The sequence below is a fragment of the Anabrus simplex genome, chromosome 10 (genome assembly GCF_040414725.1).
Source record: "Anabrus simplex isolate iqAnaSimp1 chromosome 10, ASM4041472v1, whole genome shotgun sequence".
Lineage (NCBI taxonomy): Eukaryota > Metazoa > Arthropoda > Insecta > Orthoptera > Tettigoniidae > Anabrus > Anabrus simplex.
In genome coordinates, this window is record NC_090274.1 from 102958549 (window position 1) to 103030637 (window position 72089).

Consider the following 72089-nt stretch of genomic DNA (forward strand, 5'->3'; position numbering starts at 1 on the left):
GACCAGTACGACGCGGCCTACCTAAGACCCAGCTTAAGGCTTGATTGTCCGTCTCCAGGTCGAATTTGACATGTTCCAGATAGAGACGGAACTTTTCTAAGGCAAATGAGACTGCCAAACCCTCGAGCTCATAGATGGAATACTTGGCTTCTTGAGCCGATAGAGTCCTAGATGCATAGGCGATGGGTCGCCTCCCTAGTTCAGTCTCTTGAAGAAGGACTGCAGCTACCGCCGACGACGACGCGTCGGTTTGGACGACGAATTTCTTCGAGAAATCAGGCATAGCAAGGACAGGGGCATTACAGAGAGCTAATTTAAGATCTTCAAAAGCGGCTTGTTGAGAAGGTCCCCACTCAAATTTGATGCCTTTCCTACGAAGAAGGCTCAAGGGCGCCGCCTTATTGGCGAAGTTAGGAATAAACTTCCTGAAGAAATTCACCATACCAATGAACCTGGCAATACCTTTTATGTCCTTGGTAGGTTTAAAATCACGGATGGCCTGTGTTCTAGAATGATCGACTGCAACACCATCGGGCGACACAATATGCCCTAGGAATGACATGGAGGGCTTAGCGAAGGCAACCTTGGACAACTTCACAGTTAACCCAGCCTTACGAAGGTGATTGAGAACTTCTCGCAGATGATCTAGATGTTCTTCAAAAGTCTCCGAAAATACGACGACATCATCAAGATAGTGATACAAGTACTCGAATTTGATGTCGGAGAAGACCCTATCTTGTAGTCTAGTGAGTACAGCTGCTCCCGTGGGGAGTCCGAAAGGCACGCGGTTGTATTAATACAAATTCCAGTCCGTGGCAAACGCTGTAAGGTGTTTAGACTCTTCAGCTAGGGGAATTTCATTATAAGCCTGATTCAAATCCAAGATGGTGAAAAACTTGGCCTTACGAAACCATGAAAAACAAGAATGAAGGTCAGGAAGGGGCACAGATTGTAACACCACCTTCCGATTGAGAGATCTATAATCAATGACAGGCCTGAAGCCCCCTTGGGGTTTCGGGACTAGAAAAATAGGTGAAGAATACGCCGACTTAGAGGGCCTAATAATACCGTCCTTCAACATTTGATCAATGATTTCTTTCAGAGCCTTCATTTTAGGTGGAGATAGCCTATATCATGGAAAACGGAACGGAATCGAATCCGTGACTTCAATTTTGTATTCAATAAGGTCAGTAACACCAAGAGTATCAGAGAACACCTCTTGAAACGACTGACACAACTTACGAATACTATTAGCCTGCTCCTCAGGTAGATGTCTAAGGTCTAACAACATCTCATTCTGGGTAGGCGAAATAGAGGAACATGATACAGAATTACACTTTAACAGGGGGATTTTACAATTGAAAGCAAATTTGAATGTGCACGACTTACTCTGAAGTTCGAGCACTAGACCGGTGTGAGAAATGAAGCCAGCTCCCAATATAATGGGGCAAGACAAGTGCTTGGCCACAAACAATTTAATTTTCCAAGTAAATTTAAAAATACGAATTTTGACATATAAGGAACCTAAAATTTCTAATGGAGAAGAATTAGCCGAAACATATTGAACAGACGATGAACAATAGTCAGGAAGTTTACAAATAGATTTCAATTTCGAATACCATTGAGCCGAAATAATTGAACAAACACTGCCTGAATCTAAAAGAGCTGTTACAGGTTCATTATTTAACTCAATTTTGAGAAAAGGTACGGGTGCGGGGGAGTCCGCAGCAATCCTAAGATATTCTTTGGGGCATTCAAAAGATGAATTTGAAGACTGAATTTTCCCTGAATTTTCGACCTGTTTACCAGGGGCTGAGCCTTGGGAAGCTGAATTAGTCGACTCAGCCGAAGCTGCTAGTCACTTATTATTAGTGACATTGGTGGATGTTGCACCAGAAGTTGAGCAGGAGGGGGTGCTATTTGAATTTGGGCAATTCTTGGCGATATGTGAGAAAGCCCCACATTTAAAACAACCTTGTGATGAACCAGCTCCATTATTTGCCCTACTAGATTTGATTGATGGGCACTTATTCCGAAGATGGTCAGGCGACCCCCAAGCATAACATTTACGGGGTGTGACTGGTCGGCGAAGTGGAGGCCGAGGATTACTAAAAGAAGGAGGGGGTTCTTTCGCGACACGCAAGGAATCGGCGTATCTAACTCCTTCCGCTGAGACGGCCAATGCTTCAAGTTCAGAGAAGGTTTGCGGGCACGCCGCGAAACACAAATATGACCTATAAGATGGTGAAATATCTTCCACAATAGCCTGTACAATCTGATCTTCAGGGAAGTGAAGAGCAAACACCCTAGTATAGAACTTAATATCTTGGATGAAATCTGCCAAGTTTTCATCCAACCGCTGTACACGATAATAGTACTTCTGAATAAGTGAGGACCTTGCCCTAGCCAGAATGAAGTTAGCTAGCAAGTGGGCGTGGAAGTCTTCAATAGATGATTGTTCGGCAATGGCTCTTACTATTTTGTCTGAGAGAACACCAATTGCATAAGGATAAATTATCTGCAAAATTTGACATGGAGAAAGAGAAAAAACAAGAACATGGTCCTGAAACTCAATTAAAAACCTTAAGAATGAAATTACTTCACTGGTGGTATTAACAGAAAACTTGGAGATACCTCTGAGCAACATTGCTAAAGGATGAGGCAAGCTGCTGAACCCAGGTGACATAGTAGGTAAAGGTTTAAGTGGCAAAGAAGTTAATTCAGAACGTACATTATTCAACGAGGTACGGCGTTCAGACTCGTTGTCCTATGGGGCAGAGATTGTTTGAGCTCCAACGGTTTTCCTATTGACTTCTCCCTTGGGAGGCTCTTCCTCGCTACCTACATTCACCGTAGTGGGTTGATCAGTTTTGGGAAGAACTTCCCCAGTTAACAATTGGGTAACCTTACTGGACAATTCAGAAAGATTTTCAAGAACCACACTAGCTTCCTTCCTCTGAACGTCATTGAACTTCAGAGACAACAGATCGTTAACTCTATTAGAAAAATGAAATAACCTGGCTTGCACACGTTTAATTTGATTGGGAGAAGGATCATTTTCTTCAAAAAAGGTAATTACAGATGCCAGCACAGTAGTATTGTCCGTGATCATGGAGAGAGAGTCGTCAATTTCTTTCTCTCCCAAAGTGGGGATGGAAATGGGCAAATCAAGGGACTCTCTAAGCTTATTTGTGTCTACCGCAACCGTGCCTCCAGATTGCACATTTCTAATGGTTAATTCATAGATTAACTCCTCCTTGCGCAAATAGTTGAGATGGAGAACATCGCGAGGGCCGGGCATGTAGACAGAACAATTTTGAAAAAGGAAAAATCAAAAAATTCCAGCAACTGAGAAAATTGTTAGAGTTCGAAAGCAAAGCAATGTTTAGCCGTCAAAAGGGGCTAAATTGAGACCCATTCAACCACTCTCTACTACCACTTGTTACCGCGGTTTGGTGGTTTTGCAGAGGTGAAAGAAGGTGCGGGGGTGAACAGATCTCAAAATACGAAATTAAAGTTAAGATAAAAATTAACAAGGTTATATTTTCTTTTCAAGAATAAGAAATAACAAATTGAACAGGTACTCAGTGGCCGAAACACAATTCGAAAATGTACAATTACAGTGATTACAGGATTTGGGCTCCGAGAGCCAGACACACAATTCTTGAGCTATAAGCCCAACCTTACGATATACAGAATTCAACAAAGGGGCAGAAGACCCCAATCATGCCTAGGAGCACTTGCTCCTCTTTACACGGTAAAGCCTCCTCGAGGCATACAACAACTCAATTTTCAAGAAAGAGCAACTCGCTCTCAAAATTTAAGCCTATCAAAGGCCACACCAAACTCCACATTCAAGTTGTCCTCCAAGGACATGAAAACAGGGGTAAAAATACCCAACCTACTGAGGCCTATTAAGTAAAGAAACAGGAAAATGATGTGGCCTCTAAAATACCAACTTGAGAGGAGGCGTTCTTGCACTCCTAATACACTTTATATAAAACCTACTTGGCACTAGGCCGTTACTGCAAGGGCTAATCCCATACTAAAGAGGTGACTTTTAGTAGGAAACAATTTACATTACGTTAAGGAAGAAACGGTTGTGAAAATAAGTTCACATCAATGCAATATGAGTGGGAGCTCGAGAGGGTTAAGCACTCTCTATCCCAATATGTAGTTTAAAAGATAGAATAGATACTAAGTGTCTTTACATTTTAGGGGAAAATTACATGGTAAAAGGCTTCGGACCTCCCCCGAGAGTTAAACTGCTGAGCTAGCAAGAAAAGAAGTTATTAAACGGCCATTACCTTGTAGATGAACTGCTGCCCGAAGAAAGAGGCGCTTCCCTCCCCCTGCAACGTACTTTACACACTGAAAGATGTTACTGGAGTGGTGCGGAGACCCGAAAATCAGCAGTTTATGTACTCTCGCGGAAAGTTTGAGGCGTTTCAGGAATGAGAACACCCTCCCCCAAGAATTTTATTGGCTAGGGTTAAGCAACATATCCAAGTTGAAGAAGATACACCTGATTGGTCATAAATTAATTAAAGAAATTCGGGATTGGCTAAAATCAAACCTGGCGGAAGGAAGGGGTTAATATTGTCAACATAAACAATAACTGAATGAAATTTAACAAAGAACAAACTTATGAACACAAAATTTCTTCAAAAACGTAGTTCTTTCACTTCGCACTAGGGTGCATAATTGTATTTCTTCAGTAGTGTCATCTGGAAGAGAATGTCCACACTTCTTACTACAGGCAAAACAAAAATACATCGAAAACGACCCAGTTCAGAAACTTTAAAATTTCCAAGTAGTGACATCATCTGAGAAACTTGAAAATTAACACAGTAGATAAAGTTCAGACTCCCTCCAGTAGAGGAGTTTCAACTGGCGCAAAGTTTGAATTAGCGGCATGGGGGTGTACCACCCGGTACAATATGTATTAATTATGTTATTGTGTTTCACATATATTGATAAATGGAGAGTTCTTAGAAAATACAGTTTCGGAGACTGGAGTTATGAACAATTGCCAAAATCTAAAATGATTTTTTCTAATTTTAAAGCATAACTCGTGAAAAAACTATTGTCGTCAATTAATGCATTAATAATCTTAGAGAGATAAATTTGATGAGCTGCTACACACCCACGGGCTAGCGATACGTATTTAAATTCATTCAACAAAAATTATTTTGAAACATAATTTCTAAAAGGGAATTTCTAATATTTTTAGAATAAAGATATCTTTAAAAGCGTTTCTGCACTCTTTCAACTTGATTTTGATAATATTTATATCATGGAGACCAAATTATACATGAATACTCAAGTTTTGATCAGACAATACTGTTGAACAATAAGGTGAGTACATACGTGTTAGTGATGTCTCTTGAATTTCTAATTAAAAAACCATGGAGGATATTTTATCTTTGTGTGAAAATTCTTCATTGGTACCGTTTCATAAAATACAGAGTGTACCTGAGCAAAAAAACACTCAACAGCCTGTTCAGCATTTGCAAATTGTACAATCTGAGACCAATCCATTTTCTCGAACTTTTTATACATATGAAAGAAATTAACCCATCTAACGTCAAATAACCGCTTAGATTGTTTAGGTTGTTGTAATAATAATAATAATAATAATAATCGTATGGCCTCAGCTACCGTGTGCAGACATTTCAATTTGACGCCATCTGGCTGTCTGCTCGTCAATTTCGACGTTCCGTTTTACTCTAGGCCCCCACTAGATGGCAGATCGAGTAAACCGAAACTCTCTTGGGCGTCTATGGCTGAGATTTAGGTTGTTGTGAAACGTGGTTACGCTCTCTGTTTAATATTAGTGTGACTACAATTGCAGGATGATAACTATCCTTCTTAACGAAGGGGTACTCATCTCTGTAAACTGTTAATGTGTTAACATTCGTAATTATAAGATCAAGTGTATTTCCATTTGCATTAAGAATATTATTATTTACAGTGTTTGCACCAAAAAATTGCACTACATGACATCTTATGGAAGTCTTGCTGTACCCCCAGACGAAGGTTATTCCTCAATCCTTGCAAATATAACCCCAGGTGGCTTGTTTCATGGTAGATATTTTCCTAAAGGCAGAGAGAGGCAAAGAGAGATGAACCAATCTTCTTAGTTTAATAGTTATTTCCTTCTCCCCACTACAGGAGCGAGCCATCAGTCTAACTAATGGACTCTTTGGCCAATTACATTTACAGATATTTGTTTCAGTTATGGTTGTGTGCTAATTTCACATGTTTTATGGAATTAAATTAAAAACTTTTCTTCTGCTTTTGTAAAACACGTTGTAGGAAATAAAAATAATTTTCTTGTCAAAGTATTGAATCACTACAAATATAATAACAGAAAATATTGTTTTTCTCGAAGTGAAACAATGTTAAATATATTTTATATCTTTACTTAGATACATTTATATATATATTTTAAGTTTCAGTATACAATTGATGACATAAAATTATTAACGAATTCTTCTTCATGTGACTAAGCCAAGTTTACATAATTTCTGAGGAAAAAAATTACAATGAGAACCTCCCCCAGATGTGTGCGATCTGTATATGTCCATAATTCCCTTTTGAGTTTAAATGTATCTATGGTCTGACTCGGAAGTGGGAAGTGGTGCTTGGTAGGAGGTGTGATTTGTACTCCTTTTAATGCCCAGGTTTGACCTAACAGCCAGGGGAGGAAGTGAATCCTGTGGGATGCCTTTTTATAAATTTGGTCCAAATGTACATCCCATTGAAAATTATTTTGAAACGTTATACCTCGGTAGGTAAGTGAGGTCGTTACAGCAAGGGGTTGATTATTTAAGGTTAGAAAGGGTGTTAGTGGGACGGCATCTACATTTATTATTAGGAAAAAAAGTACTTTTTTTTTGCTGACATTAATCTTGATTTGTCAGAAATTGAGCCATTGTTCGAGTTTATTTAAATTGGTTTGAAGACGGGATTGCAAGGATCAGTTATTGGATTCCACAGCCAGTAGTGCTGTGTGTTCAGCAAACTGACACAATGAAAGTGGGGATATCGGTTGGGTAATATTGTTACAAAACAGGACACACAAATGTGGTGACAGTGGGAACTTTGTGGTACTCATGCCTTAATTGGAGAGTTGTAGGTAAATGTGTTTTGGACATTGATTTTCGCTAGGAAATTGGTGATTGTCTTTGGAACTGGAAGATGATGGAATTTATATATCATTCCTTTGAAAGGCATTCTCAAGATCAAGACAGGTAAGGGCTGTGCATATTTCGGTAGGTAAATATTTTGTGATGGATACAGAGATATGAAAGACATGGTCATATATGGAGTGCTGAGGACAGACACTTGCGTGTTACTGAGGTATGAGATGGAGGGAGTCGAGATTTTGTGTCCACCCTTTTAATACTAATTCATTGATGTGAATTATACCGCATGTGGTTCATAATAGAGTGGTACTAGTTTCGACACTGATTACCTGTCATCATCAGCCAGTGATACACTTAAACAAAATACAAACATTCAAAAAGCAGTATCAATAACATGGCACACATGCAATAGTGATTAAAAACAAGTAAAATTCATTAATATCTAAGGTGAGAAGCTCAGTTGTTAAGTCCGTACACACATGAGAGATGATCGAGCTTGAAGCATATAAGTCACAAAATGTTTATAATTTTGTCTTGTTAAAGTAAAATTGCAAAATATATGTCCTTCATGTGAAGAATAACTTGTTTCTTATAAGGTGTAACATTCTACGGTCTTAACTCAGATGGTTCCAGAGAAAATACTATGGTCATATGAAGGTCTTTGAAACCATGCTTGATTCCCCTGCCTCCCTAAGCACTCCAAATATTAAAATAATCCCATGAACATTACAAGGCACACCTTCGAACCTGTGACCCGAATATTCAGGAAGAGAAGAGTTCGAACCTTATTCTACTCTTCCTTGTGCATTTGTAATTCTAACATGAAAAAATTGGCATTCATCATTTTTTAATTTTTTCATCAGGTTTCAGGAAGAGTAGAATAAGGTTCGAACTCTTCTCTTCCTGAATATTTGGGTCAAAGTTCCGAAGGTGTGCCTTGTAATGTTCATGGGAATATTTTAATATTTGGAGTGCTTAGGGAGGCAGGGGAGGTTTGTGTAGACGGGAGGTGTGGTGACGAATGTGGAGTCGGTTGCCAATAGTTAGCTGGGATTCTAATTCCTTAACATTATCATGTAATTCATGTTGTGAAGTAGGTTGTTCAGTATTGCATATTATGTCCGTATGCTATGCAATAGGTATGACTGAGGATGTTGGTTATGTTGCTATGGGTTTGGTAGTACATTTTTATGGTTTGTAAGGCAGGGACATTGTCACTTCCCATTGAATGTAGTATGGTGATGTCACGGTTCATTGCTAGGTTAAGACAGAGGATCAGAAATACAGGGCTCATATCTGATTTACAGCGGGTTGGGGGAAGAGAAATGTAAGTATATTATGCAACAGTTGATCGTAAATAGCTTGTAGTTTTTGTGTATATGAAGTAATTTTAAAATCTGTGATCGTGATGTAAGTACTGTATTTAGTATTTTGTACAATTTTCTGTGGTTGGGAATAGCCAAGAGGTATATAAATATTATTTCTAAAGCTATTATTTGAATTCCAACAGTGATTTCTATCTCTAAGTTTTCAGATAGATATTCGTTTAAGGAATGATCATGTTGCTCTGAAGGGATGGATTTGTGAATACTAATTGCTACCCCTCCGTGACATCTATTCGGGCAGCAGTCACTTGACCTTTAAAGAACACACTTTAGTGTAATAAACATTTATTTACTACAACAGTGGACTGGGATCAGGTAGAAATAACGCACAGTGCATTCACGTCGCCGAGAAAGTTCCGCCAAGGTGAGTCTGGAAGAGCAATCGCACCGCTAGCTGGATCTGATACAGAACATCAGGACATTGGAATGGGACAATATTTTGGAGCTCCATAGTGATGGTTTTGAGAATGGTCTCAGTGCAAGGAGGGGAAGAGTGGAAGGGAAGGGAGGGGCAGGGATGTCAATTGGTGTTATAGGTAACACTTTTTCCGGCTGAGTGGGAGAAGGTTAAGGTTTACCCTTACATTTAACCGAGAAAGGTGGATGATCTTCACTGCAAGTGATCCCCTTCTCGTGCAAGCACTGGAGGTGTGTTGTCCACTACGAATCGCACATTTTGAAGTGAGCAGTAGTAGGATGATCATATAATTCGCAGCAATCGCAGTGTCTGCACTATGTTCAAGATGACCAAGAGGCTTCCACATGATGTCGCTTCACGTAGATCAGCAAACCATCCTTCAGAAGCTGGTTCATTGTTGCCCTAACCCGGGACAGGATACACATCAGTGAGGTGTGTCCGTTAGAATTCCGGATCCGAATGACCCGGAATGTTTGATGTCCCTGTTTCTGAACGTGATAACATCCTCCGTGTGGCTGCTATGAACCCCATGTACCACAGCTGACCAGGTGGGGGCTGGACGCAAAGGCGGTTAGTTGTGCCGCATTGTTGAGCCTGGTTCTGTGCTGTAGCATGTGTCCAAAATGTGCTAGTCCTATTTTGTTGACTTGCACTGTATAAATATTTTTAGAAATTTTGATGGGGTACCCATCTTTGCTGTGCTGAATTTCTAGGAGATAATCTCGTATGGCATTGGGCAGAAGCTTGGTGATTATATTGTAGATTTGGAGCGAGTGGTTTTTATCCTGGTACAGATTTCTCATCTTCACTGTGTAGATTGGGACAGGCGGACCAGTGTTTGTTGTTGTGCCACTGCGTTGTACTTTGTGTGAGCAGTGCAGGTTTTTTGCTGCCTCTGCTTAGCTCCTGATATTTACTGGCGGTAATATCGTCGATCGGTTCGCAGCTGGTAAATTGAACTGCGCTAGAATATCACTCTTCCACCGAGCTCGATAGCTGCAGTCGTTTAAGTGCGGCCAGTATCCAGTATTCGGGAGATAGTAGGTTCGAACCCTACTGTCAGCAACCCTGAATATGGTTTTCCGTGGTTTCCCATTTTCACACCAGGCAAATGCTGGGGCTGTACCTTAATTAAGGCCATGGCTGCTTCCTTCCCACTCCTAGCCCTTTCCTGTCTCATCGTCGCCATAAGACCTATCTGTGTCCGTGCGACGTAAAGCAACTGGCAAAAAGAATATCATTCTGATGTTGAGATGTGATGTGCCTCCTCATTGAGAGTGGAGTGTATGTTCTGCCCGTCAATACAAACGGGATTTATTCCTCTGGAGCAATAGCAAGCTACGTGCAATTATTTGGGATTGGAGAATCACTGTCTTCCAGGCTCCTAGCTGCTTCCCTGCATTCCTCTCCATTGCAATTTGTTGTCCTCATGGTGGTGGTGATGGTATAGAATTTCCGGACACCATACAAGAAGCTTTTCCCGCAGATGGTATATTTCTAACTGATGGTGCTCTCTGTTCGTTTCTGTTGAAGTTGTTATGTAGCAGCTCATAGTTACTTTGCCATGCTACTCAATATCATAGGATATAAATTAGTTGTTTTTGATCCGTATTGAATTGTCGTCACAGTAATAATTAAACTTATGTTGTAGTGGTCCACCTTTCCAATACTATATAGTCTATACACATTGCATAATATAGGATTGAAAAGGTGGACCATTAAACCATAAGTTTAATTATAATAGTGACACTACTCTATAGTCGAATCTCATGATGAACCGATTCTCTGAAAAACGATTATATCAATACCCGTTTTTAAGTGAATATGAGTGGAGTTTTTGTTGTAGTTTTTGGGGTTCAAATCTCTATCTCAGAACACGGAGATTCAGCGTTTGTTCCTTAATGGTGGTGGTGAGGAAGGCATTTATTTTAATGTGAATTGATGAAGTATAAATTTTAACAGAAATTCATTTAGGTCTATTCCATGAAGGTGTATGTTTGGTTGTCTGTTAAAGAGGTCTGAGAGATAAATCTGAGGTTTTCTCAATTTTGTAACAAAAATGAGTACTAGGTAGGAAGAGGTCATACAGAACTCTATCAATAAGGAAGAGGTTAAGCACTACTACATTTTTGAGGAGTAGGAGTTTCACAGTACAGTGACATGTTAACCAGCTAAGTATGAAAATGTGAAACCACTTTAAAACTATCTTCTTAATTGCGGATTCGAACTTATCATCCATCGGGTGGGTGTTCTTGGCAATAGAACCTAAAAACATGTAGCAAACTCGCTCTTTGGAGGAGGAAAGCATGCTGACTCCGGGATGCAAACAGGCTGATGCAGCATTGAGCATTGGGACTCCAAGCTAAGTTGTATGTTTTATCCTAAAGTTCTTTTTAATCCTACCCTGCATAGTGAAGTCATTAAAGCATTGTCATTTGGATCCACTGATTATTTTGAATTCATGCTAATTTTTCACCATCATTTACTTTAGAATCTTGTCGATGAATACATGTTTATGTTTTAATTATTGTTTCATTTTGTTGCACCTCATACAAATAGGGTCTGGTTACCTAGCGGGTAAGCCCCTTTGAACAAGAATTATGATCATCATCATCATTGATCTAGTCGGTGACCGTGTTTAGTCCCACTATGTGAGGAACACCATCGGTCTGTGTTACATTTGAGGGGTGCCATTATGTATGGCATACCCTGTGTCTATATTACCTGTGATTAGTACCACCATGAGAGGAACGCCGTGAGTACGACATGTGTGATTTTTACCACTATAGGAGGAAGGCCATGGTTCTACTTTACCAGTAATTAATACTATTGCAAAGTTCAGTGCATGGATTTTGGACCCTTGTGGACAACAAGCATTATCTCCAAAAATAAGGCATTGTGAATTGTCTCCACTAATTTTCTTTAATTCATGGCCCTTTTGTCATTGTCATTTGTTTTAGATTTTATTACACAGTACCAACAAGAGTATTTCCTTTAACGGTGAGTGTTGAAAACTTGATAATCATAGCAATTCTGATTGTACAAAATTTCAAACAAACATTAATTATCACTGCAAGTTTGTGAGGGAAAGTAACCTTTGGTATCTAAATTTTTTGCTTCTCATATATTTAAACAGTGTAAGCGACACAAGTGTCCCCGGTAAATGGACCCCACACCTTATTGGTTTGTAAAGAACAAACAATTCCCACTAATGATGTACCTGTTAGAAGTTCTGCAGTTGTGCCAGCCCCCAAATATTTAGTTAACCACAGCATGTATAGCAGTGAAGAACTGTTCAGGAGAGATTGTACTAGTTGAAGATTTTATTGGACTGGGGGAGTCATTTATCCTTAGTGTCTTGAAGTCTTGTCACGAAGTTTGGCATTTGTACTGAGGTTTGTTAGCTACCTGTATTTGGTATAGGCAATACTGATGTATCGCCTGCATGATACACATGCAACCTTGTTTCGTTCTCTAATGTGTCAGATTTTACATTGAAGTTGAACTGTGCAGTTGTGAATACACCACAAGCCAAATTCCTGCACAACAAATTGATTGTTCCAGTTCGTATATTGCTCGTGATGTCGTTTTAAGTGATAGAACATTTAAGCAGCGTTCTTCCTCTTATATCTTGCGAAGAGTTGAAGTCTGTTACGATATTTTGTCTTCTAATACCTTGCATAAGGAAGGTTATCGCACTTTGTTAGATGACCAAATTTGGTTGGGGATTGTCAGGCACCATCCCTGATTTTTATGTTAAGAATAACGCCAAAGTTCGGTGTGCCAGGCTAATAAATCTCGATTCTCTTTACACAAAATTGCAGATGTTTTGGAAGCTTGAAGAACGACATAAACCATTCCTTACTCCTGAAGAAAGGGCATGTGAGGAACTTTTTTTGAACAATGATGAAATGGATGATTCTGGCAGGTTTAATGGCAAATTTCCTATTCGTTCTGAAGTGTCGTCACCTGTACCTCAGTTTAAGCATAATGCTGTTAAAATGCTCGAACACACTGAAAATACGTTTGCTAGGTAATGCCAGGTAATGTAATGTAACGTAATGTAATTTTCATGCATGAATACAGTGAAACGGGATACAGGGAAAATATACCCCTCATGACTTCTAACTCATCAAGCATACATATGCCCCATCATTGTGTACTCAAAGATTCTAGCATGATAACCAACCTAACTGTTGAGTTTGACAGAAGTTGTGAATCTTGAAATGGGATAGTTTTGAACCCTTTGTAAACGGCTTACCCTGAATTTTAGCCGGACCTCCTGTCTATTGTTTTAAGATTCATAACCCATCTTGTTACTCATTCAGCTAATGTTCCTAAGATATACAAATTTGTGTTAATACAACCCGACCACAGGAGTCTTCGGAATATTGTGTGCTGTGAATCCTGTAATGAAGAGAACTACCACCGTACTACTGTTATAAGTTCTGCCCCGTTTCTTGCTCCGAAATTTCTAGTTCAGCTTGCTGACGAACACAAAGAATCTCACTCTACTGCATATTCTTATTTTAACCTTGATATGTTGACAGGTATTAGCTCAGATGAAGTAGCACCGGGCGAGTTGGCCGTGCGCGTAGAGGCGCGCGGCTGTGAGCTTGCATCCGGGAGATAGTAGGTTCGAATCCCACTATCGGCAGCCCTGAAAATGGTTTTCCGTGGTTTCCCATTTTCACACCAGGCAAATGCTGGGGCTGTACCTTATTTAAGGCCACGGCCTCTTCCTTCCAACTCCTAGGCCTTTCCTATCCCATCGTCGCCATAAGACCTATCTGTGTCGGTTCGACGTAAAGCCCCTAGCAAAAAAAAAGATGAAGTAACTGAGGGACTTCAGTCAGAAACATGTTTATCTCAGAAATTGGACGTCAAATTGGCCAGAAGCCCTTGCCAATGTCCAGTAGGTGATAGAGAAATCCTGACAACATATAATCTCACTAAGGATGAAGCCATTAAATTATTTGGCATCTTAAATGTGATGAGTCTCAGTTAAATTGAAGTTGAGAATGCAGGTAAGGAAATCGCTAAGGGAAGCATTCTCACAATAATTGCTTCCATATAGGACCCTCTTGAATAGTTTGTCTGTGCTGTGGGTAAGTGCAGACTTACCGTATATTCTATTTGGCAATTAGAAATTATATGGGCTTATGTGTTTGAGCCTTTATCTGAAATTATTGAGATTTGGTCTGCTATGTTATGTGATAAGAAGCAATCTTGGTACATATATTGCGTTTGCTTCTGATTATTGTATTTGTTTTTGTCATCTTAATTGTAAAATTTAATAACTTATTTTTCCGTTTTCTAGATTTGGGAATGTTCCATTAATTACCGGAGGTCCAGTGGGTACGTGTAACAGTATATGCAAGATAACGAAAGAAGGAAGTAAGGTGCTGTGCATTTTGTCCACTTGTAATGAATGCAACCCACACATGTCCCGTGAGTCTGATCAAAGTCCAATTCATCCCAATAGCGAATGGGAACTATGTTGTAATGAATGTGGTTCTAAGTTTTCTCGGAAATCGCACCTTCGGCATCACATTGCTACACATACCAGTGTGCGTCCGTATTCCTGTAAACAATGTGGCCTGAAGTTTTCTCACAAATCACATCTTAGTAATCACCTTCTTACACATGCTGGTGAGCGACCATATTCCTGTGATCAATGTGGTAAGAGGATTTCCCAGAAGTCTAATCTTCGGCGTCACCTTCTTACACATGCTGGTGAGCAGCCATATTCCTGTATACAATGTGGTAAGAGGTTTTCCCAGAAGTCTAATCTTCGGCGTCACCTTCTTATACATACTGGTGAGCGTCCATATTCCTGTGATCAATGTGGTTCTAATTTTACTGAAAAGTCAAGTCTTCGAAAAGACCAGTTTGCAATTACTGGTGAGCGTCCCCATTGGTGTAAACAATGTGATGCGAGCTTTTCCCAGAAGTGGAATCTTAGGCGTCACCTTCGTACACATACTGGAGAGCATCCACATGCTTGTAAACAATGTGGTACGAGGTTTACTCAGATGTCCAATCTCAAAAGTCACCTTTTTACACATACAGGTGAACGTCCATTTTCCTGTAAACAGTGTGGTAAGAGGTTTTCTGACAAGTCTAATCTCAAAAGGCATCTATTTAGACATACTGGTGAGCGTCTATATTCCTGTAAACAATGTGGTAAGAGGTTTTTTGATACGTCGAATCTTCGGGGTCATCTTCTTACACATACTGGTGAGCGTCCATATTCATGTGGTCAATGTGGTTCTAATTTTAGTCTACAGTCAAGACTTCGGAGACATCAGTTTACACATACTGGTGAGCGTCCACATTCCTGCAAACAGTGTGGTAAGAGGTTTTCTGACAAGTCTAATCTCAAAAGGCACCTTTTTAGACATACTGATTAGCGTCCTCTTTCATGTAGACAATGTGGTAAGACATTTTCTGAGAAGACGAGTCTTCAGCGTCACCTTCTTATAGATATTGGTGAGCGTCTATATTTCTGTGATGAATGTCCTTCTAAGTTTACTTTAAAGTCAAGTCTTATTAAGCACATACTAGTGAGCGTGCACATTTTTGCAAACAATGTGGTCAGATTTTTTCCCAGAATCCACATCTTATGTTTCACCTTCTTACACATACTGGTCAGCGACCACATTATTTTGGTAAAAAGTTTTCTAAGATATTTTATCGTGAGCGTCCAGACAAGGCGACTAGCAACACCTTCTTATCCATACTAGTGAGAGTCCCCGTCCTGGTAATGACTCTGCGAAGAAGTTTTCTAAAAGGCAGTTCTTCGGCAACATACGCTGACGGATACTGGGGTGCGTCTACATTCATTTGATCAGTGGGATAATTAGTTTTATTACCTATTCCATTCTTCGAAAACAAGATATATTGCATCTCTCCCACTTTGTTGAGATCGATGTGTGTAAACGCTTTGGCCAGAAGTCTGAGTTGAATATGCACTTAGAGAAATCTTAGTTGCGTGTTAAAAGACAGCGGTTTTTAGACACGTCCACATCATTTTGTTCAATGTGGTAATAATTCAACCTAATCTGATATTCGACCACACATGTTTGCGATTTTTGGATAGCGCTCACATTGTCGTAATGGATGTGGTAGGAAGTATATTGAAGAGTGGAAATTGGGTATACTATAATATACGTTAGTAACATAATCATTAATAAACATCGCCATTGAATAACATTATCAAATCAAATACTTAAACACTTCATGCTGGGTGCTATTTTTAATGTTTTCTTAGTCATCAGTCAGACTGGTTAAATGAAGCTCTACATGCCACCCTCTCTTTTGCTAACCTTTTCATTTCTACGTAACTATTGTATCCAACATCTGCACTTATCTGCTTGTCATATTCTTACTTTCGACTACCCCTAACGTTCTTACCGCCTAAACTTCCTTCAACAACCAACTGAATGAGTCCTGGTAGTCTTGAGATGTGTCCTGTCATTCTGTTCCTTGTTCTCGTCAAATTTACCCAAATAGATCTCTCACCAATTCGATTCAGTATCTCTTTATTTGTGATACGATTCATCCATCTTTCAGCATTCTTCTGTAACACTCCATTTGAAAAAGCTTCGATTCTCTTTCTTTCTGAGCTAGTTATCGTCAATTTTTCACTTCCATGCAATGCCATGCTCCAGATGAAGGTCTTCAGAAACATCTTTCTAATTCCTACATCAATGTTTAAAGTGAGCAAATGTCCTTTCTTAAGAAAGCTCTGCCTTGCTTGTTCTAGTCTGCATTTTATGTCCTCCTTACTCCTGCCATTGTTAGTTATTTTACTACCCAAGTAACAATATTCATCTACTTCCTTTAAGACTTCATTTCCTAATCTAATATTTCCTGCATCACCTGCCTTCGTTCGAATCCATTGCATTACTTTTTGTTTTGGACTTAATAATCATCTTGTACTACTTAACCAAGACTTCGTCCACAACAATCAGCAGCATCTCGAGATTTTGTGCAGTCTGAGATAGAATAACAATATCATCGGCAAATCTTAAGGTCTTGATTTCCACTCATTGGATTGTGAATCCCTTTCCAAATTCCTTTTTGATATCTTATACTGTCTGTTCTATGTAAACATTGAAAAGGAATGTGACAAACTGCAGCTTTCCCTCAATCCTTTCTGGATTGCTGCTTCTGTTCCAAAACCCTCTGCAACGACCAAGCCTATACACAACAATAAACACACATGAAATGACAAAATGAGCACAAGACGCAAAATACTTACCTTTGGGGGCTGCAGCATTAAACGTTCCGACGTGGAGGACCCAGAACCTAAAGGATAAGATGACAGGATCTTAGCTTACTACTTGAGGGGTGGCCATGTCAATATCGCTAACTACTAAATAAAAGCCAAATTAAAATTCAAAAATAAAAATTTACTTAAAAATTAGGAAAAGAAAAAAATATGAATGATACTTAAATAAGATTTAAAACTTTCTGCAATATATTGAAAAATAAACAAAATAAAGAGCAAATAATTTAATGATAAAATCAACCCTTTTAATTATGCATTAAATACTCAGTTTTTTACATAAATAAAATTATGATTCCACACTCAGATAACAGTGTAAAATAATCCTTACGATGTAATAAAATAAGCAAGTCGGAGAACTTATACCCCCAAAAGCAAGTATTTCTTATTAAATTAATGAATTCAAATAAGAGACAAATTTCTTATTTAAAAAAAAATAACATTGTGAAAACCCACTCACATTACAAAGTAAAGTAACTCTTACAGTACAGAGAAATAAGTGTAGTCTGCAGCTCACATCAGAATCAATAAGTGACAAATATTAAGACGGATCCGCACGTTAAGAATTAAATACACTACTGGCCAGTTTTTCATAAACATTTCAATCATCCCAGAAACACGGTAACACGCACAATTTTAAAACCAAAGGTCGCAATCCAAATTTTCCATACATAAATAATTAAATAAAGAGACAAGAGAATTGCAAAAATCCAATAAAATCCAAATAAAAATATTTCCCAAATTAGTTACAAATTACGAAGGGAAACGATATTGAAAGTCCACAGTTAACTGAACAGTGGTACACACGATGAAGTCTACAGCTTCCCAAGCCGAGCTAACATAAAATCATCAAACAACAGGCAAGGCCCACACATTTGTAGCGTAGAGAGAGATAAATGACACTTCATAATGGAAGAAAAAAAGGATAACACGGACATGAATAATCTGAGGAGCGTAAACGTAGGTATCTTTAAGGAATGGGAGAAACAAATATCAGTTCCCTACAACCACGATATTACAATAATAATGAATAGAATTTTAAATTTCTCATCGAGACTTTATTAAGGAACTTTAGCTCCTTTCGCAGGTAAATTGAGATTCGTGTCAAATTATGAATAGAAACGAGTGTGCATCACTGCGAAGCCTGTTGGCGTTCCTCGTTAATAAAGACTCAGCCAGTTGGTGGCACTCCACGCAGCTGCCAGTCGGAACTCCGACAGTAAGACAGCTGAACTGGACAAATGAATTTTGACCTCTGTAGTCGAGCAAGATTGTTTTCGAATCGGAAGCAAATTGGGTTGTGCGAAGATAAGAATGTGTGCAAGAAGGATTTTTGATCCTGGATAAAAAAACCTGTGGCTTTTCGTGTTTCCATGATGCTTTCTTCAAGTCAGCACTAGCCGTTATTGTTTGATTTACCAAGAATATTACCTTTCCTTAATTGCAAATCTTTTCATCCGTTTCACTTGCCCATGTGGTAAACTATTTCATTCAATTTCCATTTTTAATCAGGTAGTGTTGTGGTCCGAACCTCAAGGTAAATATGTAACCTTTTTGTATGCTATGAGTTAAAATTTGTGTGTGGAACTGATTCCAGTGGCCGTGTGATCGGCAGATATGCCACATCTGTAATTCGCAATTTTAGAATCCTTAAAATATGCTAAAATGATAACCTTAATTAAATAATCATCCCTTCTTTTAAGTTTCAAAAGCTATATCATGGTTCTAGTTCGAGGTTAAGATTATTAAAGGTGTTATGTGAACATCGCATGATAAGTGTAGGCCTAAAAGTTCACATTTGCATTTCGTGGTATTCTTCCCTAATGTAAACGAAACCTCAAAATTATCAATGGCCGCAAGGCTAGATTTCTTTAAGCTTATTGCCTTGCCTATTATCATGGCCGGTTGCCTGGTTACGAGTTTGTTTGATGATGATTTTCTTTTTCTCTGCCGTATCTTGTTGTTGAAAAATAGATGACTGTCTTTGAATATTACTCATAGATGGAATTGTGCTTAATGGCTGTTATTTATTCTGCTAGCTAGTCAGTTAAATATGGAATCTATTTATTGAATTAATTGTGCTGGTCAGTTTTTTTAATATTGCCAGTTGATTGTGCATATCAAGTACCAAAATTCATTTTTATTTAACAATATTCCTTGCCTAGTAAACCAAGGCATGTTCTAATTCTGAGGTTCCGGACACTGTACACACTCCAATAATAATAGTGATAATAATAATATATTAGGGATATATTTAAGGTTGTTTTGAGGTACCTCAACCTTCAATTTTTATCTTGATCTAAGAAATATTTCAATTTCTGGTTTCAATTGTTTCACAATATTAATTTTAATTGACAAGATATTTCTTTTCATTTACTTAGTAGAATTTTAATTGCATCTGTAGGTATGAATGTGTTCATTAATATATTTTGACTTTAATGGTGTGGCTCATTTCACATGACATGGTAAGGAGGGTTAAAGCTTTAGGTGGGTACTTCTTCCCGGCCTTTTGATGAATCTACTTTTGGAGTGGGCTTCTCCCACCCATGTTAAATATTGTCATTGGTAAGTATTTTGTCTGTGACAGTCATTTCCTCCAACAAACTATTAAAAGTGGATTAAAATGCCGGTGACTGAATTTAATTTTCAGGAGGTCCTGGAATACGGTAATGTGCGAATAAGACAGGAAATAAACCATCCCAGTAAGGAGTTAAAGAATGATCCCATCACGAAAATTATACTAGCACACAGCATCATCCAATACAGTGATAACAGTGCTATAGAGACCACAACCCTGAACAGGAAATATAGAAAGAAATCCACCAACTAAAATTAATAATAATAACCTCAATAACTTGAAGGAACAGAAAAGGTATCACAACGACAACCTCAATGAAATAAAATGAATGGAGAAATTTGCCTCTCATCCGCGCATATACCGAGTTCCAGAATTACCCCATTATCAATTACAATTGGAATATTGAATTTAACAAACATGTTATATTTTAAAATCTTGAGGATGAAGATATCCCACTTAACTTAATGAATAAACCGTCACCGACGGGTCCTTGAAAAAGTAGGCGTAATTTCGAATTACAGTTGCGAGGTTGGCTTGATACAATTCTGACAGCGTTGCCGAAATTTCCCACAATATTAATGTCAATGATAGCGTGTTACTCAGCCTCTTCTTCTCCAAATAACAAGAACACTTTTGAAACAATTGAAAGGATACTTGTACTTCCATCCTTGGGTGTCCAATTTAATATAATCCTATAGCTTACGTTGGTAGGTCATTTTGCAATGAAGCACGCTCACTCAGATATTCCAGTCACTTATATACTAAAGAACAGTAAATAAAAAATATTAAAACACTAAATATGCTCCAACTAAGGCAAATGCCTTGGTTTACATGGCTATCAGCCAGGGGTATCGCGCTCCATTCCACCAACTCTCAATCGCATCTTCCATAGAACACGGTTAGTAATAGCGTCCATGATGGCACTTGGCTACCAAATGACTCGTTTGCAGCGAGCAAGAAGCACATCGCTTAGTTCAGCCTGCGCGCGCAAATCAACTAGCTTACTGAGCGAATGAGAAACATCGAAGCTACTGACGTATCAATAGCAGATTACACATTGAAATAGGCATAGTTCAGTCACATAAATTAACGGCAATTCAAACAATGGTAGATGAATTCCCCACACACAAATACCTATGTCAAATAAATGAGGTTAGCTTTAATTCATGTCACAGATTCTCCCCTCCCAAAGCCGAAACACGGGGAGGCAAAAAGTTGAGACGTTGGATACAAGATTACATGGTACAATTTCAATGTCCAAATCAAATCTTCACACGTTGATTACAGAAGATGACAGTCCAACATTTTAAGTACAGTAAACATGGAATAGTCTTACTTGGTTGAAGAATAGCAGATCTTCACCATACGCCAGTAGATAAACACGTTAAGTGTGACCAGCGCTCCACCACACAGCAACCTTATCATACCAGTACAAAGTGCAGTAAACAATTATAACTATCACATATTCTTGCTCATCAGATATAGTTGCATGGATGGAAAATTGCCCCAAAATGTCTACAGCAGAAATATGTGGAAGCACAGAATATTGTTCTACAAGACCAAAAATAATTTTGCAAGCCTAAACAAACACACGCATTAATCGCGTAGGTGCAAGACGCATGACGTCACTCGAACAGTGAAAACGAAACAGCACCGGAAAATGTTCCAAGAGGGATTCCGTGGATAATTTTGACGCACAAGTTTCAACGTGTCGTGATGTTTTCCGACACAATGATTTTTATGAGTCAACCACCAATAGTAATGAATTACAATACATCGTGTGGATGGGTAAGTTACCAGATTTAGAACAGAAGTAGTAAATGTAAATTTAGAAGTAAATACGGTATTAATACAGCCCGTAGACCGGTGTAATTTATAGTGTTACAAGTGATTGGAATTAGTGAAATCTTACTTGGAGTGCGTCTCAGAGGAGAGATGTGTTCTTTGCGATGTCCAGGAACCCACCATCCCGCCCCAAGAAGCACATTTACTTTTATAACCTAATAAAGATTATTACACGCCATGTTCATTTGTGAAGTAGGTACTTGTATTCTTATTGGCCAATGTAAAGTGGCACGTGATCTCCTTCCGGTCTTGTATGTTGAAGATAATCCGTTACCAACCGCAGCACAATAAAAGCGCAAGTAAATGTAACATGTGAAGAGAACAATGTACAATACAGAACAACAATAAAGATACGTGAAACTTACCTTAATGTAGAGGAGGGTAGAGGGTTGCTGCAGCCTTGAGGAATTCGTGCACCCGGGCGTTTAAGGGGAATAAGCTCTTAAAGAGAGATTCGGCAAGATAACCGTTGAAAAATAATTTTCTCCTACCGAATCCCGGAACCGAGTAGCTCCCGTGCTTGAGGTAAGGCCACCGGTTTTCAATATTTTGTGTGTGCACGGTAGGGCGATTGATGGGCATCACCCTCCTGTTTCCCCTATTCACGTGACCACTCTTCCTAGTGTCTACAAACTGAAGAGAGTGGTTCACGCGGAGGTGCACGAAACCCTCGTCCTCCAGGCAGTCGTAGGCCTTCCAGCAGTCTGATATGATTATCGTGCCTGGGAGGATCCAGCCTTTAATGCCGGCAAGGAACGTGGCTTTATCCCTTTTTTCCACTGGAAGTACGAAGAAGTTTCTGAAGTTCTCCCTCTCCACGCCTCCAAAGAGCCACTGCACTTCTATCCGCCTGCCTCGATTATACTTTCTCTTTTCGAACTTGCTTTCGTCGATTTCGACGATTATGCCGGGTCCACCTATTTTTTTTTATTGTCGTCAACCCAGGCAATACACACCTCCCTACAAAAGTTGGACCAATCCACAACAGTTGTGCCAGAGAAACCCAACTCAAGCTTCACAGTTGGAGCCAGGGGTTTTGGTGAAAGGCACCACAGGATCGCAAACTGACCTATTTGATATAAGATCAAATTGGAGCCTTCAAAGAAGGTATTTTTCCTTCCACTAACTTTCGAATTACAGCTGACGCCCCGTTCGACTCGTCGACACCGCAAAACTGTAATTTCACTTTTTTCCCCTCTCTTTATCACACGCAATGGAGCATCACGCCCGCACTTTCCACAAACTGTGCTAATAAATAGCAAACCGTGATCTTGATAAAACTCGAGTATATCGCTTGAACTGTTATGATACTTAGTTACAAAGTCAGTGTAGGTGACAACACAACCACCGCAGTCAGCCATTACATCAGTAATGAAGCAGCAGTTATGGAGGTAAAGTGTGTTATCAAAAACAATCGATTAGCTATATCACAGGTCTAGTCTAGCCAACTTCTGTTTCATATTCCAAACACTAGACCTCAGAGAATGCGCTCCTGTCGCCCAGTCTAGACATCAGGAAACTAGGGGCTTCGCGGCTTCTAACTGTCCAGACCAATGGTCTTGTCCACGGCAAGAATCCTAATCGTCCAGATCAATGGTCTTGCCTAGATCCTGGCCTCACCGTATACGAAACTAAGGGCCTAACGCCGCTTCGCGGCTTCTAACCGTCCAGACCAATGGTCTTGTCCACGGCAAGAATCCTAACCGTCCAGACCAATGGTCTTGTCCACGGCAAGAATCCTAACCGTCCAGACCAATGGTCTTGCCCACGGCAACAATCCTAACTGTCCAGACCAATGGTCTTGTCCACGGCAAGAATCCTAACCGTCCAGACCAATGGTCTTGTCCACGGCAAGAATCCTAACCGTCCGGACCAATGGTCTTGTCCACGGCAAGAATCCTAACCGTCCAGACCAATCGTCTTGTCCACGGCAAGAATCCTAACCGTCCAGACCAATGGTCTTGCCCACGGCAACAATCCTAACTGTCCGGACCAATGGTCTTGTCCACGGCAAGAATCCTAACCGTCCAGACCAATGGTCTTGTCCACGGCAAGAATCCTAACCGTCCAGACCAATGGTCTTGTCCACGGCAAGAATCCTAACCGTCCAGACCAATCGTCTTGTCCACGGCAAGAATCCTAACCGTCCAGGCAATGGTCTTGTCCACGGCAAGAATCCTAACCGTCCAGACCAATGGTCTTGTCCACGGCAAGAATCCTAACCGTCCAGGCCAATGGTCTTGTCCACGGCAAGAATCCTAACCGTCCAGACCAATGGTCTTGTTCACGGCAAGAATCCTAACTGTCCGGACCAATAGTCTTGCCTAGATCCAAGCCTAACCGTATACGAAACTAGGGCCTAACGCCGCTTCGCGGCTTCTAACCGTCCAGACCAATGGTCTTGTCCACGGCAAGAATCCTAACCGTCCAGATCAATGGTCTTGCCTAGATCCTAGCCTCACCGTATACGAAACTAAGGGCCTAACGCCGCTTCGCGGCTTCTAACCGTCCAGGCCAATGGTCTTGTCCACGGCAAGAATCCTAACTGTCCAGACCAATGGTCTTGCCTAGATCATATCCTAACCGTTTACGAAACTAGGGGCCTAACGCCGCTTCGCGGCTTATAACCGTCCAGACCAATGGTCTTGTCCACGGCAAGAACGGGGAACAATTCGAGGCATAGTTCCTAAGTACAGAGGTTGGCAAGCACTGAGCACTGCTACAGGACATCCTTTCCAAGCAGATCGCGAGCGAGAAAACAAACGACAGTCGTTACGCGTCTGTGTGAATAGCGGTCCACGGGCTGGACTAATGATGTAAAGACAATGTATGTATGTATGCTCTGCGCATGCTTTTGGCCCTTGCTATTATATTATTTATTGGTAGTGTTCGTGCTCCTTTTAAATTTACCGTGGAGGTTCTACGAATAGTTATTTCCTTTAGTCAGCTCTTTGATGCGTAGGAGTATACATTTTTTGGGGGGGTGCCGGATAGTTGTAAAAATAAGAGATATAAAAGAAGGGAGGTGTGATAAACGGGAGTGGAGATAGGTTGAGTAGATGAAATTAATAACTGTTGGAAAATTAGACCACCTTTTAATGAACTGTGTGTATTGCGTCGTGTTTATCAAGGGCGGTGCGTGGTATTGTTGCAGGTTTGCACAACTCCCAATAATTTTACGCTTCATTGGTCGTCTTTTCTTCCTATTTTGCAGCTTAATAAACCTAACATGTACTCTAAAATGTGTTAAAACCAACCATCTTTTGTCGTTCGATGTACTAATGCTTCGTAATGGACCATTAAACTCCGCCGTCTTCAAATCAAACTCAGGGGGTTGACTTTCCTACGCCAAACTCCCTAGCGCACAGCGCGCCGCTATTTAGTTTCAGCAGGGTCGATGTATAGCATCAGGTAGCAAGGCCGCCAGTATCGGTCCTAGGGAGTTGCACGAGAACAGCAACTCCCTAGCGCACAGCGCGCCGCTATTTAGTTTGAGCAGGGTCGATGTATAGCATCAGGTAGCAAGGCCGCCAGTATCGGTCCTAGGGAGTTGCACGAGAACAGCAAGTCCCCTAACGAAAATGTCCCCGTTAGATTGCACCACTCTGCAGAGATGACTTCATCCCTGCTTTCTCTCCTCTCGCAACGGTAATTTCTTTTCCACGCCACTAGGGTAAGCTGAACCGCACCATTAACAATATTACCAACATTTGTATTTCATGGGCAATCATGACCATTTTTTTAATCACAAAATTTGTTTTGAGGATATACTTTCGGAGGAAACGTTTTTTCATGAGCATAACTTCATGTTATACTTTTTTCAACCGTAAAGCGAGCTTTGTGACAACATTGTCACATGTTGATTGTTGATAAACGGCTGGACTATTGCGATTTGCGACATGGAGTTGTTGGTGTTCTTGTAGACGTTATGTTTACATTTATCACGTGCAGGTCTTGGTGTGTTTTCAGGTGATTGAGTATTTTGGTTGTAGATAGTTTGTCTGTACGTTATTATTATAACTGATGGATTCTAGATTGTGAGTAAGAGTTCGTCACAAAGCTGTCGGTGTTAGTGTAGTTAAGTTTGACTATTTGTTGGTGTCGTGTCATGGCATTATCGGTCAAATCTATCACCTGTGAGTGTATTAGTATTTTGTTTTAACTGACTGTTTGGTTTGAAATATTAACTTTTCAAGGTGTAATCTCATGTGTAGCGGAGTGTGAGTGAAAGTGAATACTGTAAGTAATTTACAATTTAGAGTGTTTTTCCAGCTTTCTGATGAGGAGAAACTTACCGTAAAGGCACTCGGAAGACCATTACCGGACTTAAATATTGTGCAGAATATTAATACTGGAAATCGACAGTTTAGGAGGGTGTTTAAAAGGGATATTTATACAAATAGTGATTGGTTATGTGGTTGCGAACTTAAAAATGCGTTGTTCTGCTTCCCGTGCTTGTTGTTTGGTGGGGAACCCGCGTGGACCAAAGTACGAGTTACGGACATAAACCATTTAAGAACCAAAGTAAAGAAACATGAATCTTCAGCTGTTCACATTTTAAACTGTTTAAGACTGACACTTTTTGGAACTGTCAACGTAGCTGCACAACTCGATAGTGCGTATAGAAGGAAAATTGCGGAGTATAACGAAGAAGTTAGGCATAACAGATATGTGTTAAACTGTATTCGTTTCTGCGGTTCTTTTCACCAGGCCTTAAAGGGGCACGATGAAACTGAATCATCATCAAACCCAGGTGTTTTCAGAGGACTAATTAATTTTAGCGCTGAATTCGATGCCGTGCTAAAAGGTCATTTGGAAAAGGCAACTGTTTTCAAAGGCACATCCAAAACAATTCAAAATGAACTTTTGAAAATTATGTTGGAGGTATTCCAGGAAGAAATATCAAAACAAATAAGGGAATCAGAACTTTTAGCTATTATAGCAGATGAAACCAGTGACATTTCCAATATATTCCAGATGGCTGTTGTGTACCGTTACGTAGTAAGAGGCAAACCAATAGAAAGGTTCTGGAGTTTCCTGTCTCCTGCTAAACATGACGCACAGACATTAGCTGCGTGTTTATTGGAAGAATTAAAGAAGCACAAAGTAAATGAAACTCCCCAAAAGTTAATTGCACAGACATATGACGGGGCATCCGTTATGGCTGGTTCATCTGGTGGGGTACAAGCTATTGTAAAAACATCCTATCCCAACGCAGAATATGTGCATTGCTATGCCCATCAAGTTAATCTTGTAATGAGCAAGGCGGCATCAATCAATCGCAATGTGAAAATATTTTTTTCAAGTTTGCAAGGAATTTGTGCATTCTTCTCCAACAGTCCACAGCGGACCGCGATACTTGACGAGGTAGTGAGGAAACGTTTGCCACGGGCTTGCCCTACTAGGTGGAATTTTCAATCACGATGCGTAAATACAGTTTATGACTGCAAGGAAGATCTTATTGAGTGTATGAACCAGATATTGGAAGGCGACTCTGTAATGAGTGAAACTACAATTTGTCAGGCTCTTGGTCATAAAAAAGTTCTTTCCAGTTGTAGTTTCAATTTTTGGCTGGAATTCTTCCGTAAAATTATGCCACTAGTCGAAGTTTTCTTCGGTCAGCTACAACACGGAGACACTGATGCTGGTTCTGCACATAAGGCCGTTTCAGCATTTGAAGTAAACATCTCCAAGATCCGAGAAGAAATTGACCTCACGAGCGGTAATTGTAGCCTGGATTGATTATTGCGGCCAAAAAGAAGCATAAAATGTGAACGTCGAAGTAATAATAATATAAAAGATAATCATCACCATCATCCCGATACCAGCAATACGGTATTAACGGTATCACGCAAGTTATCAAAACACAAAGGAAGCAAGGATAAGGTTGGCTACATACATCAAAAATAAAATCGTAAATAAAATAAAAGATGCGGATAGGATACTCAAAGCTTAAAGGTCTAAATGACAACTACAGACAGGAATAGTGTGGAAAGCGGACTGGGACCCTATGAGGCTGTAAGATCGTAGGATGTTGTAAGGAAAAGAAAGTACTCGCCCATACCCTTCGTATAAAATATAATCAGAAAAACAAGAACAGAAACCTATAGAACACAATTCGTGAAAAAGGAACAGAAATACAACTGCAACTTGAATCTTGAACAATAAACCAGGTAGGATATAACAAACAATCTTCTGGATGGTCCATCAAAGGACAACTACAGACTTTTCTTGTAATTTCATTATACAGAGCTACTGGAGGCAACCTGACGGAAAATTAACGCATTGCAACATAAAGGATAAAAGAAATTTTAAAACAGGAAAACCTCGTGTAACACAGAGGCATAAATGAAATAGCCCAAACTAAGATTCGAAGTGATTTCCTGGCAGGATGAGAACATTCACATTTCGCGAAATTTAATAAGAAAGGCCGAAACACATGAAAGTTAAATTTAGAAAGAAAAACAAAATCACATATTACAAAATTTTAAAATAATTAAACGTGCTTGCCTTAGGGTAGGTTGACCCCGTAGGCCCGGAACGCGCGCACCGCGCGTCCAACCTCTTCGAAGATCGAAAACGAAAGACAACAAGAAAACGGTAGCACACGCGTACCTCACATCATACCGGAAATCGTTCGATATCAAACCGCCAATCGGAAAACACCTCCATGTTAAACCAATTACAAAACTTCTAATTACAACCAATTACAAAAACCCTAACCTTATATGGGCATCAAGCAAACGACGAGCCTTGAAGAAATTGCTGACGCAACAATTGAACCATCAATTTCTTACACGTGTCAGTATAGGGAGTTCATTTTTAAACTGGACCAAAATTTTAAAACATAAAATCAACAAGACCAAATTATACAATCTTCAAGTTCTCTAGTTATCACTGGAATAATTGAACAATCAAATAAATATCTTAAATATCTTGAGGCATTTTTAAAAAGTTCTTTAACAGTCTTATCCAATAATCTTTTGACCTTAAAAAAATAACATAACTTTCTTGGGATACACAAAACATAACAACACATTTTCCTTCAAATGTCCAAAGAGTTTTTTCTAAATAATTTTCTTTCAAAATAATTTTCGGATAGTCTTTACCTAGAAAAAAAAGCAATTTCTCAAGATGCACAAAACATTTTCACCGAGAAAACAAAATAAAATTACAATTGCTTGATGTATAGAAAACACTCTTGAGATCACCGTCCACTAGTTCGATTCATCCAAAATAAAAACTTAAACATTTTCTTGCAGCTCATGTACCATGTCACTCACTACGGGATACATACTCCCGCCCACAAACTCGAGCACAGCTCGAGAAAACACAGTTGGGGGGGGGTCACCCTTTCTTGACAACGAATTCACCACATTTAATTTCTTCACTCTTCAATGTTCTTGAAGCCTGAGCTAGAGCGCTCAGCGATGTCCTCATTGCCATCTCATGGACAGTGGCCCAATGCCAAATCACCTCGATCACCAAAAGAAAATGTGATTCCATTCCATATCTCATAAAATTTAGCAAATAGCTGGTACAGGGTGCCATCCATTAGCCACAACAGGTTACATTTAGACAGCTGGGGACCTCACTGCCCATGAAACATGACCAAACGAAGCAGCCGAAACATATCCAGAAGAAAACAGAAGACTAACGAGGAAACCGAAGGGAGGTTTTTTATATATTTTTTTGTAACAAATTTGTCACCCAACTAGTGAACAACATAACAACTTGCGGTCTTTTAATGGGGCAGTCAAGCCCTCCCAAAGGCTCGCACGTTTAAAATAAAAGAAACAAAAAAAAAGGAAATGAAAACAAATGAAAAATGAAAAGAACAAAACCACAATCCAGGAAATCACCTAGAACAACATTCTTACAGGAAAAAAACCACGAAGGCTAACGGAAATATAAATGCATAAATTTGCTTTCAACTTGCAGTACTTATAACATTACAAAGTCTCAACTTAAAAGGATACCAAAGAACTAATTTTCAAGAAAACATGTTGTGCAGGTTTCAACCTTTAAGTTACGATTTGCCCAATACAAGCACACAATCTCCATCTTCCACACCAAGCACCACAAGGATGAGAGGTTCAGCAAAAAGAGAAAATTCTCCAGATAATAACAATTACCAAAACTAAACCTTCATCGACTGAAGCACATACGACCACACACAACTTACCTCATTGGGCACATCGCAACATAACACTACTATATCCAATGAACATTTCCTAGATTTTACTTGCTACGTGCATTCTTAATTACCCAATCTTACATCAAATTTAATAGAAGGAAAGAAAATTTGCAAGCTTCAAAGGAGCACAGAAAAGGAAACAGTTAAATTCCACCAAGTTCAACGAAATGAGATAAATCACTATTCACTTACCAAATCATGTACTTAATACTTCAAATTTTGAATAGATAAAACACACATTACGCCCCACGTGTCATCAATAAAACCAAGCAAGGAAAGAAAAGGAGCTAAAAATAATCACATTACCATGACACCAGAATCTGAAGACACAATGAAATCACTACCATGTGCATACTAAAATCCAACTCCCTGATATAGAATACAAGAACGAGACACATCGAAATGATCGAGACTGTCTGTCCTCCGACACACACACGAAAGAGAAGCGCGATGACCTAACTCTCAGTAGCATAAACCCAAAGGGCGAAAAGGTACGACAAGACCTCAATACTACACGACAACTCACAAGACATTCATGAAACGGACGCGTGTGATGATCCTTATCAAGCAGTACCCAGAATAAAAAGGACAATATATGACCTCAAGTACCCTTGAATCCATCACACCATAATGAGACGACTAGGCCTATACTGTACTCCCAAAAGAGGAATGCCTCTCAGCACTTCAGGTCCTAAGTCTCAGTACACACATACCTGCCTCTACAAGGCGACAAACACACACGACAACTATTTACAAATGAGGACAAACAGACATCAAGGTTCTCAATTTTGGAATAATTACCCAGTCCACATGGTCCCATTCCCGAGCAGACGGAATAATAGAATTTAGAGCGTGCAATTCCACAACCAGATGAAAATTCAGAAGACGACATGTATTTTCAAAAAAAAAAAAAGGAACTAATCGAAAAACTTTACTAAATGATCACCTCTGCAAAATTTCTCCACAACCTACCTTAAAAAATTTAGAAGCATAGCTCAGGACAATAGAAACCGAAAGAACACTTGAAGAAAATTTTCCTGGTACATAATTTTTACTTACAACAGACAACCATTCACAACCCATGTCATCCAATAGTTGAGACAAAGATTACAGAGAATCTCTATCGGAGGCACATAAGGAATAAAACGTTGTCAAGAGCACCAGCCGCCACTGGTGTTTATGTGGGGATAATAAGCGCTTCAACTGATTGTAATATAATTCGATTCTGAATGATGGTATACCGTCGCAGTGACACAGTTGATACATCCCTGTAAAAGGGGATTTACGTGTATACAATTTTCATATTGATTATCTTTCCCTACTTTCAAATTCATTTATTTTCTCCATTTATTCATTTTATTATTTCAATAAATGTTTTCTTGTTATTTGTTGAATTTCTTGGTATTTTGTTTTGAATGCTAGGCTCATGGTATTCTTCTGCCGAGAGGTTCATTTCCAGCTCAAGTCTTATAACATCTGGCCTCTCCCAGTCTCGATCCCCGCCTCAGTTTTTAGCTAATATTAGGCACGTTGAGCAGGTTTTGTGGCTCAAATGGTAGCAGTCACGCGGTTAGACTGGGTAATCTCCTTCGAATAAAATTGAGAATAGGTTGAGCTGGGGATGGAAATGTATTCTGGGCATGTTAAATCACTTCCGAGTAACCCCCTGTCTCCACGTGTGATGTTGTCACCTAATTCTAGGTATGCTTACTTATTTACGAAGATCCTTTATCCTTTGCGTGTCTGTTGTTGCTGAAATTCCGTCCTAATTATGGAAAGAGATAATGGCTTGAATATGGGCAGTGAGAGTGAAATTTTAATGCAGATATCTCAAACAATGTAAAAAATATGGGTCATGAATTAGATGAAATTAACACGTGTTCCTATCTGGTAGTGAGAGAACTAGATATCCTGAAGCGAGGAATACGATTGCCAGTGGTGAAAATGCCCTCGTTGAAAAACGCGTGAACTCCGATTCACAAATTACTAGTCCAATTAGTGACCGTATTCCTAGTATTAACCCGATTGTTTACACTCTCCATAAATTGAAGCTGAATTTTTTGTGTGAAGGTAATAGGTAATAGAACGGGTTGAAGATATTGCCGAATGTAGCTCCTTATCTCCTGATCTGTTCGTAAGGGTCATCTCTGGAATGCTGGAAGGGCCGGCGATGAAATGGTTCAAGTAAGCAAAAGCGAATATCCAATCCTGGGAAGATCTTGCTACGCAAATAAAACAGAGGCTTGGTTTGTCCGATATGGACGACTGCTTGAAACAGGATATTTTCAGAAGAACTCAAGCAGTAGGAGAATCCATTGACGACTATGTCACTGGAATTTTAACGCTATTCGACCGTTTGTGTGTCAAGGCCTCCGAATCGGAAGTATTTGATCAGTTTTGTCGGAATCTGACCGCCGATTAAGAACTTTACATAAAACAATCACAGGTTGAGAGCGTGAAAGAAATCACTAGTTTGGGTCGCGAGTTTGAGACAACCTCCCCCTCCCGTGCCCTCTGATTGTTCATTCCCCGACGTCACTTATCATGCATCGTCAAAAGCTGTCTCCTTTGGTGCGATTCCTTCTTCATCCCCTTCTCCTGGAAGGTGAACTTCGTCTCTCCTACTCGTCGCACTATTAATGACGTCCAAATTCCAATTTAACTGTTGATAAGAAGACTGATGTAGCGAAATGTTGAAATTTTGGGAAATTAGGTCACGTCTCCAAGTATAGTTGATCTAAGTCTTCCTTAAAATGTTATAAATATCTAAATGGTGCCTTCCACAATGTTTGTCCCAGGTGTAATTCTCAGCAGGGAAACTAAATCCGAGCAGGCGTGATGGCCCATCGTTAGCGCCTGATAGGTATGTGTGTAAAACATTTGGGGTCTTCCCTCGTCTGCAACCTGTGCCAATTTTTTTGCATATCGCGTTGTTAGGTACTGGATATTGTAGTTCCTTCATGAACCAATCTATTGTGAGTGGCATGAATTTGAAATACCTCCAAGATAGTGAGGACTCAGGGCAATTTATGTCAGCAAATGGCCCTCACCATTCTTCTTTCTTGTAGTTCGTGTACATGCTCCTTGTAAATCTACTCTGCAAGTTCAACGAGTAATTATTTCCTTTAGTCTGCTCTATGATGTGTAGGAGTATTGTTTTATTTGTTGGGGGGGGGGACGCATTTTTGTACAAATAAGAGATATAAAAGAAGAGAGGTGTCATATACGGGCGTGGAGATAAGTTGAATAAATGAATTTATTAACTGTTGTGAAATCGGACCACCATAATGAACTGTGTATTGCGTTGTGTCTGTGTGGGGATAATCTGAATGTAATCGCACGCTTTTGAGAGGTTCAACTGATTGTAATATAAATCGATTCCGAATGGTGGTATACCGTCATAGTGACACTTGCTACATCTCAGTAATAGGAGAATTGCGTATGTATAATTTTCATATTGATTATCTTTCTCAATATTCAAATTCATTTACTTTCTCCATTTCTTCATTTTATTAATTCACTAAATGTTTCCTCGTTATTTGTTGAATTTCTTGATATTTTAATTAAAAATTCGTCTCTTGGTATTTTTCTGCCGAGAGGCTCATCTCCAGCTCCAGGATTGTAGCCCTTCCAATTCGCGATCCGAGCCTCAGTTCTTAGCTAATGTTGTTATATTATGCACGGTGAGCAGGATTTTGTGCGTGCAGCGTGTGGCTCAAAACTCACTTGTTTATGATGTAAACTATACGTTTGAAGCTCTGATAAAGCAGTGAATTGAGTCCACTCACGGGACACCTTATCCCAGAACTTCTTTACAGCATTCGCAGCTGTATTAACCAAAAATGCCTTTGTTAATGCATTCGACTCTTCTTTATTAAAAGTATTTGTATTCTTTTTGCATGCATTGCCCTTTCAACTGCGTTACACTTAGTATCGGATAGAAATGACATGATGTCTTTACAAATGTTTCTTTCACACTGCAATATACATATGTTGTTCACATCCCTTTATGCACTGCAACACAACCAATCAAAGAGCATGCCCACATGCCGCAAAGACTGTTTAATTGTTCGTCCACTATGCTTCTTTTAAAGAGTTTTAAATGATGGACATCCTGATTCATGCATCTCTATAATTTCACACGCTGATCGTAGATACTCACGCAACCATTCCTTCTTTTCACAACCCTTAAAAAAGAACAAGATCTGCTCTTGAAAAGTAAGCGTTCATGATCAAAGAAAGAAAGAAAGCGATAAGGTATTCTTTTTCTTCCCACTGCAGACGTAATATTGGCGCACACAACACAGTGAAGTCTAACGCAGCCACCTCTTTAAACACAAATTAGTCGCCGATTACTTTGAAGCCTTGTACATCAAATATTAATGTTCTTGTCATGATGGAATAAATTGCTCTACTCTGTATCACAGTATCTCAGAGAATAAAGAAAAATTCACACTCATACTACATGTAAAGCCTTGATTTTTTAGAGAGTGACCTTGATAACGGACAAGTCTAAACATGCATAATCATGTCGACGTCATCGCTGCATGTTAAAAGCAGAATAATCTTAGTATCGCAGGTGGTCAGTCCCGTCGCAGACAGTCTGTCGGATGGGGGGACGTAAAGCCTTAAGCATAAGTTCACGTCGTCAAGGTTATACATGTTTAGACTTGTTCGTAACTGTCGGATGGAGACATAATGCATTGAGCTGACCTCTTAGGCCCTCTCCAAGATAGTGTCGGGAAGGGTGCTTGTCGAGAAGGGCGGCTAGCTTTAAAACTATAATCCTCTGAGGTTAGGCCCCCTCTAAGGCAGTGTCGGGGAAGGGGACGTCGCGAAGGGCACCTGTTCAAAATCCGCACCAACTAGTGCATGTGGTTAGGACCTGTCAAGCTGGCAGCTGTCATCTTGACAGTTGTTGAAATTCCACTCCCCATGTTGTTAAGATGGCAGCGGTATGGTTTGAGTCTGTCAAGGTAGCAGCAGTGAGTTCAGCGACGTTCCCTTATGCAGGAAAGTGAGCTTAGGTTCCGTCAAGGTGACAGCTGTTCAAATTCCGCGCCCATGTGGTTATGTTACCAGGAGTGAGATTAGCCACGTTTAAAATTCCGCGCCAAACACCTGTCAAGATGGCTGCAGTGAGGATAGCCACTTGACCTGTTCACAGAAAAGTAATGTTGGGACCTGTGAAGATGGCAGCAGTGAGGTTAGTGACGCTCTCTTGTCCCAAAAAGTTGGGTTAGTTTCTTTCAAGGTAACAGCTGTCAAAAGCACGTGCTTTTGTTTAAAAACAAGCCCACGAGCTGGTGACATCACGACGTCATAGGATCAATGACCTTAGCTGGAGTCATTGACCACGGGTGTTGACTCAGCTGACACCAGTGCCTTATAACATACATTGCCCTACCACTACTGCATTCCTCAAGTGAAAGGTGATGCCATCGTATCACTTGGCGCAGCAATCGACACGAATTGAGAAGTGCCACATAAATGTAATACACAGTCTTCCGATACGCAACTATGTGACACCGCCACGTATGGTTTGTAAGTCTGGTATCAGATGAAAGGAAGATAAGTTTCTTCAAAGAAATGAGTCTTTCAAAACCATCAGTTATAATATTGACTTTTGGGGTTGTGCCGTGCGCAAAAGTCTATATCATGTCTATAAGTACGGGCCCTGAGTGCAACAATGGCAAAATCATAATATCAATCATAACATGCAAAGTTACAAAGTCTGGGCAGGGAAAACTTGATTATGTGGAATGTTCCGAAGTGTCAGTGGAGGGATGGCATGGAATGACACTAATATATAACTTTGAGTGACGTCTTTAAAAGTAGGAGAGATAAAGTTAGAATTCAAGAGGACAAATTGGCGAAAATATTTGTTTATAGCAAACGGAGTTAGGGATTGGAATAACTTAAGTTTTAAAATATTACTAAAATTTATTAGGATCAACCTATTCAGTACAATTGTATTTGCACATTTCAATACGGACCAAACATGAAATTTGTAACATGTAATTGGAGTAACTTATCAAGTGAGTTGTTCAATAAGTTTTCAATTTCTCTGCAATCATTTAGGAAAATGCCAGGTAAACAACGGTAGGCAATCTGCCACCTAGACTACTGTCCTAACTGCAGATCAGTAGTGATTGATTGATTGATTAATTGATTGATAATCGACATATCGAAACTGCAAACACAAGAAGCGCAACGGCCAAATTGTATTCTAGATTGCCTATGAGCATAGTGGTAATTGGTGGTGTACGCTTCATATAGTGCTGGGAAAGGAGCAGTAGGAGCGGAGAAGTTGCTCGCGCAACATGAATCGGTGTCTCCGATTGCCCCTGTTGTCTCTGCTTCCTCCGCTAAAAGCGTTATGCAAGGAAAGGAGCGGAGTAGTTTGTTTTAGTATCACCTACTTTAAGTAGAGCGACAACGCACCAAGCCGTTGGATTGTTACGTGTGGTGCAGTTTTTAAGCAACAGTTGTAGTAGTGTTGTTTTGAATGAAGAACCTACCGTATATTATATAATACCGATACATAATTTAATGTAACACTAATTCATAATTTTTTGGTGTATTAAAGCGAAGTATGTTATAAAAAGGCAGCCTCATATTAAATACAGCCAATCATTTCGGAGCCACAGCCATACAACAAATAAATAAATAAATAAATAAATAAATAAATAAATAAATAAATAAAGAACTAAATAAATAACGTTTCAGTCAAGAAGAAACAAAGTTTACATACGTTACTTGAAGAATTATTTGGAGTTTCCATGTAAGAAAACAAAGTGTTTCCTCCTTCTGGCTATAAAGCATTTCTTCTTGCTGTGCTTATTTGTCCGGCAGCAGAAAACATTATCTCCGCTTGGACAGAGGTAGCTGAATACAAAGGTAGTATCCAGCTATTTCATCAAGTGGATCAGATTGGTTCGCCATTTGAGCCCAGTACTTGACAGGGTCAGTCAACCTATGCACTGGCTCTAATTCCACGTACTGCCGTAGTAGTATGGTGGTATTCGACGTAGGCGTCGTAACACGTCGCTTCTGGGCCAGCATTGCATCCCAAAACGCTAATAGTTTACGTCTGCCTTCGTTTCTTCCTTCAGCAGGCTTTTCTTTCAACGATGTAGAATTTTCTGCTGCTGCTTGTAACCTGTCACGCCTTTGGATCGTGGTCCTTAGTTCGACTTCAACCTGAAAATTGTTACATGCTTGGTTTTGTGAAAGGGATAGTCTCTATAGAGAGTGAACACATCGTGCTTTTGTTGCATAAAAAATTGTAACACTAATCTGTTTTCGTGCTTTTTCTGCGTGATATGGAATTCGATATCCATCCTTTTTGTACCTACGATCAAGAAAAGTTGCCGTTCTTGTCGCAGAACGAGTTTCATATGGAAAAAATCGCTTTGTTACGGCTTCCAGACTTGCTTCTAGGACCATTCGTCCCACAGTAGTTGCTGGTTTTTTTTACTTTCGTAGAAAGAGAGATAAACAACCGTTGCACCAAAGGGATCACGTGAGTAAACGTGGTACAAAGTTCTCCGGATAACATGGTAGTCACCGTTTCGAATTGGTCTAGAATTGCTAGGCACTCCTTTAAGGTCAACCATTCGTCAGCTGGAAAAAGTTGAGGTGATACATTATATTCAAATGTTACAAAAATACAAGGTTTTCAATACAGTACTCTGTATTTGTAATTCTCACATGTTAGTGCTTGCGGCGCATTCACAAGTTCTGACTGAGCCACTATGAGTTGGTCCTTTACCTCGCGGAGACGGCGCATCATGGCAAGCTGGTTGTTCCATCGGTCGAACAGTACTGAATAAGCCGGAGTGGCGGCTTACCGGACTCTAACTGTTGAAGTTGTAATTTATGGTTTGCAAGAGTACTTTGCCTAGAAGACAAATTAGGAAACAAACACTAGCAGCAGGCCCGGAGCTAATGTATTATTATAAGCCAGAGTTCGGCAATACCTTGAGGTTAACATTTTAAAACTTACAACACTAACCTTACTTTCATATTTGTTGTGACATACTTGCTTGAAATGCCTGGCAATATCTGTGCAAGTATCCAGAAGCGTACGAAAAGGGAACGTGCTCTTTACCACATCACTTGTGGCCAAATTAAGTGTGTGCGCTACACAGGGAACATGGCGGATATTTAACTTTCGTACCGCAGCTACCATATTTGCAGCGTTATCTTTAGTAATTGATGGAACTTTACCAGACAACTGCCAAGAACTGATGATGTCTGACAAGCGGCTAGCGATATGCTCCGCGGTATAACTTCCTTCCACAATTTCGGTTGCCAGACATGCGGACATCGCCTTTCATATAAAATGGGCAGTCACAGTTATGTACGGTCTTGTCTATTGGATGTCAAACAGTCAGTTGTTAAAGCGACCAGTTTTGCTGCTACCAGTTGGATGTTCAGCTTATTGCGTACTTCGTCATGTATTTAGCCTAGAGTTCCCTATGAAAAAATAAATATAACCTAGGTTTCGATCACAGAAATCGCTGGCAATTAATTGTAACATGAGTTCATTTTCCATCTATCTCAGGCAGAGTTCGGCGACGTGATAGTTCATACCTCGGATTTAAATCGATAACAAACTTCCTGAAGCCTTCATCCCGGAGAGTGTCGAGTGGTTGCATATAACAAACAGAGCCAAACTCGGATTCAAGCGCTTATGCTCTTCACTCCCTGGAGCGTACACCTCACTACTTTGGTTCCAAACACTGCTTATAGAGCACCTCCTAGAGAACAAGGCCTGGCAACACGATTGAGGGTAACTGATGACGTATGTGCGTGTGGGCCCATGCCAGTATCTCAGTTTGGTGCCGCTGTTAGGACGCGCTTCCCAGTTATGAGTGTTTTTCATCTATTGTATTAATCTTAATCGAGTCTTGTGTGTTAACACTAGCTTAATATTCCTATTCGTGTAAGTTCAGTTAAAGGTTTTAGTACTTATAAATTGTTAATATTAATAAATTGTGTTTAAAGTGCCGGCATGGCCGCCACGTGGAGTTAGAACTGTTGTTACTTTTAATGGTGTGTTGCTGTGAATTGCGATCACTGTTTTTCAAATTATGAATAACGGTGCCTCAGAAATCCAGTGTTCCAGATTGTAAGGGCAATTATCGCACTGGCCCTAAAGTGAGTTGTTTCCTCGTTTTCAACTGACGACTCGGAGAGTGCTAAGTGGTTAAGAGCCATTCGCCGAGATGATTTCGTTCCTTCCAAAAATGCAAAGGTAAGTCTTATTTATTAGTGTGTTATATCTGATTTCATACATTCAATGCACTGATCTCTATACATGGATCGCTGATGGCAGCTCTCCGCTGCAGGAGAAAGTACGCCAAGTTGAGTGCGCCGTCCGCCATGTTGGTGTACCCATCCTAGAGCTCTCCTTATGGGGAAGCAATAATAACATAATCAATTTCAAATCGCAATTAATGGTGCATTGGAATAATTAAAAATATAGGGACGTGTTCACTCAAAGCATGGGGACATTGGGAACACTGACACGTCATTCCGGGGTCAGTAAATCTCCGGGATAGCAATAAAATGAGTGTGGGGGACGGTGGAGGGTGATGGGATGATTGGAAGGGGGAAGAAAGCAGCTGTCGCCTTAAGTTAGGTACCTCCCCGGAGGAGAAGTGGGAAACCACGGAAAACCACTTCGAGGATGGCTGAGGTGGGAATCGAACCCACCTCTACTCAGTTGACCTCCCGAGGCTGAGTGGACCCCGTTCCAGCCCTCGTACCACTTTTCAAATTTCGTGGCAGAGCTGGGAATCGAACTCGGGCCTCCTGGGGTGGCAGCTAATCACACTAACCACTACACAACAGAGGCGGACTGTAGCAGTACAAGCATGGCTCCCTTGTTTCTAACATGCAGAAGTAACATGTGGTATCAATTCAGCGAGTGAAGTATCTAAACTAGTGATGTGTTTCATCTTAATTCCTTTGTGAATGTGTGGCTTATAGCATAGAGTTCATAGTGCGTCGTTTTAGTGTAGAGAAAAGTGGTAATTACAGTGTTAACCACGTAAGGCCTAATCACTGATATGTAAACACATCCAAATGTTACACACATATAGTGATACTTAACACTTTTCACACAAAAAGGAAAGGAAATATTCCGTGGTAATAGCATTTGTCACCATCTTGAATGGTTTAAATCAATGAATCACGAGGAGCACGCTTAAATCGGGATTTAAAAACACTCCGTAATGCTCTTCTTATGGAAGACCGCCTTGTTTTGTGCTCAGAGCTTGATGTTGCTGCCTGGCTTGGCCGGTAGAAACATGTCTGTCTGTATGCTCGAAGGAACTAAGCACAAACAAAGCAAGCGCGCTCCTCGTGGTCTACTGCACAGAGCGCTCGCTGCCATCTTACTACGCCAGTCATCTTCTACTCGGCTTACTGCTACCCAAGCTACCAGCCATCCATGTATAGAGATCAATGATTCAATGACATAAGTTGTGGAATGGTCCTTCAGGTGGAGCCCTGTGTTGTAGATGTGCGAGCTTCATTTTAAAACTCGTGAGGTTGGATGGACGACCAGCATGTGTGATGAGAGAAATGGGAAATTATTGACTGCACCTTTATCTAATCCAAGGCTTGTGAAGGGTTTATGGATAGGTCTCTAATATATTAGATATTTATAAATGAAACAGTCGATTTTTTCGGGGTGATTTACACTTTACTGATTTAAGCATTTGCTGTATTCAATTTACCAGTTATGACATTTAGTTTGGGATGTGCTGAGTATTGACATTAATTTATAAGATTTCTGTTGTCGGTATAGTGGTATCCTGGCAAAAGTTATACATTATGAAGGCATGTGAGCTATTGGCTTTCAAGTATTCTTACTCTGCTGGAGCCTTAACTGCAAGTGAGCCAGTTCTAATTATTATATCACATGAGGGAATATACCTCTTAGTGTGGGTTAATATTTTAAATTCAGGCTAGACAGCAATATTATTGCGTTCATGGAAGATATGTTAGGTTCTATATAATTATTGTAAATTACATTCACTCAGTGATTTTCTCTGTATCCGTGTGTGCTATTCATTTTATATTAAAATCAAGCGGATATATCTAAGACATGACATAGTCCTGTGAAGTAAGCGGTACCTTAAATTAATAGATCAGTGCATTTATATCTAGGTGAGTGCATTCTAATTTGGTCTAAACGTCTTAGGAGCTGTTCCATCTCAGTTTCCAAACTGCCCAGAGTACTTGTCTAACACCACATCTGCCCACTGAGAAGCTCCAGATTATAGGCGTTTTCGAGTAGACAATGAAAGTTTGGTCAAGGCTCTTGCTCAAAAATTTAGAGACCCATCAAGATCATGTCAGTACTGTTTCTGTCAAGAACTTCCAGGAATTTAAAGAAAAATTAATTTTAATATCTGTAAAACAAGACTGGAACTGCATTGAAAAGGAACATTGTGTTTAACTCATTTTAATCAAGGAAGAGCCTATCCCAAATCTTCATTGTTGCGTTAAGGTCAGCTGAGGGGCGGAGGCTTTCTCATTTTTAGAGTACATTACTATTATTAATTAAAGAGTTGATGAACCTCTATGAATTCCATTGAAAAGGAATGTGTAAACTCTGAAATCAATCAATCAATCAATCAATCAATCAATCAATCAATCAATCAATCAATCAATCAATCAATCAATCAATCAATCAATCAATCAATCAATCAATCAATCAATCAATCATTTCCTTTAATAGTAAACATTCTTGTTTGAGCAATTGCATATTCAGTTATGAATTTCCTCTTCCGGCATTGTAACCTATTCACACTCGTAAGGAATTAGCTTCATCTACTACCCAGTCGCGCTGCGCCCACGCGCGTGACGTCACGAATCGTATTGCCAGGCCTTGTTCTCTACGAGGTGCTGGCTTATGTCTCCTCTTTAAATGTTCAAATAAATTATATATGCCTCCCGTTGAAGAACTACGAGCACATAATTTTCACTTGGCAGATTTCTTCTGATCGCCCACTCCATCGAAGAGTTCCAAACAACTGATGGTTTTGTTGGCATTAGCTACACAGTGCCGGAAAGTTCACCCGTCACACGCAGCAACTGACAGGGAGGAGTGTTTTGTCTGAATGAGCAGAGCATGTTCGCTCCGTTTCCTCCGCAGTAGTACCGGAGAATACCGGTGGAGCGCTTCACTTCCTACAACCAATTCAATCACTCGGAGATAGTAATGGGTTGCGACCGGAATCACGAAGAGTCGATTCCATGTGCCTGGGGAATCGGGTACCCGATTCCGGAATCAATTCCGAGGAACAAGTAGCACCATCTATGATGCAGATACATAAACCCGTGCAGCACGAATGTGTTCTGTAATGTGAGTTCGTTTTGGTTTAAAACCAGGTCACTTTACAAGCCGTGCCTGCTTTCACTCTACAGTAGTGTCCTGGAGTTATATATTCTAATGCGACTGTAATTTGAACAGAAAATATGGTTCTTTGTTTGAAACTAATCAAATTGTAATGATTGTAAACAAATAAAAACTTGTACGCGGATTATGACATAATATAAAAGTACTATTTCAAAAAATGTAATTGTACTAAAGGGACAACCTTAACTAATGTTAAGCATTACATAAAATAAATTTCATCGTAAAGTCCGTATTGTCGTACGTATAATTTAAGGTTAAGTTTTAATATTCCACCTTTACAATACCATAAGTTTATTGTTTACCGGTATTTATTTAAACAACATTATTAAATAATACGGGACATGTTTCGTCTAACTTGTAGACATCATCAGCCGTAAGATATTCAAGAAAAAGCTTTAAAAAAGGACAAGGACAGAACAAACACAATAAAGTAAATCGGTTGTCGAACACGTCAATCAAAATAGCGAGGATGTTCCAGATTGTTCCAAGTACAAACATTCAAACCTTGTTGATGAAAAAAAAAAAAAACTTAAATTCTTCTTGAGTGTGCCGTTGATATGCAGCAATCAGGTGCGTCGGCAAAAGCTGAATATCTTTCGGCTGATGATGTCTACAAGGTAGACGAAACATGTCCCGTATCATTTAATAATGTTGTTTAAATAAACAAACAATAAACTTATGGTATTGTAAAGGTGGAATATTAAAACTTAACCTTAAAATAATGTTAAGCATGATGAAAAAAAAGTTTTTTTTGCTAGTTGCTTTACGTCGCACCGACACAGATAGGTCTTATGGCAATGATGGGACTAGAAATGGTTAGGAATGGGAAGGAAGCGGCCATGGCCTTAATTAAGGTACAGCCCCAGCATTTGCCTGGTGTGAAAATGGGAAACCACGGAAAACCATTTTCAGGGCTGCCGATAGTGGGGTTCGAACCTACTATCTCCCGAATACTGGATACTGGCCGCACTTAAGCGACAGCAGCTATCGAGCTCAGTTGATGAAAAAAATAGAAATTCTGACAGTTTCGCATAATAATATTTAGCAGTAGTGTAAAATGTTCTCCTTCTTTTTCTACCACTTTTCTCACACCTGTGGTGTCGCGGGTGCGAACTGTATCGCACATGTTCATTTGGATCTGTTTTACAACCGGATGTCCTTCCTGACTCCAACCCTATGTGAAGGGATGTAATCACCATAGCGTGATCCTGTGGTGGTTGGTAGTGCAGTGTGTTGTCTCAATATGAAGAGGAAAATGTTATGACAAACAAAAACACCCAGTCCCCGGGCCAAAAGAACTAATCAGAGGTGATTAAAATAACCCACGCGGCCGGGAATGGGACCCAGTACCCTCGGAACCGAATGCCTCAACGCTGACCATTCGGCCAATGAGTCGGACGGTAGCACAAAATGTTCATTGCAGATTAAATGTAACGGAAGACAGGTGTGCTATGAAACAAGTTGTGTACTTATTAAAAATGCGACTTAATTCGACAGACTTTATACGTTTACACTAGCGATATTCGAAAACCACATGAGAAAAATACAGTATAAGCATAAATAACAATGTCGATTGCTACAACCAGTGTCAGACAACCAGGATAAATTGTTATTTCATTATTAGGTGGCATAATTCGTTCATGACAACTATAAGACATTTCACTACATACAAAGGAAATAGTAAATATTGCACGTTCCAATTTGCCCCACTTATATACGGAAGACTCACTCTAGTGTGTACGCCCAGCACACTCTGGTGACGTCATCGGGAAGCGATTACTCGCATGTGACATTGAGTGCGACCTCGGAGTCGTAGGAACCGATTCTCGCGATTCGAAGCGTTAGAGTTGGTCAATACGATTCTTTTTCAGGAATTGATTCTAACGATTCATTCTTACATTACGAATCGATTCTTACGATTCGTTCACGTTTCCTTTCCGGTTTTTTCGCGACTTGTTCGAGCCGGACGGAGAACGATTCCAAAGACCCATAGATGCATGAAAGGTTTATTAACCAGTCACCAGCAACAGTAAAGTATACTGAATCTCTAACTGAAATTAATTTATTAAATTTTGTCAAGCAACGTAATTTGTAATACTGGATTTTACCAAAAATTATAAATGAGTGGGATATACAAAATAATTATAAATGAGTAAGTAACGTATTTTGAAATTTCGTGAGCTCACGGATAGTAAACAGGCCTAAAACTGAGGGAGGGGATGGAAACCATCGGCACGTCACATAATGTTGCATCATCAAAGTATATTCCAGTATTTATGCCGTCATCGAGGGAATCGAAAATGATGTAAAAATACAACATCATGTATCCGCCCGCAGTATCCACGTTGATTAGAGAATGACAGGGATACTTTCGAGCGCACGGTAAGGGCCACGTGTTGATGTGTGGTTGTCTACCAGTCGAACTGTCATTACCTCGCCTGACTGCAGACAAACTGTTGCCGGATGCCACTAATGTCAACGTGCAGATGAAATGCTATGCTGATATGGATTACGAACCAAATTATATTCACTGTCCGCGAGAGATCAACAAGTGAATAACTTATCACATCTGAATATTTGATACCTCAGAAAATGAATAAATTACGGAAGGTGAGTTATTTGAGATTATGTCCAAAAGGTACATACGTATTAAGCCATTCATAGCAGCACATATAAGGCAGCTGTGAGCTTGCATCCGGGAGCTAGTGGATTCGAACCACTGAAGATGTTCTTCCGTGGTTTACCATTTTCACTCCAGTAAATGCTGGGGCTGAACATTAAGGTCACGGCCGCTTCCTTTATACTCCTAGATCTTTCTTATCTCATCGTCGCCATAAGACGTATCTGCGTTGGTGCGACCTAAAACAAATGGAAAACTCGTTTTGAAAAGCCAATATTCAAGCAAATTAAAAAAATTACCTAATTATAATCTGATAAAGCAGAACTTATTTCAAGTCGGATTCCACCTCTCTCTCTCTCTTTCTCTCCCTCCTTCCTCCCCTCTTTTTCAGTGTTGCCCGTATCATTCGGTTTAATGACGAGACGGTCGACAATCATACTGTACAGATCGACCAAACCCCAGCATGTCATTCTCTCCCGTCACCAGCACACTCACCAGTGCTTCATTTATATCCTGACTTGTACGAGTTTTATTATTACGCCCACCATATCTGTTTACCAGGCTCGACATCTAAATAAGCTTCCACTGAGCCTTCGCGAACGGATGATGTAGAGGTTAGAGATACAATACACGTACGATGTCATAGTCGTCAAGCATAAGGGCATGTGTCCCCGGTATTCTTCAGTTTGAATTACTTGCTTATATTAATGACAATTTTAGCTGAAGCCACCTTGCTCGATCCCAGATTAAAGAAGTAAGCTTTCCTGTCTACTGCAGCGTACAATAAGGTGAAACAATCGCTTGTCCAGAAACCTGCATCTGTGAGAATTTCATGCGATGATTTACCAAGGGAATCAGAGGAGCAACAACATGTAGGGGACGCGGACGAAGATTAATTCTGGGGAGAGTTCGACTCCATTGTTAAGCATTGTACAAACCCCGTTACGCCGCTGGCAGCCTCGATAGTAGAATATGATAAGTATATTGATGAACCATTTCAGACCGGGTGAGTTGGCCGTGCGGTTAGGGTCGCGCAGTTGTGAGCTTGCATTCGGGACATAGTGGGTTCGAACCCAACTGTCGGCAGCCTTGAAGATGGTTTTCCATGGTTTCCCATTTTCACACCAGGCAAATCCTGGGGCCGTACTTTAATTAAGACCACGGCCACTTCTTTCCCACTCCCAGGTCTTTTCTATCCCATAGTCGCCATAAGACCTGTCTGTGTCGGTGCGACTTAGAGCCAAGCAAAGGAGGCGGGTCCTTTCAGGTGGCGGCCAGAAACAGACATCCAAGGCTGCAGCGTGTGAGCGTGCTGACGCCTTGGTGTTCCTCAACCTCAAGTGAAATTCCAAGCATATAGGCATCATGTGTCCACTAAATCCTCCAACATGAGATACGAGTACTCGTCATTGTTTTCATACATCACGACGCGCAGGTCACCTACGGGTGTCAAATAGAAAGACCTGCATCTGGCGAGCCGAACCCGTCTTGGGATATCCCGGCAGTAAAAGCCATACGACATTTCATTGTTACTGTTATCCTCTTCTGCTTGTTTTCTGCTGTACCCTTTAATAGGCGATTCAGCCATCCCAGTAAAGCACTATTACGCAGTTACATTAATATTTTCTTCCTTTTCTAATGCAGTACTTTGTTGCCGTACTTAATATTTGTAAATCGAACTTATTACTATCTTAATAACTAATGCTGCTGATCAGGGGCGATATCTCCGCAAGCGCAGTTTGTACCGTATCTGTAATAGATCTGTGTTATACAAATCGCATGTTGCATAGATCTTGGCGAGTCCAGCGAGGCTTGCTTGTGTCTTAGGAGCTCCAGCAAGAAATATATGAGCGCGCAGGTGTCTTCTCTCCAAGGCCGGCTGCACGCTGTCACTCTGGTCTGAGAGCTACAGATCTAGTCTGTTGTGTCAGTGAGTAATGTACTGTAAGTTCCTGTTCATCTATTCTGAATGTTTGACGTGCTGCAATGGGTTCCGAACCGTGCATTATTGACAGCTTGTTATCAAATCCATTTTCTCGGAGGACTATCCAAGAGAAAACAGACATTATTAAGAATGGCAGGCCCTGTCCGGCGCTGCCAGATTTAAAGACACAGCACAGGGAGAAAAATGGAGAATATGTACGTTCGTTCTCTGTATCTCAATATAATAATACGCACTGGCTGGCAGGGTCCAAGAAACTGAATAGACTCTTTTGCTGGCCGTGTTTACTATTTTCTGCTGATAACGGTGTATGGTGTAAAAGTGGCTTTGACAATTTGAACACCTTGACACTGTCCATTACAAGACATGAGAAATCTGCAAACCATATGAAGTGTTTCTTGTAGTTGAATAGGTTTTTGGCGTACAAGGACCACCTGCTGGATCAACAGAAACGCATCAGTGACCAACTTCATAATGAAAAGGTAAAGAAAAATCGTGACATACTTAAACGACTGATCGGTACAGTGTGTGTTTTTTTTAGCAAAATAGACACTACCATTCCGCGGATAGGACGAGTCTGCAACTTCCGTAAACAGGGGGAATTAATATTATCATTTAGACTTTCACGGCCCGTGTAACTATTCATAAGTTCTATTTTTGGGCTTATGCCGTGTAAATAATTATAAACACACTCAACGTTTCAAAAGGAACCTTGCCTTTCTTCATCAGGAGACAAAAGAGAAGAGAAACGACGTATTGATGGTTGCTAGGAGAAAGCAACAAGGAAGCTTCAAATGGTGCCCAAAGATGTAAAGGGGACGCCATTTTAGCCCAATGCTAGAGACAATGAATAGTAGCAGCAAAGCATTACTCTCTAATGGTTCTGATTATAGGTAGCCATGATTCACTGAGGTTGTAACCTGTATCGCGGTTGAAATTATCTGGATGTTTACGTATTTCAACCGCCTCCCTGATAATTCTTGGGCGATATTGCTTTATACGGGCAAGAACATCCACTTCTTGGAACAAGACATCATGACCAGGTGTTAGGGCATGGTCAGCAACAGCTGATTTATCAGGTTGGTTGAGTCTGATACATCTGGTATGTTCTTTGATGCGAGTACACACCGTTCTCGAAGTCTGCCCAATATAAACCTTGCCACAAGTACAGGGAACTCAACCAACCTGATAAATCAGCTATTGCTGACCATGCCCTAACACCTGGTCATGATGTCTTGTTCCAAGAAGTGGATGTTCTTGCCCGTATAAAGCAATATCGCCCAAGAATTATCAGGGAGGCGGTTGAAATACGTAAACATCCAGATAATTTCAACCGCGATACACGTTACAACCTCAGTGAATCATGGCTACCTATAATCAGAACCATTAGAGAGTAATGCTTTGCTGCTACTATTCATTGTCTCTAGCATTGGGCTAAAATGGCGTCCCTTTTACATCTTTGGGCACCATTTGAAGCTTCCTTGTTGCTTTCTCCTAGCAACCATCAATACGTCGTTTCTCTTCTCTTTTGTCTCCTGATGAAGAAAGGCAAGGTTCCTTTTGAAACGTTGAGTGTGTTTATAATTATTTACACGGCATAAGCCCAAAAATAGAACTTATGAATTGGGGGAATTAAGTCGAACTTCTACAGATATTAAGTGAATATGATCCTCTTCTGGCAGCTCATCTGAAAGACTCCACCATTTCTAGAGCGACGTCGTCTGCAATCCAAAATGATTTAATAGCAGAAATAAATTCAGTAATTTGAGAAGAATAAAGGAGGAGCTTAAACAAGCAACTTTTGTGGCAATAATGTTGGACGAAACGTCCGATATTATTAATAAGTCACAACTCTCTACTTTACTCCATTTTGTAGTTGAAAGTGGTGAAACTCAAGAGCGGTTTCTTGGTTTTGCTGACTTTAGTAAAGATCGCACTGCTGGAGCCATCTTAAATCATATTCGTGCTATTTTAAAAGAGTTCAGTTGTGAGGAAACGATTGTGGCTCAACATATGATCGTGCTGCTGTCTTAGCCGGTCATGTGAATGGGCTTAATACACTACTTCTAGACCAGTATACATATGCGACATTTGTGTATTGTTATAGCCACCTACTGAATTTAATACTACAGCAGTCTGCTTCAAAAATCAAATAATGTACAATTTTCTTCCAAACAATGTCAGGACTTGCTGTTTTTTTTTCGAAGTCTACATAGAGAACAGCTGCTCTTCGAGATTTTGTTCAGAAAAAGTTGCCAACAGTAGCACCAACGAGATTGAATTTTGCATCACGTCTTATTAATACTGTGAAGGAATATTATGATACGCTGGTGAAATTATGTCAACATGTACAGGTTACTTCAGACTACTGCACTGTAGCACAGGGATTTTTGTTCTTCTTACTTAAGTTCAACACTAGATTTCTGCTGGTAGTGTTCTCCAAGATTTTTCATTCTCCGATACTGTGTTCAGTATTTTACAATCAAAAGTCTGGATATTCAGTACCGTGGCAAGAAGGTTGAGGAGCTCATTTTAAATAGCCAGTCTATGAGAGATGAAGATTTTAATGGTTTGTATGGACATGTTGATACTGAAATTGATGTTTAAGTAGGATAGCCGTGCTCTAGAAATCGAAGAATTAGTGATGAACCAGAAAAATCAAAATACAAACGTCTATTCAATGAAATAATTGACAATGTACTTGTCCAAAAGGGAGAGCGTTTTAAATGCATAAAGAAATTTGTGTTCTTCTCGCTGTTGGATTGTGATTTGTGTGAGAAGCACAGAAATAGGTTTCCAGACAGTGATGTTACTGCCCTAGCAAAAATCTATGGGTTATTTTTCGACTTTGTTCGTTTAAAAACCGAATTAAGTGTGATGTATTCATCTTCTGATTTTAAGGAGAAGAGTGTTTCAGACGTAATGCAGATTATGCATATACATGGGTATGCCAGAAATTTTCAAGCTCATCAAACTTGTAGCAACAATTCCTGCTACTACATCCTCTGCAGAACGTACTTTTTCAACACTGAGACGCATTAATACATATTGCAGATCGATTCAAGGTCAGGAGAGGCTATCATCATTAGCCATGTTGACGATTGAAAAAGGATTGCTTGCAAAAGTTAGATTACAGTCCTCCTTCTATGATAAAGTTATTGATGGTTTTGTAAAGAGAAGCCGCAAAGTAGTTTGTTTTCAAGTAGGAAGATCTAATAAGTAGTTGCAATTTTTCTGTGTACCTTGTTTGACGTTTACTTGTTTGAATTATAGAATCACTGGCTTGTCATGATTTGTTAAGAATTATAAAATGTGTCTGATTGTTATTCTTTAGGCCATTCTTGAAGGTGTGACGTAACCAATTTGAATGCATCTTCATGTAACCGATGTTTAAAACGTTCATGTGATTTAGCGATTATTGGGTTTATAAATTTTATTCATTCTAAACTATGCATGTCCCACCCCACCATCTTTCACGAATGGAAGAGCAAACCTGACTTTCATGACCAGCATTCGCCCTTGCTGGTGATGAGTCATCTGGAACGATGACGAATAGTCGACTATGAAATAGTCACTGTCCAACAATCCAGAATTCAACTTTGATTGACAGCATTACCGCCGGCCACGAAAGTCGAAAATGTAAAATTTTGTTTCAACTCTGTCATAGATACTGTAGGTGACCTGTACTGTAGGTCGGAAATACCTTTCTTAAAACAGCGTGAAGGCGAGTTCTGTCCTCACCATTACCCTCATCTCTCACTCGCAGACTTCGGGACGGATCGGTAATGGTCGCTGCCGAGTTGGCTACAACCACGGACGACTCTAAATCCGACGATTCACAACAAATCATTTGAACGACGATTCATTCGTACCCGTACGACTCCAAATTGCACTATTCATTTGAACGACTCATCATCCATACCGAGAATCTATTCACACGATTCTCTATTTGGAGTCGTTCAAATGCGATTCGTTCACGAATCGACCCAACTCTACCAGGCGTCATTCGAGCACATCACTACTCGGAGGACTGCCTGCTCTCCCAGCACTAGCTTCCGATTCCCAATCGTCTGCCGTCTCAAAGGGAGCCTAACATCACCTTTCAAGGAGAAGAGGAAGAAGATAAATCAATCAATCAATCAAACCTGATCAACATTTAGAGCAGTCACCCAGGTGGCAGATTCCCCATCTGTTGCTTTCCTAGCCTTTTCTTAAATGATTTCAGAGAAATTGGAAATTTATTGAACATGTCCCTTGGTGAGTTATTCTAACCCCTAACTCCCCTTCCTATAAATGAATATTTGCCCCCAATTTGTCCTCTCGAATTCAAACTTTATCTTCACATTATGATCCTTCCTACTTATAAAGACGTCACACAAACTTATGAGTCTACTAATATCATTACACTCTATCTCTCCGCTGACAGCTCGGAACATACCACTTAGTCGAGCAGCTCGTCTTCTTTCTTTCAGTTCTTCCCATCCCAAACTTTGCAACACTTTTGTAACGCTACTCTTTTGTCGGAAATCATCCAGAACAAATCGAGCTGCTTTTCTTTGGATTTTTCCAGTTCTTGAATCTAGTAATCCTGGTGAGGGTCCCATACACTGTAATCATACTCTATTTGGGGTCTTACCAGAGACTTACATGACCTCTCCTTTACATCCTTACTACAACCTCTAAACAACCTCATAACCATGTGCAGAGATCTGTATCCTTTATTTACAATCCCATTTATGTCATTACTCTAATGGAGATCTGTCCTTATATTAACACCTACATACTTACAATGATCCCCAAAAGGAACTTTCACCCCATCAACGCAGTAATTAAAACTGAGAGGACTTTTCCTATTTGTGAAACTCACAACCTGACTTTTAACCCCATTTATCAACATACCATTGCCTGATATCCATCTCAATACTTTATCGAGGTCACGCTGGAGTTGTTCATAATCTTGTAACTTATTTATTACTCTATACAGAATAACATCATCCGCAAAAGCCTTACTACCATGTACCTCTGATTCCACTCCTTTACTCATATCATTTATATATTTAAGAAAACAATAACACTGCCTTGAGGAATTCCCCTCTTAATTATTACAGGGTCAGATAAAGCTTCGCCTACTCTAATTCTCTGAGATCTATTTTCTAGAAGATGAAGTCTGCCGTCTCTCGGTAGGTACGCGCCATATATTTTCTGTCTTGTGGTTTGAGTGGTCTTGGTCTTGGTTGTCTTAGATGACATTTGACTTCTCTACAGGTGCAATAGTTAGCTGCAGATAAGTTAATTATACCGGGTCTGTATATATACGGTCGAGGAACGACGTACTGGATATTATTAAGGCTCTGCAAGATGGGTATGCTTAGCCGCCATTTTGGTTCATTCATCCCCAATGGGCCATGTGATGAAACTCTAGTTTCTCCTACGAGCGCTGGCTTCGTCACATTGAACGTATAGCTTTAATCACCGCGTGTAGGGACAGAGTAGTGCTATAGTACATAATGGTGGGTTGTTCTGCACCTAATTGTAGTACGGTAATGTCTCTACTGCGAGATACAGGTTGTTTAGATTCCCTTCAGCTTCATTGTGCCTTCACTTCCTCTGCTACACCTTCTACTTCAACTGCTGACTTAAACCTGCATCCAGCTCCCACTGACATTACTACACCCCTGAATTAAGTCACATTCATCATTCAATATTCACTTCTGGCCCCAAAGTCCGGTAACAGGAGTTCAACATCCAAACACTGCAGTTACAATCTTTGTCAAAACTAACGTCATATGACAGAAATAATTTGTTTAACGTTGGCGGTAGGACAACAAATGCATTATTCAAAACCAAGATCTGTGGTAGGCCAATATGCAGACAGGTTTTAAACTATAAGCTTACTCAAACTCTAAAACATTCGTAATTTTTTTTAAAATTGGGTCATCTAAAGAAACTAAATTCTGAAGTTATGAAATTATTAATTTGTAAACTGTGAGGTCTTCTATAGGGGCTATTAGCATTAAACTGTATAATGCAAAATAGGCTAGTGCAAATCTAGTAACGGAGAATATTTTGAATGATAAATGTACCAGTACATGTTCTCCAACGTGCTGTAATTTAAAAGAAAAAAATAGTTAGACACTTCTTCAAAATTCGATCCTATGCTGCTGTGGACTTAACAAGAATGTACCGAAACGTGGTAAAATGCATGGGACTGCTTCGGAAAAGAAGAGGAGATGTAAACAAGGCATGGTATGTTATTGTTTTGTAAATACCGTACTGTAATAAAAGGAGACAGTAAATTCGTAAAATTCCTGTTTTGGTGTGCTGCCTGAGCAAGTTTACCAACGTTGCAACCCATTGCAGCTTAATAAAGTGAGCCATGTTGAGAAATCATACCACTTCTCCTCAAACCAGAGGATTCTCTGTAAAAAAAAAAAAAAAAAAGTACGGTAGGGTACCGTACTATTAACTTTGCCAAAGTCAAAAATGTGCAATATTATCAACAGCTCGTGGGTCACTGCCCTTACAAATCACGGGTAACTGATTATCAGTGCAATACTTCAGGTTGGGAGAGAGGATTCAGCTATAGAAGTAGTTACTCTATTCTTATTTTCTTCCCGAATGTAATTTATAATACCATAACATTTGATTTACGAAAGTTCGTTTGAATAAAATAAAATCCTCTGTTCATTACAACTGAATTACCTGATGAGATTCCATAACGCTCACCAAAAATTTAGTTTATTTTACACATAGAATGTCTTATTTTAAATACTCGTAAATAAGGAAAGGGACTACATTTTATAAGGAAGAAATAAAATTAAAGAATCCCTGTTACATGGGTGGGTTCGCCTGCGTACATCACATTTCAGCGTTATCTTTGTTCGAAGAATATTTTTCGTATTACCCGTATTTCGACAACAATGGAAATAGCACTGAACCCATTTCACGCAAGTATGAAATACCGACTGAGATCATATGGTATCAAAATCTTCTATCACATTTTATATATCTTCGACACTGACCGATTGCCACGTCGAATTCCATGATTTAAGAATGACAGTAGCCTATATCAATACCACGGTGTCCCTCATTTCACTTGACGCCTGACGGTACCGCGGCACATAGCTTACGAACAACATATTCTACTTATCAATAACATAATAATAATAATAATAATAATAATAATAATAATAATAATAATAATAATAATAATAATAATAATAATAATAATAATAATAATAATAATAATAATAATAATAATAATAATAATCCATTTATTAGTAAGCTATTTTTTGTAATACTTCTCCAGTGAGAGTACATGCCTAGTTTGTTTATTAAAAGGAAAATTATCAACGACTTTGCTTTTTCAATCACAGTCCCTAGTAAAAATTACACAATGATGTACGAAATATACTAATATTTATACTGAGTAACCGTTTGAGTAGCCTACTGAGAATGAGTAATTTTAAGGTACCGGTATGTTAGATTAGCAATATTTTCTAACGTGGAAAACAGTAAAAAAAAAAGGGATATACAAGGCTGGGGCGGTCAACTGCCTTACCAAAGTAGTGCAGGAATGAACCATAATGGCGGGTGAGCATACCTAGTATTTAGAGAGCCCTAGGTTTGTAAGGAAAACAACACTTAGGCAATCTGCCACCTTGGTGACTAGCCTAAATGCAGATCAGCATTGAGTGATTGAGCCGTATTCGCCAGTTCCGGTTTACTTTCGAAGTGGTTGGCTTGTCGTTATTTAATGTTGGAGTTAATATTTTGTTTTGTACTGTGCATCTCGGACATATTGCGGCTGCGTTTGCAGGTTTGTTCTGTGGATTGTGCTGTATCTCTTAAGATTTTCTACATCAGGTAATTGCAGTTTCTTACGCTTTACACCGTGTCCAAAGGAATCTCAGTGTTGTACATCCCCATAAGGAACTTTATACCGTACTTTACGTGATAGGAAATAAGGTAAACTTTATTGTTCAGTTAGTATTTAAACATAAAAGATCAGCGGCAGATAAATCTGTTTTTCAGCCGACTGTGAGCTGTTTACATTAAATATATCTGAGCTACCATTCTTAGTGATAATACATGCAAATTTGTTCCTACATGGTACCGAATTGATTCTGAATAATCTGCTCATGAGCAGTAGTATACACTGGCACCAAAAAGTATTGGCACACCTATACACAAATGAAATTAAAGTCTCTGGAATTCACGCAATTCAAGTCTAGTAGCCTGTGTGCCTACCGTTGGCACTGATGACAGTTTGTACATGTCTTAGCATGGAGGGAACATGTTATCTCTCCTGAGATCATTGATCATTGCTCCAACAACACCGTCTGAAACTCGCGCTTCCCTGTAGAATGACATTTCCAAACTTTTGTCTCCAAGTGAGCCCAAAGATGCTCTATTGGGCTAAGATCAGGGCTCTATGTGGAGCGAAAACTCTTCTTGTTGCATTATATAGTAACCACTCCCACGTTCACAGAGCCATGTTTCGGGTGGTCTTGTTGAAGGTAAAAGATGCCATCAAACCCAGTTTCTGTGCACTGCTGCATAAGTGGCTTTGCAACACATCGGTATATTTATGATGATCCATGACACTTTAAATAATTGCCAAGTCACCAACACCAGAAGTTCCCATGCATCCCCAAACCACTATGCTTCCTCCCCCATGTTTTAGTGTAGGTAGGACATGTTGTAATTGGAGCTCTATATTTCGTTTGCACCACACTCTTACATTTCCATCAGATCCAAAGAAGTTCAACTTGGATTCGCCAGAAAATATCACAGAATTCCAAAATTCAATCAATTTATCGACATAATCTTTGGCGAACTGGAAGTGTTCTCTTCAGTTAACTTCCAAAATAAATGGTTTCTTCCTCGGAGATCTCCCATGGATATCAGCTGCGTACAAAACATTCCCAATAGTTTGAGCACTGACCTGTTTGTTGGACGTGGACTGGAGGTCCGATACAATTGACCCTGCATTTTAAAGGACTCTTTTAGTGCAAGACGAACTATGTTTTGACGCTCCCTACTTATAAGAACTCTTGGACGTCCAGATCTGCGTTTATTGTCTGTTGTACCAGTCTCTTGAAACTTTGATGATTGCCCGCACTGTTGAATAAGTAACAGAAAGTTCTTTACCAATTTCATGGTAACTTTTACCCTCCAAATGCAAGAAAACCACCTTGGTGCAGAAAGACAGGGAATGCTCCTTCGCCTTCGGATTCATCAACAAGTGAATGACCCATGCATGGGCATCAGGCAAGCGACTGAATTGTTTGTCAACTTCGATTGCACAAATCTGGTACACACGGCGCTGTCCGTAAAGCTCAGTAACAAACGACGTACAGTGCGCCAAACTTTTTTGAGCAGCAGAAAACCCTAATTTAACAGATTACATATGTTTATGTTGTGTTTAGGAAATGGTTTAATATACCAATTCTTTCCTTTATTGAGTAAGGTTAATGTTATACATATAATGTTCCTATCATTAATACTGTTATATTATACGTGAAAAGGTGTCTGTGCCAATACTTTTTTGTTCCTGTGTACATGCTTTTCCAACAGAAATTCAGAACTGCTTCTGAACTGTGAGCTCTCAATTCATGCTGTTCTACTACATTCAGAACCATTTCAGAGCCAATGCCAGCAGTGCGCATTCAATACCAGGGACTGCGTGTTCTATAAATGCATATTTGATTTGACCAGTAAATGGTGTGACTATATGCAGTACTTCTCATTGGAATAGTGAGGTCATCCATCATCCATTGTGTAACATTTTGTAACAATTCGTAGATGGCGTCGATACAGTTCACAAATGCCATTTACTGATTCCAAAAAACCATTATTAACAATCACTTCTGGAAGCATTCTGATTCATGTATGCTCATTACGATAATTTTGAAGGAGTGCATAGAAAGTTGCATAAAAGTAGTTTATGGCCAGTTCAGAACTCTTTGTTGTAACAAAATAGTTTATAGCCAGTTCGGAAATGTTGTAACGAAGGAACTATCTGTTGTAACAAAGGAGTTCAAAGCCAGTTCAGAACTGTTTGTTGTAATGTACATATAGTAGACCTATATATTGTAGCATAATCAGTAATGGTTGCAACTTTCTGGATAAAGTTGCCAATGAGTACCTGGCAGATATCAGATAATTTGTTTGATCAATAAGGAATCTGGCTAAACTGCTACTGAATACAACTTATTGTATGGTAGCTGCTAAAGGGGCTGCTAGCCCAGATTAGTACTGTGCATTGATAGAAGGTCTACGGCTAAATCAGTGTAATAATCTGGCTTATTAAAATACATAAGGCACAGGGCTTACCAACAATTGTCATTAACATCCAGGATGATTTACATAATTTGTAAGTGTGGTGAATAAGCCTGGGCTCCCCACTTACTATCCAAAGGTTTGTGGATTGAAAACAAAACTGAATGTAGCATATCAGAACATTCCTAATAGTGACTTTCATATTTTATATTGTATCTAAATCACCGCTGGACTCTAGTGAAAAGAGAGTAAGGTTTATATTGAGCAGTGCAAAATATTCACGGCCAATAGAGTTAGCGGAGGGACAGGGCATGGGGATTGTGTCTTCACAGTGGCTAAAAGCGGATCATTTGCCCTGGAAGTTGAGCAAGAAACGAATAGTTTGGAAGGTTTGGTTGTAGAATTTCCTTTTTTTTTTACAATTGGCTTTACATTACACTGACACAGATAGGACTTATAGTAATGATGGGATAGGAAAGGGCTAGGAATGGGAAGAAGTCACAGCCCTAGAGATAGTTTTCTGTGTTTTCCCATTTTCAAACCAGAGAAATGCTGGGACTCCATATTACTCAAGGCCACATTCACTTGCTTCCCATTCCTAGTCATAGAGCCATAAGTTCTATCTGTGTCAGTTTGATGTAAACAAATCATAAAAAAAGAAAAAGGTACATCAAACCAGTCATTAGACTCCCAGTGTAGTGGGCGATGTGTAAGTTGCATAGTCACAGGCTTTTCACAAGGGCTGTGCAAATTAATCCCATTGGGTGTGGGATGTTCTTTCATTGAAAATGTTTATCCATGAGGTTCAGTTTCGAGGTACAACTGGAGGTACTGTGGCCATGAGCACAATATCAACAGTCACCTAACACTACAGACTTGACTACAAAAGAGCAATAATAGTGTTTGTTGCTCATGTTTCAGTGCAAACTGTGGAGGTAATCTATATCCCAAAACCGTCTATACCTTCACACGCCATTTAAAATGGACATGGAAGTAAAGATCAAGGAGGAACCAATCTGCTTTGAGGAAACATCAAATACTTCATGCGTAAGTATCATTCTCGACAACATTATATTGATTACAATTAAACCCTTAGCAGTCATCTTAGTTTGACTGGTTACATTACTCTACTTTTATCTGATGTTCAGGAGGTATGTGAGTGTCTTGCTCTCTATTCTTAGGGCACGTATATATTTGTATACTAAATCTCAAATTGACAAAGTATTTTTTTTTTTTTAATGATTACACAAATGCAGAATTTACAGGTATGGACCTTTTATTAGGTACAGCATGTCTGAAAGCTGAAGAAGTGGGTTTCTCTTCATCTCTCTTTGCTTTGTAGCTCTTGTCAGGAAAAATGGCAGTCTGAGTAGTCATGTTGTGGAGGGCTTGTCTTCTGGTCTCAAGTTGGCATGTTAATCCTTTATCTCCCTGATGGTATTAAAGGTGCTCAAATACATTGGCCTCCTGCGGGAACAATTTCTGTAATCTTAGTGTTTTGAAACCTTTAAAGCTAATTTGCACCACATAGAATAAATAAGTGTTAGGCTGGTGAGCTACAGTCTTCCTCCACTTCAATAATTTACAATAAGAAGAGCAATTTTTAATAGCCACGAATTCATGTTCATGACAGTATGTTTGATCCATTCTGTCGAATTTCCAGCCCAACACCAACATAGAAAAGTTCCATCCGATATGATATATTGAATTACATGTTTAGATCTTAAGGAGTCAAATAATTCAATGGTAAACCATTTCATTCTAGAAAGTGTTCTAAGAATAACAAGGCAAAAATACTCACTTTGGTAGTATAATAGTTAATTATTTAAAAGGCCTACACTTAAGTGGGCTACAACAGAACAAACAGTAGCAAAAACCATTTTATCACTGATCGATTTTTCTAATACATGTTTTAAAGTGTTACATAACATAAAAATAACCTGTTATACTTTTCATAAATGTTCTAAAGTGTTCCATTACAAGGTTCCAGTGACAACAACTATCCACTATTTCCAATAACAATGAATGACATCCAGCACATAATATACTATGGACGATGGTTTGGTCTGCCATATCAATATATTATCAGTTTTTAATTTTTTATAATTATTTCACATGTACATGTTTCAGGAGCCCCAACTCACTTCATCAGTGATTTCTACATCATAAATCAATATTCCCCATATTTTAAAGTCTAACATTATTCACGTTATTGGTACCGGTTCCAACTGATGAGCCTGCCCTAGTACACGAGGGCGAAACGCTGGTAATCAAGAATGAGTTAGCTGGAAAATTTATAATGTCCAATAACGGACCATTTATATTGGTATTATAAATTTACTCATTCAGGACAAATATTTCAGATTCCCTAAGGCAATCAACATCTATATCATCTGATGGCCGAGCAAGCATCAATTTTTTTAATGAGACAAAGTCTCTTAGTGCATTGGCTCTACCGGTGGCTCCAAGCAGCCTACGCAGTGGCCGCCATGGTATGCACTAGCCAGCGTATTGGTAGGTGTGCTAGGTACCAATTGATGAGCCACCCTAACACATGAGGGTGAAACGCTGGCAACCAAGAATGAGTTAGCTGGAAAATTTATAATGTCCAATAACGGACCACTTATATTAGTATTTTAAATCTTTCATGGTCATAATTTACATAGATCATTTGCTAAAAGGTATAAAGTGACAGGAAGTGATTCAGTAAGGTGAAAATTTAGTAAGAAATCTGGCGCATTCTTACAACTTAATCTTAATGACAGATTATTCCTAAAGCCTTCAGTCTACTGTCTTGGAACTTGAAAATAGGTACAATGAGTATGGTATGAAAATTAGTCTTTCTAAGACTAAACTGATGTCAGTAGGTAAGGCATACAAGATTGTTGATATGAAGTTCAAGTAGGTAGATAATTTCAAATATTTAAGATGTGTGCGCTCCCAGGCTGGTATTATAGTTAGAGATCTTGAATCAAACTAACACAGTCTGCTCACAGTTGCAATCAGCAGTATTCTGGAAGAATGAAGTCAGCTCCTGGATGAAACTATCTTTACATATGTGTGTTTTCAGACCAACTTTGTTATATAGGAGTGAATGCTCGGTGGGCACACGATAACTTACAATTTAGATGTATCAAACGTGAAAGTAGCAAGAATGATAGGTGGGAAAACAGGTGGGAACAATGGCAGGAAGATACTTGTCATGAAGAAATAAAGACTAAGTTACGATCGAACTGAATGGATGTTTCTGTAGTCTTGAAGCATGGTGGGATCGTGTGAGGCAAATGGAGCAGGATAGATCATCTAGGAGAATGATGGAAAAAATGAAATGGCGTATGGCTTTTAGTGCCGGGAGTGTCCGAAGACAAGTTCGGCTCGCCAGGTGCAGGTCTTTCTATTCGACACCCGTAGGTGACCTGCGCGTCGTGGTGAGGATGAAATGATGATGAAGACAGCACATACACCCAGCCCCCGTGCCATTGGAATTAACCAATTAAGGTTAAAATCTCCGAACCGGCCGGGAATCGAACCCGGGACCCTCTGAACCGAAGGCCAGTACGCTGACCGTTCAGCCAACGAGTCGGACAGAATGATGGAGTCGGTCATAGAGGGTACGGCGAGTACAGCGAGACCAAGGCGATGATGATTAGACTCAGTTTTTAATGATTTAAAGATAAAAAATATAGAACTAGTTAGAAATAGGGGATTGTTGTGGTGATTGGTACATTCACAGAGGCTTGGAGACTGAACACCAAAAGGAATAACAGTCTATACTGAATATGTATTTATGTATATATGTATGTACTAGCAAATGTACCCGTGCTTTGCTACGCTATTCTACATTGTATTCGAATATCGAAGTAAATACTGTACATACAGTAAATAAGATTGTTTTAAAATGGCATGTCTCTTAGCGTTATCCGAGAAACAGCATAGGGAGGTTCCCAATACGGTGTTTCCAATGTAAAGTGCTTGTTACGGATTTGTGATGATAACGGCAGGCTCACTTGCCTACTGCCATTCACAATCGAGTTTGGAACTTTTCATTATAATTGCAGGCCCCATCGCCTACTGCGCTGTCACAATCGATTTGGGAGTTTTTGTTACAATGGCAGGCCCCCTTTCCTACTTCCAGACAAATTACAGTTTTCATTAGAATGTTTGGCAACATCCCTACTACCAGTCGAAATTGAGTTGTGCAGTTATAATTATAATGACAGGCCCCTTTTCGTACAGCCAGCCAGCTTACTACCAGTCATACCAAGTTGGTGAGTTTCCATCAAAATAGCAGGCCACTATGCCTAATACCAGTCACATTTTAGATGGATACATTTGTTTATAAGGGTGGGTACCCTTGCCTACAGCCAAACACAATCGGGTAGGGGACTTTTAAACAACAATGCATGCTCCCTTGCCTTCTGCAAGTCAAATCGAGAAGTGAATTATTCACTACAATGGTAGGCCTTCCTTACTAATGCCAGTTACACAGGTGTTGGAGATGGACCCCATTCCTACTGCCAGTCAAAGTCGGTGTGGGGAATACTGATTACAATAGCAGACACACTCTTCCTCGATCGCTACAACACGACATCAGTGAATATATATAGGTCGACATACGAAAGTTTATGCATGCTTAAAATATTACAGACCTTCATTTACAGATTGACTGCTGCAAAACGGTATGTCATATCGACAAAGGATTGTACCATAAGACGTCAGATTTAGCGGCCTAAATGGCTGGTCGTATGATATCTGATCTATTCATGGGTCAGATTGAGTTAGAAACGTTGAATAGAGTAAACTTTTTGGAAGATTATCTCACATTGCATTACTTTTCAGATAATTATGTGACAGCTACATACATAGCATTTGGCTCACATATGGCTACTGGGTGGGCCAATTTTCGTGTAGGGTTTGATGATTCTATCTTTCTTATAAGTGACTGAAAGTATGAATTATGCATGTGAAAACTCCAAATGTACTTAACATCGAGAAATAGACAAAAATCAAACGTAAAAGGGATACAGATACAACAAAAAGTCATAAGACCAAGGTTGTAGATCACTCCAAATTGAACGGAGATTGTTCCTTCCCTTACGTGATAGGACTTTGTGAAGATCTGCACCATCGTTAAAATTGCCTCCATATTTCGATATTCTTCGGGGAAAAAAGTGAAAAATTTAAAGCTCTTGGAAATGTTCTGTCCGTTACAGGCTAAAACGTATAATTTTGCCAAATTTCTGTTTTCTTGTTCGTCTGGCAGATTATTCCGCAATGTGGATTTTGGGCGAGGAGGGTTAAAATGAGGACTTTCAGGAAACTAAACCAAAAAATTATGCAGATGGTTGTTATTATTACCCCTTAAACGCGTAGCTGTGCGAACATTTCGGCAAAATAGTCAATGTACAGGCACACAGTCGTTAGGATTTTACTTATATAGATAAATAAGGAATCTGCTCCACGTACAACACCTTTTGGTCTATGTCTGCAGGACTTACCCTGCAAAACCGACCATTCATGATATCTCCCTTATTAATCTTTCTGTCGAGAAAATACACATGAAAAAAGTTTTAGAAATGGATTTCCAACAAATTTGGTCGATTTCCAGTCAGGTTGGTCATGTATATATTGTGGAAGAGTAAATTCACCATTTCGGTTCCCTATAAACCGCCAGTCCATTCCAGAAACAGGAAATGTTATTGACCTTTAAAATCTACCTTTGGAAAGGTGAATGCTAAATATAAAGTTTGGTTCAAATATCTTCAATAGTTTGCAACTTGTAAGAAATACGCTCAACACGCGCTCGTTCTTAAGTTAAGTCCGGTTAATGATATCTCCCTTATAAATCCTCTTACGGAAATGATGCACATGAGAAAAAAGGTTTAAAAATTAATTTCTATTATGGCAGGTAGATTTCTATTAAGTTTGGTTGTGTTCATTTTGTGGGAGTGCAAAATCGCGGTTTCGGTTTCGTATAAACCCCCCCCCCGTCATTTCATGGATTTAGAAACAGTATTTGCCCTGGAACCTACCCAAGGACAGGTGGATTCTAAATATGAATTTTGGTGGAAATATATCCAGTAGTTTCCAAATTGTAGACAAACAGACAAACAGAAAACCAGACACCAAAGCTAAAAGTATGCAGATGGTCATTATTACACCTGAAACGGATAACTGTACAGAAATGTCGCCGAAAAATAGTCAATGTACAGACACACTCTAGAAGTGCAGACCTTTATTTCGAGAGTTATTGCTTTGAAACTCTGCGACATATCTGCAAACGGACCTCACCATCAGACGCCTCTTTCAGTGTTCCACATGGTAGGTCCCATGACATCTTCTCGTATCTCCTATATTTATGGGTCAGATTGAGTTAGAATCATTGGGTGTGAAATTTTGTACGGTTTTCGCATACTACTTTATATTTGTGATACTCATTTGACAGATAGAATCATAAAATTTTGCTATCACTTTGCCACTGGTCATGCCAATGCGCGTGCCGAATGTAATGATTCTATCTTTCCTATAAGTGTGCCAAATTAATGTTAACATATACGTGTGAAAGTACAAAATTAACTTGAAATCGAGAAATACAGCTCTATTTAACGTATAAGGAATAGAAATACGATAAAAAGTCATAGGACCAAAGTTGTAGATCTCTCCAAAATGAAAGGCGATAGTGCATTCTGATTTGTGATAAGACTTACAGATTAGCCACCAATTATCCCGAAACGAAGGTGTGCACCGTCGTTAAAATTGCATCCATATTTCGATATTTTCCGGGGCCGAAAGTTATACATTTGCATAGCTGAGAATATTTCCTCAAAGGAAAGAGTGTCAAGCTTTCGGGATTAGCACTCGCATTCATACGGTGTAATTAAGGAAGAAAATAATTCGGTAAAGAACGTTGAAATTAATAGAAAATGGAATAAAACTGAGGACGGCCGGATGACGACAAATGTGTAAATACTAAGTGAATGTATTGGAAAATCAAATGCCCCTCAATAAAATATGCTGGTGTGAGTTATGGATATAAGAAAGAGGTAACAGAGGAGAAATTTAGGCGCAGGCATTCTTAGGTCAACAGATAAGATGACTAATAGTGTTATTACTTAAGCTATTCGAGGACGGTTATAAACTCCAACGATATTCCGCCAATATCACGCAGAATGGCCGATTGCGCCCTCTCTTGCCTTCTACCCAAGGAACAACCATGAATTTAAAGTTATGATGAGGAAAATTTCAATACGTTACTTCCCTGCTGGCAAGCAGTCAGAGACGTTGACATGGCAACCTGTACGTTCGTTGTCCGTCTGTCGGTCACACACGCAGACCATGATACCCTCAGAAAATAGTAAATTTCTCCGTCATTTGAATAGTAAGGTAAATTATGAACATAAAGAAAGTTGTTTATAATGAAGAGACGTTTCACATATTTGGTCCACGGAGTTTACAGGAAATCAATAGTATAAGAGAAAATGGAGGAAAACCGTTCTGGTTTTCCTATAAATCCCCGTCTAATCAAAGATTTTAAAATTAAATGCATATAGAAACCTTCCTCGGGGTGAGTATACTCCAAATATGAAGTTTGGTTGAAATCTATCCAGCCGCTTTGCCGTGATGGTGGAACAAACAAACAAAAAGACAAACAGACACGGAAAGTAAAAACCACCGATTCGGTCTTGAGTTGACCTAAAACGGATAAATATCTGAAAAAATGGCTAAACAAACGAAATTACAGACAGCGGACCCCCTACAACTTTATTTGTAAGATGAGTGATAACCATGAGCACGTTGAAAAGTGCAGACCTCCACTTCGAGATTCATAACTCCTAAACGGTGCATGATATTAACAAACAGTTCGCGCCATCAGACGTCTTATTTATCGCTCTACATGTTTGTTTCTAAACCATTTCCTCGTATCTCCCATATTTAGGGGGAAATTTGATTACATTTTTAACGTTGTACATTACTTTTTGCATACTTATGTATAAGCTAGAATCATGAAATTTGGTCCACATGTGGCCATTGATCGTGCCAATGTGCGCACACAACTTGATGAACCTATCATTCTTATAAGAGTGTCAAACAATGAAATATACTTGTAAAAATCATCAAATTTACGAACAATTCAGAAATACAGCCAAATCTAACGCATAAGGGAGAAAGATACGACAAAAAGTCATAGGACCAAAGATGTAGATCACTCCGATATTGAACGGAGATTGAGCCATCCGTTTTATGATACGACTTACCGTTTAGCCAACAAATACCCCCAAAAGAATGTCTGCACCGACATTAAAATTGCCTCCATATTTCGATAACTTTGGGGGTAAAAAGTGAAAAATTTGAACATCTTGGAATTTTTCCGTCAGTTAGGGACCAAAAGCTATAATTTCACCAAATTTCAATTTTCTACCTCGTCTGGCAGGTTGTTCCGCCATCTTGATTTGGGGGACGGGGTATAAAAATAGGAAATTCCCGAAAATATTTAAGCCCACGAAACCTAAAGGTTGCCGTTTTCGATTAATTATACGACTGTGTTCATATGCTGAATTCTAAATTTGAGGCCTCCCAGCTTGCCCCCTTGAGGGAATTTTGAGAATTTTGGATTTTTCTAGAGATCCAAGGGTCATCAGCTTCTCCCGTACTAAGTTTCAAATGTCTGAGATTTGTGGAAGTGTCTCATTAATTCACGTCTTTTTCATTTTTAAATATTTATATATACATCGCTCCAGCCCGACTTGCCTTTATATATATAGATGACGGATAAGCATGAGCACGTTGAAAAGTGCAGACTTCCACTTCGAGATTCATAACTCCTAAACGGTGCGTGATATTAACAAACGGTTTGCGCCATCAAACGCCTCATTTATTGCTCTACATGTTTGTTTCTAAACCATTTCCTCGTATCTCCAATATTTAGTGGTTAAATTGAGTTCAAAATTTTAATAGGGTGAAATTTGGGTACATTTGTAACGTTGCCTACTTATGTATAAGCTAGAATCATGAAACTTGGTCCACATATGTCCCTTGATCGTGCCAATGTGCGAACCCAACTTTATGATCCTATCATTCATATAAGTGTGTCAAACAATGAAATAAACTTGTAAAAATCACCAATGTTGTAGATCACTCCGAATTGAAGAGAGGTTGTGCCATCCGTTTTCAGATACGACTTACCGTTTAGCCAACAAATAGCTCAAAAGGAATGTCTGCACAGTCATTAAAATTGCCTCCATATTTCGATATCTTTGGGGGTCAAAAGTGAAGAATTTGTACGTTTTGGAATTTTTCCGTCGGTTAGGGACCAAAAGCTATAATTTCGCCAAATTTCAATTTTCTACTTCGTCTGGCAGGTTGTGCCGCCATCTTGATTTGGGGGACGGGGGATAAAAAATAGGAAATTCCCGAAAATTTTTAAGCCCACGAAACCTAAACGTTGCCGTTTTCGATAAATTATACGACTGCGTTCTTATGCTGACCCAAACATTTAGGCCCCCCAGCGTGCCCCCTTGAGGGAATTTTGAGTATTTTCGATTTTTCTAGGGATCCTGGTGTCATCAGCTTCTCCCGTACGAAGTTTGAAATGTCTGAGATTTCTGGAAGTGCCTCATTAATTCACGTCTTTTTCATTTTTAAATATTTATATATACATCGCTCCAGACCGACTTGCTTTTATATATATAGATGTATGTATGTATGTATGTATCTATTCCTTTAACAGCACCTTTCATAACATGCTCGTGGATAACAATTGATGGTGATTTTCGATCAGTCAGCCCCATTAAGGATGAGTCTTGCTGTTATAATAAGAATGAAACAAGATTTTGAAGGAATGGTACTTCTCATCTTAATTTAGCCATTCCGAATATTGATACTACTACTACTACTACTACTACTACTACTACTACCAGGAGGTACACCCGTACGCTGCAATTTTAAATCTTGCACCAATAAATCATCCTGTACAGGAGAAACTCTGAACTTCAAAAACTGGATTAACTCATAAGTTTCTCAGAAGATGTCAGCACAGGAAAATTTGTGATTACAAAGTTGTTAGTACTGTGTGGATTTCAACTTGTTTTGTTTTCTATTGATCAAGAAGTGTAGACATTCTCTTATAGATGTCACTGATTAGAAAACTACGATCATGCACCCTGGTGCGAAGTGTATGAATTTTCTTGAAGAAATTTTGTATTCATAAGTTATCTCTGTACTAAATTTCTTTCTTTCATTTGTGGGTTGGCAATATTAATCTTCCTTTCCGTCAGTTTTGAACTTAGCCGATCCCGAGTTTCTTTAATTAATTTTTGACCAATCATGTCTTTCTTCTCCGATTTTGGTGTGTAACTTTAAGCTACCCAATAAAATTGAGGGGGTGTGGCTGCTTTAATCATGAAAGGTCTCGAACTTTCCCCGAGCGTTTAAAAACTGCTGATTTTCACGGCTCTTCGCCACTTCAACAACATTTAGCTTAGAGTATGTACATGTAGCAGGGGGCGGGAAGCGTCTCTTTCATCAGGAAGCAGCTCTTCAAAAGGTAATAGCTATGTAACATCTTTATTTCTTGCTAGCTCAGCAGTTTAACCCGCCGGGGAAGGTCCAAAACCTTCTACAAATGTAACCTATCTTCCATATGTAAATTCTTCTGGCTGATGTAAAAACTTCATAAAATCTGTAATGGTAATTAGGGGATAGAGAGTGCTTTAACCTCTCGAGCTCCCCTTCCTTTTGTGTTCGAGGTGACTACGTTTTTGGAACTGATTTTCTTCTCTTCCTGAATGTATTAAATTTTCTTATACGAGTCACCTCCCTAGTTTGGGAATAGCCCTGTGTCATCGGCCTAGTGCCTCTTAGGTTTTAAAATGTGTATTTGTGAGTGCTAATTCACGCCTCCATTCTTTTTTGCATTGAGGGCTATTTAAATTAACCTATTATTTTTCTATTAAGGCCCAGTAGGCTGGGTACTAGGTACCCCTGTTTCATTGTAAGTTGTGCCTTGATGGCAATCATGTGTAAAAGCCTGGTATTGCCTTTAATAGGCTTGAAAAATTGAGAGCGGGTCAGCTCTTTCTGATGTAGTAAAAGTGCCTCTAGGAGGCCCGCTATGATTTTTGGAGCTAATGCTCTTTGAATGAAGGGGTTTTCTGCCCTTTGATCAAGTGTGTACCTTGGTAAAGTTGGGCTAGTAGCTCAAGGATTGTGTAATTGGGGCTCGAAGCCCAGAACTTGTAAAGACCCCGAAACTTGGGCTTTCGTTTGTAAAATTATACCTTGTACCTGATTAGTGGATAGTGGTTGAGTTGTTGTTATTTGTTTAAATTCTATGTGAAATTTGTTAAGTTTTTCTATTTGTGAAAATATAACCTTTATTGAAATTTTAATTCATCTTTCGGCCTTGTAGTTACACCCATTCCAGCCCGCACCTTCCCTCACCTCTGCCTTCCACGGGTAAATCCGTAACAGTAATAATAATAATAATAATAACAATAATAATTGCGCTCTGTTGCATATTTTTTGAACTGACCCCTATAGAAAAACATGAACGTCTAAACACTGAGGCAAAGAACAATAAATGTGTCATATCTTCCATACTGTGCATCTCAACCATGATGATAAGAAAAGGATGTGTTTCATGTAGACTCATTACAATGCACCAATCCACATGTGTGAGTGCTTGTGCATTACACAGGAATTATACCTTTATTGGACTCCATTGGATCCTCATATTCAATGCAAGATATGAATTGCATTGGTGCAGTGTCTGTGTTTTCCCCCATTGGCAGCATGGCCTTAAGTTATCAGTGAAGTTGCCCGGAAGTTTGTGTAGATTAGAAGGATGTAATAAAGTCTTGTAGGTGAATAATTCATTACTGCCAGTATGGATATGAAGCTGATATTATGTAACACTGGAAATGATTAAAATACTGCACATATTTAATTGATTTAGAGGTATATTTTACACACTATTAAGTTAAAAGAAGATATATGATGGTTCAAACTTTCAATACTATTAAAATAAGAAATGCAATTTTTACATTCCTACTTAATTTTAATTCGTACCGGTTTCGACCTTTATTCTTGGTCATCATCAGCCGATCACAAATAAGTATAAAAGATAATGCACAGGCAAATAAAATGTGAAGTTTAAATAATTCTGTCAGTTGCTGTTTGTGAAGCACTAAAACACTTTAGGGGGGACTGTGTGTTGAAATTTCAATGTTATGAAGAAGTCTAGGATCAAGTAAGTATTTTTAGTTGTAGTTCATGAAGCACAGTGCCGATCCGGACATATGTCTTGCTACTCTTCAAGAACTTGCTCTGTACTACATTTACGTAGACTCTGATCATTTTCTTCTATTCTTTTTAGTGATCAGCTGAAATTTCAACACACAGTGTGTAAAATATACCACTAAATCAATTAAATAGGTGCAGTATTTGCATTATTTGCAGTGTTACACAATATCAGCTTTAATTTTAACAAGTTGCCTCTGGTGGGTTTCCTTCGTTATGTTTTATTGGCAGTGAGCACATAGTTTCTTCGTTTGCGAATGTCAGGCAAAATAAAATGCTTAGAACCATGCCACGTTTGGCAGTAATAGCCACTGCTCATTTGATACATGTACTTACCATCAAAGTGTGCAGAACCTAAATGACTGTATTGGGTGGGATACAATTTGTCTCCGTTTATTGTCACAACCCATCATTGAGTTTATTCCTTGGTCTTTAAAAAGGAAATCGGTAACCTGATCAAATTGATAAAAACTCTGTCTCACAGTACTTCCTCTGTTAAAGTATTAAAATGGGTTTATTAACAAACAGGAATTGAATCCAGTAACACTTATTTAAAACAAAATGTATCCTTGGATTAGTTACACTGATTTGTGCAGGCATATGCCGAACATAGGGCTGGCATTCTTGAGACAACAATCTGACCTTTTGCTTCTCAATACGTACGAAGTCCTGCACAATATATCTCTTTTGAGCAGGTGGCCATGCGGTTAGTGTCATACAGCTGTGAGCTTGTATTCGGGAAATAAGGGGTCGAACCCACTGTTGGCAGCCCTGAAGATGGTTTTCTCTGGTTTCTTGTTTTCATGCCAGGAATATGCTGGGGCTGTATCTTAATCAGGGCCACAGTCACTTCCTTTCCCATACCTACCAACTTTCCCGATTTAGGCGGGAGACTCCCGATTTTCAACAGTTTTTCCCACCTCCCGATTATTCTATTATGTCTCCCAATTTTAGCGTATTTTTTTGGTGAACTTCAAAAATGTGTATTCAAATCCCGCCATTTCAGCCGCTTTCAAATGCAATGTCGACGTTTATTAATGCGTAAAATGTCCGCGAATGTGCTATGATTATTGAAACCTGTATCAGTCCCAGGGGTTTGTAACTCGCATAGAACTCGCACATACGTGGAGGCCACTGCGTAGGCTACTTGCAGGCACCAGCAGTGCTAATGCACTATGAGAGACTTTGTCTCATTATCAAAAATAGATGCCTGCCTGGCCATCAGATGATATAGATGTTGATTCCCATAGGGAAACCGAATGGTGGCAACCAGGGCACTGTTTCATAAAACATCTTTCACTAATATTATTAGTAAGAAACCAATAATATTAACTAATAATAACTAATGTTTCATAGAGTTTTTAGCTAATAATATTAGTAATTAGTTTATCAGTCAAAATTATTAGTAGATATTCCTAATAATATTAGTAAATTGTTTCATAGACAGCATGACTATTAAAAGTTACTCATAATATTGGGATTAATTCCCATGAGTGTATTTTGACTCATAATCCATATTATTAGCGAACCCAAAGTGAGCGGTATTTTAATATTTTGGCATAAAGTCTTGAAAATCAGTGAAATGGTCGACTCTGATTTAAATCGTGATGAGGAACGAGTGTAGGTATTCACAGTTCAATAAATGTTAGGCCAAAAATAGCCTGTACTGGTATGTGACAAACATATGAATACAATGACAGATTTAGGTTAGATTACAGAACTTTTGAGTATTTGCTTGATAGGATTGGTGATAGAATGTTCCACTGCAAGAAATGAAGCATAACCTCAAAACAGCAGCATCACATTGCACTCCACGCGTTGATAGTGATACAGTATTGTGTTTCCCTAGTGCAGTTCTTCTCGGAGACTCCAGCTATCCTTTAAAATCTTGTCTTATACCACCAGTAAACCAAGATGGTGGTGGTGATGATGATTATTGTTTTAAGAGGAAGTACAACTAGGCAACCATCCTCTATATAACACTAATCAGTTAGAAAAATGGAAGCGATCAAACACTTTGAAAATTGAAGGTATTGGCCAGAGAAAGAGAAGGGCCATGTAGGGCGTGAAAATGAAAGACCTCTCTAGGTCTCGCAACCTAATACCGTCGGGGTCGGAAAAGAACAAGAGTTGAACAAGGGAGGTTGGATAAGATAGATGAAAGCGAGGAGCCTGGCACAAGTAAGTGGAAACAATACCAGGACTAAGCTCAGGGCCCCATGGTCGTCAACCCATGCTCCCAAATTGAGAGTCCCTGGGGCCCCTTTTAGTTGCCTCTAACGTCAGGCAGGGGATACCGTGGGTGTTATTCTACCGTCCCCACCCACAGTAGTAAACCAAGATTTTACTAGTCCATCTCAAAAAAATTGAAGAGCACATAAAATAAAAAGTTTAAAAAAAAGGACGGTTAAAGTGTGCACAAGGCTGCGAATAGTTGACGCTTTATCTCAGTCACTTGTTGCAAAGTAACTTTCTTCTCTCACATTATTTTCACTTTTTTTATCCACTCTCATATGTATCAAAGTCACAACAACGAAAATATCAAGTGAGCCTTTCCAACATACGGATTAATAACCAGTTGTTTTCAAGTAATAGCCTACTGCTAGGATCAAACACAAACCAAGAACATATGCAACAGAC